The following is a 52,725-nucleotide window of genomic DNA, read 5'->3' as shown; positions in this document are numbered from 1 at the left end:
TGGCCAGAGTCTTGGGTCTCATGAATGAACCCTAGTCTATGCTTCAGCCCACCTTTAACCAAGACAGGAAAAGCTTGATGCATGAATGGGAAATCCTGTCTGGTGTTTCCTTCAGAGGGAAGAATATGGGGGCCTTTCTCTAGAATTGGTAGACGATATCTATATAGGACTGATTTGGGCTCAGGGAAAGAAGATGGCCTGGAGTTCCCCCAACCCTGTCATAGGGGGACACTGCCACGTTATCCATATATTCCTAGCTCTTAAATTCAATATCTGGAGTTTTATTTTTCCACGTGCTAGTATCGCACTTTTAAGTTATCTCCTTATTAAACACTAATGTCCCACTTTGGACATTGTTTCCTAGCAATCCTAGCCCAAAGCTACAAAAGGAATTCCAGGTTTCTGACAAGCTTTTGAATGCTCCACACATAATCTCAATAAATATCCCAATGACTGGGGACCAGTAGACTACCAAAACTTGACTAGTGAAAACTTTGTTGAGACTGGGTAGAGACTTGGCCATTAAAGAGATTTACATTTGAAAAGGGCACACAGATTCTGAAAGGGGAGGAGGGGGTATCTTCACAAAGAGAATAGAACTTCTTTTAATTTATAATTTGCCCATTTAATTTGTATTTGCCCAGTGGTATAGGTCCAGTGGCTGAATCAGTGATCTAGCAGTCTGCCAAATCCCTTTAGCAAGCTATACATAAACATGAAACAGTCAACTATATTTAAATCAACTTTCTGTACCAAAAGGAAAGTCCTTTAGGAATGCTACTGTATTTAGGAATGAAGCTTTTTTGTACGCACACCCACGATTGCCTAAGCGCCCACTTTATTTATTTATTTATTTATTTATTTATTTATTTATTTATTTATTTATTTATTTATTTATAACTATATCTTTATTGATTTCAGAGAGAAGAAAGGCGAGGGAGAGAGAGAGAGAAACATCAATGATGAGAGAGTCATTGATCAGCTGCCTCCTGCACGCCCCCGACTGGGGATCAAGCCCACAACCCGGGCATGTGCCCTGACCGGGAATCGAACCCCGATCGCCTGGATCCTAGGTCGACGCTCAACCGCTGAGCCACACCCGGCTGACTGGGCCTCAGCACCCATTTTAAAGAGTTGCGCCATTTACATTCTTACCAGTATTTCGTGTTGACCTTTTCCTTTCCACCTGTTAACTTAAGGTGATAGTGATGTGTCCCCCTTGATAAATTCAAGTTAACTCTTAAAAACAAACAAATAAATAAACAAGATATTGAATTCAGTATGGAAGATGCCCTATCCAGGCTAGTAACAAATGAAATGCACATACACTCCAATAGATAGAAGAAATGGATGGTGGAAAGATAGGGATAATTTCGGAGGTATGTCCAGGTAGCTCTTATACCCTGTCTTGCAGCATTACTGCCATATGCAATAGTTTTGATTTGATGTAAACCCATATTTCTAAGTTCTTTCTCTAGCAATAAATATTGATGAGAGGTTATTTATGCAACCTTGTGGAACTCACCAAAAGGAAAAAAAATTACTGACTTAAAATGTGGAAACAAAATGTGTTTTGTTCTTTAACTAACTGTTAAATAAGCGAATTTTGTTTCTTTCACATAACAACTTTAATGGAATATCAATGATAACTTTGGAAAACAATTACTTTCAACCACAAAAGAACATTATTTGAAATCTCTTTCATGTAACACATAGTAACATTTGCAAAGATTGTCCTTGAACAACTTTCTTGTCTAATAAAAAACCAGAACGTCAAGAAGGCCTTCTTTTTTTAATAAATGTTCTATTATAGGATGGTTTTTCTTTTGGATTTTTTGAATGTCCCTATGCAGTCCCATCCTGTAATGCTGATTGCATCGAGGACATGCTTGGCTCTTCGTACAATAGACTAAGTTTGATTCCTGGTTTCTGTCTTGCTGATGCAAACTACATTACAGATAGATGTATTATTTAGCTACAGATGAACTATAACTTGTGAGGACAGTTATTACATGGACTATTGCATAGAGCATAGGTTGGGTAGATTCTTAGGGGAACCCATGCCAGGGCCTCAAAGTGGTAGTTTTGTATCTCTTTGAATAGCCCTGTAGCTGTACCAATAGGTTCTCTCAGGAAGGGAGGTGTTAGGGAAGAGAGAAATTGATTTACTGAGCCTTAAATGTGCCAGATACCCTGCTAGGACTGAATACGGGTTTTCATCTTTTCCTCCATTTTATGTCCAATTGACTCGTCTTCTTCCTTCAGATCTCATCTCAAGTATTACCTCTTAAGTGGAGCTTTCTCAAACTTGACCAAATCTCCCTATTATAATCTCAGAGCACCAGGAACCTCCCTTCATAACATTGATCATAGTTGCAATTTGACATTTATTTGTGTGATTATTTCTGCCAACGTCTCTCCCCCCAACTAGCTTGTAGATTCATGAAGGCAGTGCTCTTGATTGGTTTTGCTCATCACTGTGTCTGAAGTTCCTACCACGTACTTATACACATCAGATGTTTAATAAATATTTATTGAACAAATGCACAGTTAAGAATTGAGTTTATAGTCAGACAGGCCTAAATTTGAGTCATGATGTAGTAGGCTTTGTGACCCCAGAGAAAATCAGGTCTTAAACCCCGGAACCTGTAAATGTTACCTAATGTGGAAAGGGGTCTTTGCAGATGTAATTAAGGTCCTGAGAGGATGAGATTGTCCTAGATCATACAAGTGATCATTAAATGAAACCACAAGTGTCCTTATGAGAGTCAGAGAGAGAATTGACACAAACAGAAAAGGGAAAGGCAGTGTGACAATTTGGAGTGTTGCAAAGTGCTGTGGCCACAAGCCATGGGATGCCAGCAGCCTCCAGCAGCTGGAAGAGGCAAGGAAAGGATTGTCCCTACGAACCTCCAGAAAGAGTGTGGTCCTGATGACAACCTGATTTGGCACAAGAAACTGAATTAAAACTTCTGGTCTCCAGAACTGTGAGAGAATAAATTTCTATTGTTTTACACTACTAAATTTGTGGTAATTTGTTACAGCAGCCCTGGGAAATGCATACATCTGACTTTACAAATTATTAAATAGGCTGTATGATCTTGGGCAAGTTATTTAATTTTCTGGGATCTGTATCATCTCTAAAGTAGGGACAACTGCATGAGCCCTTTTGGGGTTATTGTTAGGATTAAATGTAGTAATATGTGTAAATACTAATTGAAAAGAATAATTGTTATAGTTTTTGTTAAACATTTAACAAAAGTTATCTACTTTAATTCTCATAGCTCTATGATGTTGAGTGTCCTATCTCCCCATTTTATAGGTCAGGAAAAAGGCATAGCGAAGTTAAATAATTTGCCCAAAGTACATGGTCAAAATAAAAAATAATATGAAAATAATACTTTTGAAATATTTTCAGATGTGTTTTTTTATATTCTGTATATCTTATTGCCCTGGGACACCCCGTCCATTGATATAATGGTTTCAGTGTTTCAGGGGGAAGAATAGATATGAATTAGAACAAAGAAGTGACTGTCAAATGGGAATTCTGAGTCTCTAGCACAGGGATTAATCTTGAAAGCCAGTCTTTGTAAAATGAAACAGGGTTTTTAATTTTCTTGCAACATGCATTAGCTTATTAAGAAACAGAAGTGGTGGGTATGAAGTCTCCCATGACTGAAAGAACACAAAAGATATGAAAAAGGCCTTGCCTAAGGGAACAAAAAGAAGGAAGCTGGTTACTTCTGACCCAGAGGATTATGGGAAAGGAGGGAGAGATGAGAGTAGTGGAGGGGAGTAGTCAGAATCTAGTTAACCTGACTTTCTATTCCAACCCCTGCCACATTGTTGCTGTTTATCCAGGTCTAACTTTTAGAATATCTACCTCTCTCTGTTGTGAGGAATAAAGTTTGGTGGAGTATTAATGGCTTTTCATTGCACTTGGGATAAACTCCTAATTCCTTACCATGGCCTAGAAGACCGTCTATGATTTGGCTCATATAGAGAGTTTTGTATAAAATAAACTCAACCATAGTAGCTTAGCCAAATAGGGGCCTCCCCGCCCCCCCCCCCCCCCCCCCCCCATTAGCCCAGAAGCAGGCTATCCAGGATCGGTACCAGTACTTGAAGAAGTCCTAAAATACTCAGGCTCCATCTTGCACTCTATTCTGCCATCCATATGTGTGGCTTTTGTCTTTATGGCTCCTTCTCTAGGAATTGTGATCTCATTTCAAGCAGGAATAAAGGAGGGAGGGGAAATGGCAAAAGGTTAATAGTTCCCACCAAATGAGCCAGTCTCTTTTCACCAGGAAAATAATAGCCTTCCTAGAGACCCACACAGTAGGCTTCAACTTTTCTCAGGATGGCCAAGAGGGGTCATATGGCCCCTGCAGCTGCAGGGGGCACAGGGAGATACATTTTTAACTGGACGCGTTTCTACATAGGACATAAAAGAATGGGTAAGTGGGTACTGGGAAGCTGTGAGTTGTGTCTGCCATGCTTCATTGCAGATCATGATTCCCCAGCTTTCTACTATGCTTTAGCACCCTGATCTTTCCATTCCTTGATTATGGCCAAGCTCTTTCCTACCTCACTTTCCTACCTCAGAAATTTTGCACTTACATTCCTCTCTGCCTGGAATGCTTTTTCCCCAGCTTTTCCAGTGGCTGGCAGCTTCATGTCCTTAGGTAGGGCTTAAATGTGACCTCAGAAAAGCCTTCTCTGACACTCCTCCCCTATGATCCAAAGTAGTCACTCTTGCTTCAGTTACTCTTTTCCACAGAAAGTTGTCTGTTTCCTTCATAGCACTTCTAATCTGCAATTACTAGTATACTTATAGTTGATGTCTGTCCCTCCCCTAGAAAGTAAGCTTCATGAGAGCAGGACCTTGTCCATCTTGCTCACAACTGTATTCCTGGAACCTAGGGCAGTGCTTGGTAAATAGTAAGTAACCAGTAAATATTTGTTGTATATTAAAATACATGGAGCCTGGCCGGGCGTGGCTCAGCGGTTGAGCATCCACCTAGGATCCAGGCAATCAGGATTCGATTCCCGGTCAGGGCACATGCCCGGGTTGCGGGCTGCAGCCGATCAATGGCTCTCTCATCACTGATGTTTCTATCTCCCTCTCCTTTCCTCTCTCTGAAATCAATAAAGATATATATAAAAAAAAAAACCATGGAAAAAGGAGGAAACAGTTGTAATTCTTACTTTTATTTTTAGCATACCTATCAATTCCAGTTATCACATATACTGCTTTTCTATTTAAAAATATTTCTTAGCATCTTTTGCTTGTCTCATCATTATAAGATGCCCTTAAAAGTTGGGATGTGGTTTCTAAAAAAACAAAACAAAACAAACACCCCTCAATCTCTCATGCCACCATTTAATTTGGGATGTGAGTAAATGGACAGTCATATAAATCAGTAAGCCCGGCTGGACGTGGCTCAGAGGTTGAGCATTGACCTAGGATCCAGGAGATCGAAGTTTGATTCCCGGTCAGGGCACATGCCCAGGTTGTGGGGGCGTGCAGGAGGCTGCCAATCAATGATGCCCCTCTCATTGATATTTCAACTCCCTCCCTCCCTCTCCCTTCCTCTCTTGGAAATCAATGAAGATCTATTTAAAAAAAAAGTAAATATCTGAGGTGGCATTTCAGTTCTGCCCAAGAGTGGACTGCAGCACATAGTCACTAGGTAAATTCTAGCAGACCTGGGAATACAGTCCTTGAGGGGAGGAATCTGGGAGATCCTGCTGTGTGAGCCAATAGTGGTGCAGTCCCAGTGCCATGGAGCTGGTTTTGTTTGCATAGTTGTGTAAGACCTAAGTCCATTCCAACCTCTCTGAAGGAATGTAGTTAGAAGACCAGGGCTCAAAGTTCCCATGAGAGCTCCTTTCTTTTTCCCATTCTTTGATTAGAGGTTTTGTGACTCACTGCCTTATTTCTCTCCTCCCTAGTGACTAACTTGCCAACAGACTTTAAAATGAGCTGAACCTTTTATCTAGTTTTTAAAAAATATGTTTTTATTGATTTTAGAGAGAGGGATGGGGAGGGAGGGACAACCCCTAGTCAATATGACTGGGAATTGAACCAGAGACCTTTTGGTGCATGGGATGACACTCAACCAACTGAACCACACTGGCCAGGGTGAAATGGGCTGAACCTTTTAAACAGAAACTACCTAATACTTTTCCATTTTAAGCAGAGGTTGGTCTGTTGACAACATTGAGAGCAAAATCTATCTGACCAGAGGAAGCCAAATCTAGGCATTTTTTAAAAAGTGTATTTTAATAATAATACTTCACTACCAAAAGAACTGTCAAAGATAAAGCTGTATGCTAGGTAAAGCTATAAAACACATTTTATTCAGTAATACTACTGCATGAACTGAATTTGACTTCCCTGAAACGGAAGGCTGCAGACATTTTAAAGGGTGGAGTGTGCTAAGGAAAAGGCATTGAGGGGTCCTGAGGAGTGTTAAGGGGGTGAGTGGATGATCTATGTGACAAAGCCATCTGGGTTCTTTAGTGGGCACTTACTGAAGGAGAAATAAATTTCTATCTTTACGGCAGGAGGCAGTGATGCAAATTGAAGAAAGGCCCTTATCCTTCCACAGGGACTGGGAGTTGCTAGCACAGTGATGTCCCCCAGAAGGCCTGCATTTCAAAGAAAGGGGCTCTCAGGTCTTTGAGGAAACAGTTCTGGGTGGTATATTTACATTATAAAGGGCAGATAAAGGATTTATAAAGTACAAACTTTCTAAAGAAAGGGGTTTTGGGTTGTCTGCAAATCACCAGGTTTTGCCTGGAATAAGCAATAAATTCTCCTGGAAGGCATTCTAAGTGGGGTGGGGGAGGTGGGGCCGCTGGGATCCTCCTAGGGACGACCCTTAAGTTGCTGCTAGAAGCCATAGGACAGTTTGGTGAAGTCTCTTCGCGCAGTGGTTTGGATGGAGTCGTTATATGAGAAGAGTTTTGCAGCCTTCAGTATTATATTCCTTAAAGTATGATTAATCTGGCTTTTAAAATAGTGATAGCTGCGCTGCTGGCAAGGCCCAGGGGTTGAACATCGACCTATGATCCCGATCACGGTTGATTCCGGGTCAGGGCTCGTGCTGGGGTTGAGGGCTCCATCACCAGCAGGGGGCGTGCAGGAGGCAGCTTATCCACTACTCCCTCATCACTGATGTTGCTCTCTCCCCTTTCCTCTCTGAAATCAATAAAAATACATTAAAAAAAAGTAAAATAGCGTAAGTTTCATAGTATCTGCGTCTATAACACACCACCGTAACATCACATTATGTACTTAAAAGTTACATATTTGCGACATTAATAAGTATAAAAGATAAAATCCTGGCTACGAGTTGTTTTTCCAAATTCCCGTTTGGCGGTTTGTCTAATTCTGTTTAAAGGGGATTAAAAAAATTAATTTTAGTGAGTGGGAAGGGGGGAAGGGGAGAGGGGGGGAAAGGGCGAGGGGGAGAGGGGAGGAAGAGAGAATGACTGGGGGAAGGGGGGAGAGAGGGAGAATCCACCCGTTGCCTCCGGTACACGCCCTGACCCGGATCGAACCCGAAATCTAGGTTTGTGCCCGGATGAAACCCGCGGCCTTCTGGTGCACGGGCGGGCAGGCCGCTCGGACCGAGCCACAGCGGCCTGGGCGGAGTGTCTAATCTTTGCGGAGAGTCCCTCCTGGGCGGGGCCCCTTCACTCCTCCAGGCAGAGTGCGTTTCACAGCTGCTTTACTCCTCCACGGACCCGTCGGGACCGTCCCGGCAAAGCGCGGGGAAACGCAGCGGCTGCCGCGAACAGCTTGGTAAAGGAGAGAAAAGCCTCAGCTCCGCCGGTTGCGTCTCTTGCCTACCTCCTTTTCCTGTAACCACTTGGATATGACTAGGACGCGCGTGACTCAGTACATCAGCTGTTTGTAACCCTTCCTGCCGAAAAAACTAGAACTCCTCTTAAACCCCTTCCTTTCTTCCTCCTTTCGCTCTCGCCACTCACCCCTCCGCGCCCCGAGAGCGCCTGCGCAGGCTGCGCGGTCGCAGAAGGCGCGCGGCGAAGCCCCTACGGTCTTCGCTTTGCGGCGCGGCCGTAAAGCGCTGTTGCGCACCGGAGGCGTCACGAGTTCGGCCGCGGGGGCTGGGAGCTTCCGCGCCCCTGGGGGCTCAGGCCGCCTTAGTCGCACTGGGGGAAGTGCTGGGCTGTTATTTTGGAAGGGCTCCCGGTCTCTCTGTTATGAGATTAGACCTAGCGACTCCCCCTCGGGAACGGGAGGGCGGCCGGGTCCTAGTGCCCGCTAGATCCCGGGGCCCGGGGCTGTGGGCGGAGGCAGCGGCCCTAGCTAAGCGCGACCTCGCCGCCTGAAGCCTCCGCGGGGCGCCGATGGCCGGACGCATCCTGGGGAAGACTTTAGCCACGGTGTCCCTCTCTGTGGCCTTTGCCTCTGTGGCTGTCAAGTCCTTGGGCTTCTGCAGCGTCCCCGAGTGCAGGTATTTCCCGTGCCCCGGCTGGCCCCTCCCTCGTCTTTAGGTCGCAGGTGGGAACCAGCTGCCGGTCCGGCGGATTCTATAGGCGTTGCTTGCTGCTTGGATTTTTATAGCCATCTATATCTATATCTATCTATAGTGTTTCTATTGTGTTCTCTATAGATATATTGATAGATAGAGATATATGTGCTTTCAAAAAGGCTCAGAATGTTTTTATCTGCCTTTTGAAAAAAACTCCTGCCAACCTTCATAAATCACCAACGTTGTCCCCAGAGAGTTTAAATGGAGCTTGTTTGGGTATGGTGGTGTTCGTGCCGTTTTCTTCTGGTTAATTCTTAAAACCTTAAAATTAACACATGCACATAGTTTAAAGGTGTGGACAGTACAGGGGGTGTAAAATAAAAATGTAAGTTGTCATTCTTCCTCTGAACCTCAGTGTAGATAAAATTTATTGTCTTCCTCTTTTTCTTGATTTGTCAGCTCTGGATAAATTTAGGGATTTATTGTGCCTCACACTGCCTCCTTTTATTTTCCTCTTTTCAGGTTTTTATTCTTTGAGTCCATTGTTCAGGAAACACATGGCGGCTACTAAATTACTCATGCAAATTTAAGACCTGTGCGTTCTGTCAGTCGTCTCCTTACATGGAATTGTAAATTTTCACAAGAACCTGTTCCTTCTCTAATTGCTCTCTTTAATGGAAGCCTTTTTCTTATTTTATGGACACAGAAAGTTTTGCATCTATAAAAATGATAATTAGAATAAAAATTACCTTCTATTTCCTGAGTTATCTGTCTCTTTTGGGTAAGTGTTTCTGTAAATTTTGGGTGGTTCTTCCTGTTTTTTCTCAAACATCTGTTGGACACCAGCTATCCATTTATATTTTGATTCATGTAGGTAATAATTGTTTTCTCTAAATGGGAGGACTGATTGACTATTGGCACCATGTACCAGGGTGCCTAGACTGGAAGGTTTCAGTGGAGCGTGTGTGAGCAGGTGGACAGGCTGGGAACCTACCCTTACCCCTTTTCCTTAGGCTTTACACTAGAGGAGCAACTTCTTTGTTGAGCATAGCTGCCTTAACTACTTCCTCGGTGTGAATTGTAGAGATATTAAGCCTATGTTTCTATTGTGTTCTCTAACACCGAGATTCACAATAAGAGACCTAGTTCTTCGTTTTCTTGAACTTTTGGCTCTATCCTGAGGGCAAAAGAAACTGTTGCTGACTTTTTGTTTGAAGGGTGGGGAGGGAGGAGGGCAGATTTGCATGGTTACTGTCCCACTGTCCACTTAGGACATTTGGATCCACTTATGTCAATCTTGAAACCTCTCAGGGTCCTCTTGTAGGAGTGGCATCTCTTCCTCACCCACCCTTTTGTGAATATTCTCAAATACGGTTTGCTCTACTTTGGTTTGTAGGTCAACATGATTCCACCTATTCAAAATTTTGCTGAAATTGGTTTAAATCTCTCATTCACTGGTAGTGGTCTATTCTCCCTCTTGCTCTGGATGTTGTTGCACTTATACCTATCTATCTCTTCAGTGGGATTGGGGAGGGAAGGAATAAACGTCTATGCTGTCTGGAAGTCACTAATGCTGTTTTGATAGATGCCACTAGAACAATGTAAAATTGTTTGGCAGTTATTCTTCATTTTTATTTTTATTTTTTAAAAATATATCTTTATTGATCTCAGAGAGAGGAAAGGAGAAGGGAGAGAGAGAGAAACATCAATGATGAGAGAGTCATTGGTCGAGCCCGCAACCCGGGCATGTGCCCTGACCGGGAATCGAACCCTGATCGCCTGGATCCTAGGTCGATGCTCAATCACTGAGCCATGCCTGGCTGGGCAATTCTTCATTTTTATAATGCTGGGAACCCTAGGTGAAGCAAGGGTATATTTAAAACCAATGACTTCTTACTGGCTTGGAAGAAAAAGCTGAAAGTTAAGCCAACAAGTATGTGTTGAATATCTGGTATCTTATATTGCAAGGCATCCTGGAAGAGACAAAAGAAATTTAGCACCTAGAATTTTACTACCCTTTAATAATTTGGATAAATCCAGAAAGTCATAGTCTTGCAATTGGTGTTTGTGATTTGACTAGAAAGTTGCAAATGCCTATTTTCTAGGAAGCCAAATATGATAGTATATAAAGATGTGAGTGCTTCCAAATTTTCCATCAGGATTTATCTACCATGTGTGGAGATTGGTATATATTTTATTTTCGTGAACACAAATAAGTATCTGTGTGAGCTAAAAATGGAGATAGTATAGCGTAATCTTAAGAGACTGCAATTTGGACCCAGCTTGCCTGGGATTGTTCCTGATTCTGCTTTCAGTTTTGTGACCTTGGTAAACTTAATTAGCCTCTCAGGGCCTTAGTGGTCTTACTTCTGAAATAAGGATAATATTACCTAATCTTAGACTTTTGAGGATCAAATGAGTTAATATATTATAGCATAAGAAAAATGTCTTGCACGTAACATGTACTATGCACATTTAATTATTAGTATTGCAAAGTTGCTTTATCTCAAAGCACCACATCAGTACTGCATTTCTTCAAGTGTGACTGTTCTAGGAACTGTTTTTTGCTTTGTAAAATGAACTTTATCAGCTACTTAATTCCCATTTGCTTGGTCAAATATAATTTTTGTACCTATTCAGTAATCCAGTAAAAAGATCTGTGCTGTATATATGTATATTATATATATTCTTGTTCTGGTCCCTTTCAGTGAATTACATTAGCAGATAAAAACAGCAGCTATAAGTACTTCTTAATGTGGTAAGATACATAGTTTTTAAATTTTTGCTGTTTTTATTGCAAAATTAAATTTCTTTTGAAAAGTAAACAATCAGGTGTGTAAGTTTATCTTGTCAGAGTGGGTAGCAGATTTGTGGAATTGCACATGCTTAATGCTAAACCAGGGAACAAAGAGCCTCATACTTAGAAAACATTTTTGATACTTAGTTGGGATAGAGTGGAACAAGATCAGTGTTTCCTGTTGGGCATCTCATTAACACCCTTGACTTTTTTCTTACCCTACTCCTAAACCATGAAAAATAACTCTAATTTTATAATAGAATTGAGTTAGAGACTAGGGCTCCATATGTAAAATTTTGCTTTTCTGAACCTTTGTATCTGAAATCTATTTGCATACACATATTGCATATATGTTCATTTTTACTGAGTATGGGTTTAGGTTGTGTGGTGATCTTATTTTGAGTGCTCATTATTTGGATTTCCAAAGCTACAGCAACTTAGGCAAGCAGAAATCATCATAACATGAAAATAATGAATCTACCACTTTTAATAAAATTAGTCACATGTCCAATACCATTCTCCCACCTTACACTTTGAAGAGCGCCTCCAGGATTGTTAACTTTTTTATGGGTCAGGCTTTCCCTGATTATTGGGTGTTTGATAGGACTTTACAGATGCTAACTCAGTGCAAAATGAAATAGCAGTTGTTTCAGTCTTCAAATAGGATGAGGGGAACAGCTTGAATTGCATATAAAGGTACAGACAAACAAGAATAGGAAATAATTAAACCAGTTAAGAATTAAAGAAGAAAAGACAGTTTCTCATAAAACTTATATGATCCAGCAATCACCTTCTTTGGTATTTACCCAAATGAATTGAAAATGTAATGTTCACACAAAAACTTGAACACTGATGTTTATAGCTGCTTTATTCAAAATTGCTGGAACTTGGAAGCAACCAAGATGCCCTTCAGTAGGTGTATGGATAAATAAACTGGTACACCTGGACAATGGAATATTGTTCAACTCTTAAAAAAAAAAAAGCTGTTAAGCCATGAAAAGACAAGGAGGAAGCTTAGGTGCATATTACTAAATGAAATTAACCAAGGCTACATACTTATGATTTCAACCACATGACATTCTGGAAAAGGCAAAATGAAGACAGTATAAATATTCATGACTGCTGGGGGTTGGGGTGGGGGGCAGGTAGGAATGAACTGGTAGAGCTCAGAGGATTTTTTAGGGCAATAAAACTACTCTATATGATACTATAATGGCTGATACATATTATACATTTGTCCAAACCAATAGAATATATGACACTAAGAGTAAATCCTAATGTAAACTATGGAATTTGGGTGATAATAATGTGAATGTAGGTGCATCTATTGAAACAAATTTATCCCTCCATGGGGCATGTTGATAGTGGGGGAGGGTCTGTGTGTGTTGGGGGTGGGTGATGGGGCTATTTAGGAGCTCTGTGCTTTCCACCCAGTTTTGCTCTGAACTTACATCTGCTCTAAATAAAATTTTACACTTCCTCTAAGAAATAGTCTATTAAAAAAAAAAGGCAGGTAGAAACCTTGGCTATGTTCTTCAGTTCACAGAAACAGGTACATGGAAAATAAAATACTATTGCTCGTGTTAAAAAAAAGTTGACAAGGCCCAGCCGGTGTGGCTCGGTGGTTGAGTGTCGATCCATGCACCAAGAAGTCACCTGTTTGGTTCCTGGTCAGGGCACATGCCAAGGTGGTGGGCCCGATCCCTGGCAGGGTGGCATGCTGGTGGTAGTCGATAGATGTTGACATTTCTCTCATCGATGTTTCTATATCCCCCTCTCCTTCCTCTCTCTCTCTAAAAATCGATAAAAACATATTAAAAAAAAAAGTTGAAAGGCCCAGAAAGGATAGTTTCAAGAAAGAATGATTTGAATATCAAAGGATTAAGGGAGGTCTTGGGAAAGTTTTGATGAAGGCTTCTAATATTTTGGCCAAAATTATCCCCTATGATTTGTGAAGGTAAAAAGAAAAGTGAAGGTTGCTCTATTATGAAGTTATACGAGTTTGTTGAAAACAAAATATTTGATTAATTCTTTGTTCTAAGACTTAGTATATAGATTTGGTTATAACCTAGGTTACTTAATATAAAATTTATTTTCATAATTTTAAAATTTATTTTTAAAGATGAAGCCCCAATCAAACTCCTTTTCACCAATTAAAATGAAATTTTGGTCTTTACTTACTTGGGCTTTTCCTGTTACTTTCAGGGAAGGACTTGTATGTATGAGTAGCCAGGCATTATGCCAGACACAGCATATAATGTTGAGCTATAATAGACATGCTCCCTATTCTCCATTTGCATAAATCAGGTGGTACCCTAAAGTAAAATCCCAATTGTGGTAATTCCATGAAAAGTATAATGGAGCTCTGATAGCACATAGCAGGGGGAGCTTATTTCTCCTAGGGAGTTAGGGAGGAAGACCACCCTGAGGAAGTGAACTTTGGCTTAATGTGAGGGATGGATACAAGTTAGCTGGGTGGAGGAGGAAGTATAGCTGTTCCCCAGAAAGCACAGCATGTAGCTTCCCGTGTTGGCAGGGAACCGGGGGAGTTTTTATGTACTGATAGGTCAGCATGCAGAATTACAGAGGAGTGAGGAGTGTGGTAGGGAGTCCTTGTGGGCTGGATGGATTAAGAACTGTAATATTTTTAATCCTCACCCGAGGATACGTTTTTACTGCTTTTAGATGATGAGAGAGAAACATCCATCAGTTGCTTGTATGCACCCTGACCAAGGATCGGACGTAACCTGGGTATGTGCCCTGACTGGGAATTGAACCCCTGACGTTTCGCTGTAAGGGAAGACGCTCCAACCAACTGAGCCACACTGGCCAGAGCAAGAATTTTGATATTTTTTAAAGGAAGTTTCTTTTTTTAAAAAATTTTAATTAATTTATTTTTTATGATCCAGGAATGTCTTTATTGAATTTATTGGGGTGACATTGGTTTACAAAACGATACAGGTTTCAAGTGTACAACTCAACAAATTATAATTTGCACACTGCATCGTGTGCTATCGCCCCAAACAAAGTCTCTTTTCATCCCCATTTTTCCCCCTTTTGCCCACCTCCACCTACCCCCTACCATCCTTTCCCTCTGGCTTTCTCCACACTGTTGTTTGGGTCTATGTGATATATATATACACACCACACACATATATATACATATATATATATCACACACACACATATATATACGTTCTTTTGCTTACTCCTTTCACCTTTTTTCATCCTGCATCCCCAACCCGTCTCCCAGCAGATGAACAGCTGTCAGTCTCTTCCATTTATCCATGACTGTTTTTCTATTTTGTTCATCAGTATATTTTGTTCATTATATTCCACATATAAGTGAGATCATATGGTATTTGTTTTTCTCTGACTAGCTTATTTCACTTAGCATAATAATCTCCAGGTCCATTCATTCTATTGCAAAGGGTAAGAGATTCTTCTGTTTTACAGCTGCATGGTATTCAGTGGTGTAAATGTACCACAGCTTTTCTATCAGCTCATAGACTGATGGACACCTGGGCTGTTTGAGATCTTACCTATTGTAAATAATGCTGCTATGAACACAGGGGTGCATAATTTCTTTCGAATTAGTGTTTTGGGTTTCTTTTAATATATTCCCAGAAGTGGGATCACTGGGTCAAACAACATTTCCATATTTAATTTTTTGAAGAAACTCCATACTGTTTTCCCACCATGGCTGCACTAAAGGAAGTTTCTTTATGCAAATACAATTACATAAATTGACCAAATACATAAGCATTATCATTCATTCCTCCCATTCCTCCTTTTCTTTGATGTGTTTGAATAGGCGCTCTCTCTTTTTTTTGCCTGCTTCCCATTCTCTTATCTCCTGTTTCATTTCTTACCCCTTTTCCCTCCTCCCCTTTTCTGCCGCCCACTGCTTCCCTCTCACCTGTTGCTCCCCTTCCTTTTTTCATTTCCCTCGACTCCCCTTTTCCATCTCCCTCCCTTTCTCCTCTCCCTTCCTTCTTCCTTCCTTTTCTCCGTTTCCTTCTCCCTCTTCTTTTCCTCACCTCTTTCCGTTTCCTTCTTCCCATATCTACGCTATATTCTCTAATCCATGTTTAGAACCTGATGATATCCTTCTACATTTTTCTCATATTCATATAATAAATAGTATAGACATTTGTAGTAGGCAGAATAATGGCTCCCAAAGATGTCCACATTTTAATTCCTGAAACCTGTTGATATGTTGCCTTACATGGCAAGAGAGACTTTATAGATGTGATTAGGGTTAAGGACTTTGAGAAGGGGAGAGTACCCTGGATTATTTAGTTGGGCCCGATTTAATCATGAGTCTTTAAAATTGGAGAAATGTTTCCAGCTGTGGTCAGACAGGACTGTAACTGCTGAAAAGTAATCAGAGAAAGATTCTGTTGTTGCAGGCTTTGAGAATGAAGAAAGGGGAACAAGAGCCACAGAATGGGGGTGGCCTCTAGAAGCTGGGAAAGGCACAGCAATGAATTCTTCTCGAAAATCTCTGGAAAAGAATGCAGCCCTGTCAATATGACATGTTCATTTTAATCCAGTGAGACTCGTGTCTGATTTCTAACCTACAGACTGTAAGATAATAAATTTGTATTTTTATCAAGGTATAATCGACAGACATTATATCACTAGGTGTACAACATGATTCCATATTTGTATATATTGCAAAATGATCACCACAATAAGTCTAGTTAACATCTGTCACTATACATAGTTACAGAATTTTTTCTTGTGATAGGAATTTTAAGATATATTCTCTTAGCACCTTTCAAATATGCAATACAGTATTGTTTACTATAGTTGCCAAGCAGTACATTACATCCCCATGAATTATTTATTTTATAGCAGAAAGTTTGTACCTATGACTCCTTTCACTCACTTTGCCCCCTGTTCCCCAACCCTTCCTCTGGCAACCATCGGTCTGTTCTCTGTGTGAGTTTTTTTTTTAGATTCCACATATAAGTGAGATCATATGGTGTGTGTCTGTCTCTATCTGACTTATTTTACTTAGCGTAATGCCCTCAAGGCCCATCCATATTGTCGCAAATGGCAAGATTTCATTTTTGATGGCTGAAGAATATTTCATTGTGTGTGGAATATTTTCTTTATCCATTTATCCATTGATGGACAGACACTTAGGTTGTTTCCATATCTTGGCTATTATAAATAATGCAGTAATGCTACAGTGAACATGGGGTTGCATATATCTTTTCAAATTAGTTTAAATACCTAGAAGTGGAATTGCTGAGTCATATGGTAGTTCTATTTTTAATTTTGGGGGGATCCTCCATACTGTTTTCTGTCATGGCTACATCAGTTTACGTTCCCACTAATAATGCACAAGGGTTCTCTTTTTTCAACATATTTGCCAATACACTTGTTATTTCTTGTGTTTTTGATAATAGCCATTCTGACAGGTGTGATGTGGTATCTCATTGTGATTTTGATTTGTGTTTCCCTGATTAGTGATGTTGAGTACCTTTCATGTATTTTGTCCATCTGTTTGTCTTCTTTGGAAAAATGTCATGAAATTTTCCTGACGTGTTTTCTTCTAAGAGTTATATTTTCAGGTCTTATATTTGGGTCTTTGATCCATTTTGAGTTAATGTTTGTATATGCTCTCAAGTAAAGGTCCATCTTTAACCATTTGCATGTGGATATCTAATTTTCTCAGCACCACTTGTTGAAAAGTCTTTCCCTATTGTATGATCTTGGCATCCTTGTAGAAAAATCATGTAACGGCTTATTTCTGGGCTTTCTATTCTATCCCATTGGCCTATATGTCTGTCTTTCTGCCAGTGCTACACTGTTATGATTACTGTAGCTTTGTAGTAAGTTTTATATCAAGAAGTGTGAGACCTCCATCTTTGTTTTTCTTTTTCAAGATTGTTTTGGCTATTTGGGGTCTCTTATTCCTGATCTTAGAGGAAAAGCTTTCAGTCTTTCATCATCAAACCTAAAAGCTGTGGACTTTTCATATATGACCTTTATTACATTGAGATAATTTCCTTTTATTCCTAGTTTGTTGAATGTGTTTATTATCAAAGGATGTTGAATTTTGACAAAGACTTTTTCTGCATCAATTGAGATGATTGTGCATTGTTTTTTTCTTCGTTCTGTTTAAGTGGTGTATTACATTGATTGATTTTTGTATGTTAAACCATTCTTGCATTCCAGGAATAAATCCCATTTGTTTATTGTGTGTAATACTTTTAATGTACTCTTGAATTCTGTTTGTTACTATTTTGTTGAGAATTTTTGCACTGATATTCATCAGGGATATTGTTCTCTAGTTTTCTGGTAGTGTCTTTGTCTAGTTTTGATATCAAGGTAATAATGTTGGCCACATAGAATTTGGAAGTATTTCCTCTTCTTCAATATTTAGAAGAGCTTGAGGAGCATTGATGTTAATTCTTCTTTAAATGTTCAATAGAATTCACCAGTGAAACTATGTGGTCCTAAGCTTTTCTTTGTTGGATGAAAAAAAATAAGGTTTTTATATCACCTTTTAAATTTATTCATACAACCCCATTCAAATTTTACTACTTGTCCTGCAATTTTATTTTCCTGTATGGTTTAGGAACCAATCCAAAATCATTGATTAGTTTTCATTTTCATGTCTCTGTAGTCTCCATGTATCTCTAAGAGTTCCTCTGACTTTATCTTTCATGGCCATACCAATTTAAAGAGTAAAGATTTTTATTCTGTAAGATGTCCTTTAACCTGGGTATGTTCTATAGTTCCTCATGTCTAGACTCTGGTCAAATATTCTTGTAAGGAATACTTAAGAAATGCATGATTATCAGGAGGCACATGATGTTGACTTATTTCACTACCCGTCAAGTTGGTGTTTGTCGCATAGACTATTTGTCTCTAGAAGGGCAAATTGGTCATGAAGCTGTCATCAGTTTACCACGTTCTCAGAATTTTGTACTTTAGATGTCCTACTTTAGGGTCATTAGGAATTTTAATCTTTATTTTAAAAATAATGAGGAGACATGAAAAATTTTTGTATATGCTGTGAGATAAAGATTAAGGTTGTTTGTGGTATCTAATTCAGATTTAATGCCTCTTAATTTTACTTTAAGTTTTACTCTGAAGTTTATAGTTTGTGTATTTATCACAGTCCGACTTTTGGTAGTGTTATATTCATGCACAATGTAAGAACCTTTTAACAGTATATTTCTATTTTCCAGTTATACTTCATTTGTGTTATTTTTGCCATACATTTTACACATGTATATTAGACTGTAGACTGTTCTTTAAAAAAATGTATTCCTTCATGTATTCTTAAACAGTTTTCTTCTACATATGTTTTTATGGTTGAATTTTCATAACAGACTTCTCTTTCCCAATTTTTGTGCTCGTAAAAGTAAACTTCTGTCCTTTTTTTTGCAACTAAAATAAATTTAGGTGTAGGTTCCAATTAGTAAAGTTTAGCAATATTTTCCAAATTTTCATATTTGAAAATAATTTTTCACAGATGTTGGACCTTTATACAAATATGCATCAAATTTGAATTTTCTGAATTTTAAGTCTTTGAAATTGAAAAGTATGTTTTTGGGTCTTTCAATTAGGTTATTTATTTATTTATTAAATTTTTTAAATTTATCTTTATTGTTGAAAGTATTACAGGTGTCCCATTTTCCCCCCTATTGACCCATTCCACCATGCTCCCACCCCCTCCTCAGGCCTTCACCCCATTATTGTCTGTGTCCATGGGTTATACATATATCCATATAACTTCTCTGGTTAATCTCTCCTCCCTTCCCTCTTCCCTCTGAGATATGACTGTCTGTTGCATGCTTCAGTGTCTCTGGGTCTATTTTGTCAGATTATTTTGTTCTTTAGCTTCTTCTTAAAGAAGACCCTTCAACATTTCATGTAATACTGGTTTGGTGGTGATGAAACTCCTTTAGCTTTTACTTATCTGTGAAGTTCCTTATCCAACCTTCAGTTCTAAATGATAGCTTTGCTGGGTTGATTAATCTTGGATGTAGGTTCTTGATTTTCATCACTTTGAATATTTCTTGCGCCTTCCGTCCTGCAAGGTTTCTGTTGAGAAATCAGCTGACAGTCGAATGGGTGCTCCCTTGTAGGTAACTAACTAATTGCTTTTCTCTTACTGCTTTTAGAATTCTCTCTTTGTCTTTAACCTTTGGCATTTTAATTATGATGTGTCTTGCTGTGGCCTCTTTGGGTTCCTCTTGTTTGGGACTGTCTGTCGTTCCTGGACTTGTAAGTCTATTTCTGTACCCAGATAGGGGAAATTTCCTGTCATTATTTTTTCAGATAGGTTTTCTTGCTCTCTTTCTTCTCCTTCTGGCACCCCAATAATATGAATGTTGGGCCCCTTGAAGTTGTCCCAGAGACTCTGTACACTATCTTCATATTTCAGAATTCTTTATTCTTTTTGCTCTTCTGGTAGGGTGTTGTTTCCTCATGTTCCAAGTTGCTGATTTGATTCTCAGCGTCCTCTACTCTACTGCTGATTCCCTGTAAATTATTCTTCATTTCAGTTCGTGTATCCTTCATTTCTGATTAGTACTTTATTATGTCATCGATGGTCTCACTTGTTTTCATAATAGTCTTACTAATATACTTGAGCATCCTTATAACCATAATTCTGAACTCTGTATCTAGTAGCTTTCTTGGTTCTATTTCATTTAGTTCTTTTTCTGGAGTTTTCTTCTGTTCTTTCCTTTGTGACATGTTTCTTTGCCCCCATATTTTGGCTGCTTCCAGGTGTTTGTTTCTATGTATTAGGTAGAGCTGCTATATCTCCTGGAATTTGTAGAGTGGCTTTGTGTAGTAGGTGTCCTGTAGGGTCCAGTGGCTCAGCCTCCCATTCACCTGAGCTGGGCCTTCTAGGTGCTGCTCTGCGTGGGCTGTGTGCACTGTTTGGTTGTAGTTGAGCCTTGGTTGCTGTTGGCATCCCTGGGAGGAATTGACCCCCAGGCCCATCGGCTGTGAGGACCAGCTGCAACTACAGCCAAAGAGCTGCTGTGCTGGAGACACCCCTATGGAGCAGGATTTACTTCAGTGGAGCTTGGCGTTCGCCAAGTGCACCCCTTGAGTATGTCACTTGTGGATGTGGTAGGGTTGTAATGCAAAGTGGTCAAGTCTGACCACCAGGTGCACTGCCTCTGGGGCCTCCCGGGAGGTGCAAAGTCAGCCTCTGTCAGTGCCTTGCCCGGGGACACCCAACATGAGCTACACAGCAAACCGTTGTTGGCTGCTACTTGTGCCGGGCTTGGAGGAGCCCAGGAGAGTCCAAGCTATGAACCAATGCAGGCTGCCACTAGTGCCAGGCCTGGGGCCGCTTATCAAGCTGGATGGGGCAGGCTGCTGCTTGTTTGAGAGATTTTAGGAAAGGCCTAAGCATGAGGCTAGAGAGACCACTTGCATAGAAAAGCCACTGGAAGTGGCTTGGACGAGCTTGCAGGTGGGGAGGGGCGGGGCCTCCGGGAATCACCGGGGTGGGGCCAAAGATGTGAGTCCGGTGCTGGCGATTCAAATATGGCACTGGCCTGCTGGCTTGGGGGGGGGGGCTTGCCAAAGGAGCAATGGCCTCTGCCAGCTCTTCTGTCTGGGAGCAAGCTGCCCCTCTAGCTCTTTCCCTGATTCCAGGCAAGTTTGTTCCTCCCCGAATGTCCCAGGGTCATTTCAAGCTGCTGCCTGGCGATGGGGCTCAGAGGGAGCGCGTCTGAGTAAGTCCGTATGTTGGCCCTTTAAGTGGAGAGTATGGTACTCCCGCAGCCTCCTTGTCCCTCTGTCACAATCCCTGCTGGTTTTCACAGTCGGAAGTTATGGGGACTTCTCTTCCTGGTATTGGAACCCTGGGCTGGGGGCCTGCTGTGGGGCTAGGACCCCTCGCTCCTCTGGGAATCCTCCACCACTGATATATCCCTCCAGGTAAACCGTGGGACTGGGGCCATGCCGCAGTTCAGCCTGGATTCCGCCCTGTGTCTCTGTCCTTCCCACCCGTCTGGGTGCTTCTTCAGTTCCCTAGTTGTGGGCTTCTGTTCAGCCAAATTCAGGAGGCTTGAGTGATGGTTGTTCTTTATTTTAGTTGTAATTTTGATGTGGTTGTGGGAGGCGGCGGGTACCGCTGTTACCTATGCCGCCATCTTGTTCCTACCTAGGTTCTTTATTTTTACTTTTTTGGGTATTTATTTAAAATATTTTTCTTGCCCGGCCGGGCTTGGCTCAGAGGTTGAACATCGACCTAGGATCCAGGTGATCGGGGTTCGATTCCCAGTCAGGGCACATGCCCGGGTTGTGGGCTCAATCCCCAGTCAGGGGTGTGCAGGAGGCAGCCAATCAATGACTCTCTCATCATTGATGTTTCTCTCTCTCTTTCTCCCTCTTCTTTTCTCTCTCTGAAACCAATAAAGATATATTTAAAAATATATATATATTTTTTTCTTTTTTTTCCTCCCAGAAACTCATTTTCATCCTGTGGATTTCATCTTAACTCCAACGTGATGTCTGGTTCTAATGGTGTCAAAGGGAATTCCCACAACAAGGCTCGGACATCTCCTTACCCAGGTTCAAAAGTTCAGCGCAGCCAGGTTCCTAATGAGAAAGTAGGCTGGCTTGTTGAGTGGCAAGACTATAATCCTGTGGAATACACTGCAGTTTCTGTCTTGGCTGGACCTAGGTGGGCAGATCCTCAGATCAGGTGAGCAAATTAGCTGGGTGTAAGGTTTTTAGAGAAAATAATGGTTGCATTTGTAAATAATTATTTTGATAGCTGAACTATTTTTATTTAGTGCTTGATTTTGTTATAACTTGTTTTCCACATTGCTTGAATTCTTGCCAAAACTAGATAGTCTATGTTCATTTATTTTTGGGGAGATTTTACGATGATCATTCTAAATGTGTATATCTATTTTGCTACAGAGTATTTTGTTGTATGAAATGACAAGTATCTATTTTCATTTTTTCTGTCTGGGTTATCAATAGAACATCTTTTGTGGTTGTTTTCCAACAGAGCTAGACTTGTATTTGAAGTAATGAAAATGTTTTTCAGAAATATTTTCCAAATTATTAAGAAATTATATTCCAAATGATAAAAGTAGAGCAGTGTGAAGAAAAGAAAAGGAATCAATAAAGGAGAGACAGAAAGAGGAAAACAAAAAAATCAAGCAAAAAATGCTTTGCCTAAAGTCATTAAAGTGCTACATTGACTCATATTTTATATTTATATTCCTTTTAATAAATACAATGTTTTTTTTTAATATACTGCCTATGAGGTAGGCACTGTACTAAATGTTTTATAAACATTATTTTTATTTTATTCTTATAAGTATTCTGGAAGGCAACAGGGTTGTTATTTCTACTTTATAGAAAAACAAACTACTCTGCTAAACTTCCTAGTTTTAGAATCCTTTTATACATTTGATTTAATCGATGAATTTATTGTAAATCATAGTCCTCTGAAGGCATCATTTAGTCAGTTAAGTAAAAATTGCTGGTTGGATAGATCCCGTATTATTTCATTAGGTTGTTAAACTTTACCACTGACTTATTGCTGTCATTTGATTTTGACGCACAGTTTTTTTATTTTATCCAAAGATGTGGTTGTAACTTTGTGATAGTATTTGGATTATGAATTAGTCATGAAGCTCACCTGTGGAGAAATTATTAGCTTTAAATAAGTTCCATTTCCCTGATTTTAGAGGATGAATATATTTACATATGCATTATAAATACCTATTATGCACAATTAAAATTAATGACATTGGCAGGGGTGCTATATAATGTAAATAGAAAAATCAAGTACATTTTCTTATTCTTCAGCCAGTTTTTTAACAGTTGAATATATATCACCATCTAAATCAAGCTTTATTACTAACATTAATGGTTTAATTGTAATTAAGTTTGTGATTTTTAATTTTAATGGTTAATTTCTGGAGACCCAAGAGCATTATAATTCTGGTTTTATAATTTCATAATTTTAACACTTAATTCTTTTTATTTGTGGGTTAGATGGAAGATTAGTTAGAAGTCTTGAGAGAATGTATGTATTATTTAAATTGGAAATTATTCCCAAAACAGAGCACAAATATTTCTGTGCTCACTTACTGGAATTAAAGGAAGGAAAAAGTGAAACTTATGTCAGAATTGTCCAGGAACTATCCAGTGCTATACAACTTTTTATTCACTGACATGCAGTTATGTCAGTGATTTCATAATGGTAAGGAAAGTAGTTTACTTATGTTTTTAAAATGTTCTTGTTGAGATCTGACATTAATGCAGTAAAGTGCACACTTCTTAAGCGTGCAGGTGAAGCTCAGTCAAATTTTATGTTTATATAGTTCTGTAACTAATACCCAAATTAAGATCTAGAACATTTTCAGCATATCTATTTTAATTTACATTATGTTTATTATGAAGCTTGTGGGATGAATTCACTGTTTTGTAGGTTTACTTTGATAAAAATTATAGTCTGTACATTTGAAAAAATTAAAATTACTTTGAGACAATAGAGATATCAGAAGGAATCTTACTTTTGGAACTGCGTAGGAACCAATAATTGCCATAATTTGCACACAGACAATTCCTTCTTGCTAACAGTAATGTAGACTTTTTGTAGCATGTGGGAGGAAGTCCATTTCTTCTGCCATTAGTCCTTCCCAGAGGGATTATGATACATATCCTTGTATTATAACGTGTTTTGGTTAACAGATTTTTTTTCTCAGAAACTGATTTGAAGGAGTAAGATGGATTTGTAAGTGAAAAATAAGCCTTAAAATTTTAGTTTCAGGGATACTACTTATTGTAAATAACAGGTTGACTGGCATTATTAAGTTGTTGGTAGTATTGGACCATTATTTCTTATTTTGCATTGGTATTCTCATTACAGTGAAAGTAACTTTTCTCCCAAGTTTAATGAAAAAGACGGGCATGTTGAGAGAAAGAGCCAGAATGGCCGGTATGAGATTGAAAACGGAAGACCTAGGTAGGTGCTGGGAGTGGAACATTTTACAGTAGTGAATCTTCAAAACGTAGAAAGTATAATTAACGTTTATCAAGTGCTTGTGTGTGCCAGACATTGTACAAAATAATTTACATATGTGATCTAATTAAATCGTCACAATAACTCTGTAGGTGGATATTTCTAGTTCCATTTACAGATAAAGAGAGAGAATGTAAGCAATTTGCATATCTATAGTTCATAAGCAGCAGAGGCAGGATTTGAATGCGTCCTTTTGTAACTCAACCTTGAAGTTACAAATAATTAATTGAATAAATTAACAGAGAAAGGATTAAAAATTGTATATTAAGTAGTTATTTATTAAATGTGATAATGCCTTAAAGTAAGAATTATCCAAACATAAGAGTAAAAGTAAAAATAACCAAATAATGTAATACCAAGAATATTTGTATACTTTTAAAATTGATTTTTCTACACAACTCCAAAATTTTCCATTATAAAAGTTTAGAAGAAATGTAGAAATTAGCATGTCCCGAATAAAACAGGAAGGCTCACAGATTTGTAATCATGGCTCTTCTTGTAAAGCGTTGCAGTTTGTGTTCTTTGTTCCTCATGACAAGGAAATTGATAAGAGCTCCTTTTGCTGCAATCTGGCCCTTCAGTTTTGCTAAATTCTTTCTTTAGTCGTAACTTACCTTTCTGTGTTATTGGATCTTTTTAAGTCAAACTGTCCTTGTATTTGACATTCCTTAGGTTCTTTTCTTGGTAAAATATATTAAAAGATAAGTACACATACAAAAGGCTAAGCAGCAAAGGCAAGATCGCATGTTCCCTTAGTCTAGACTCTTGGACAAATAGAAGCCGGCTCCAGCTTGCCTAGAGCAACAGTGAGATTTATCTTTACTGTAGGGCTATAGGATCATCTCAAGCAGAAATTCAGCTAACTTTAGGAAAGGGTGAAATTGGAAATCCATCAGGACTGCCTCTCTGCCTCATCTCTGCTTTTCTTTATATGTTGCCTTCATTTCTCCTCTGCAAACAACTTTCTCTGCTTCTCAGGCTATACAGTAGCCTGTATGTCTTTCCCAAAACTTCTAATTTACAAGTTACATGCATAGTCATCTCTAAAACTAACATTCTCAAGAAATAATGTTAAATAGGTTAAGATTGCAGATTGGGGCATTTCATTGATACATAATGGTGAAAATTGAACACTTAAGGAATATTGATTGGAAGAAAAACGCTCCTGCATGAGTCTTGTTATGTTTATTTGACAGACTTTGTGATATTGGGTTGGCATTAGGTTAAATGGTAAATTGGCATTTTTACAAAATTTTCTTCTTTAAAATTGTTTTCTTTAAAAATTGAATACTTGAAACACTTGAAATCTTGAAATGTTAAGTAATATTACTACCTTATATGCTAAAAAATATATATTACTGATAATAAAAATTCAGAACCCACTAAGGAAAAGTGGACTTCAATATGTAACAAAAAAAATTTTTTTAATAGAAAGGGTTGTAGGAGAGTAGAGTAGAGAGAGGCTGATGAGAGAGTGCAGAGGAGGGGAGTGCCCTGAATAAAGTGTCACTGTTTCAGAGAGAGATGAGTAGGTGCAGAGCCTTTCATCCTACAAGATTTAAGAGTCCAGCAAGGTTTCACTTTGAACTTAGGAGCACAGGTGAAAACAAACAAATTCTTATATTGTAGAGCAGCTTTGGAAATGATCCTGCTCCTGGATCAAGCCCCGATCTGAAGACATGCACAAAAGAAAAGTTAAATAAAAACATAAGGCAGTGTGTGCTTTCAGTGCTAGCTATGATAGTGCTACTGGACTTGGGTGGGTGGAGATACTGTATTCTTCTTATTGCTCTTACTACCCTTTATTGGGCCATATCAAGTTAGGTTAAAAAAGATGAACCCATTCAGTTGATTTTGTTTTTCCCCCCAGAAATCCTGCGGGACGGACAGGTTTGGTTGGCAGAGGGCTTTTGGGGCGATGGGGCCCAAATCATGCCGCAGATCCCATCATAACCAGGTAAGAGCTAAAAAAAATTTCAGTGGCAGGGAGCTCAGTGATTGGAAAAATACAGACTATAATAACTGTAACCACGTGTTTACATATACTTATATAGATATGCACGTATGTATATACAGGATATCCCCAAAAAAGGTATACACACTATGTCCTTAGGTTCTATTGCATTTTGAAAATGAAGTGTATTTTAATAAACACTGCCTATATAATTATTCAAAGTGTGTATACATTTTTGGGGGATACCCTGTATTATGTGTTTGTATATATACAAATGTTTATATACATGTATTTATATAGACACATACAAACATGTATATATACATAAGTACACATACAAAATCTATCTATTAAAAAGGACTATGTAAAATTATAGTGATGTGATCTTAGTGTGAAGCTATAGTTCTTTATTGTATAAGCAGGTTAGGCATTATCTAACCAAAGTTAATTCACCAGATACTTATTGAGCATCTATATGTTCTCAGAATTGATTAGGAGCTTTGGAGGATATAAACAAGTATAACAGTTCTAAGTTTTAGCCCTGTCATTGAAGAACTATGGCTTCATTTGCAAGATGGAACATAAGAAATAAGACATGTCAACGTAACGTGGGTGATGCAGGGTGCTTTAGAGAATGAGAAGATTGGATGTGGGTATGATGATGGTAAACTGGCACACCCAAGAAAGGTGTCGTGAAGGAGGTGGATTGGAGCTGAACTTGAGGTGTGGGTGGGGGACAGGAGGAAGCCTAAGAAAAAAAGCCTCGTAGTAACACATTCCTGTTTGATTATTGAGGGATGATGAACAGGTCAGCGTGGTTACACCCTTGTAGGAGACTAGTGGGTGGTAAATGAGCTTTAAGTTAATTTTTATACAATTCTGTTGTGGAGAATATTAAATGCCAAAGTGAAGAAGTGTGAACTGGAGACACTGAAGGTTTCAGAACAGGGAAAAGGCACACTTTCTGAGCAGATCCACCTGGTAGGCCAAAATCATATTCTGAAGGTCCCCTGGTAAGCGAAAATCAGAATAAAAAAGATGGGTGAATCTCAAGTTTAGATTGACTTAGCGTAAATCTCCATAGAAACCATGTTTCTAACACATCTGAAAATTTCTGTCATTTCTGTCATACTTTCAATTATTTTTAGGATTTTTTCACTGACCAACTCCCTTTATCACATGTAATTGTTATTTTTCTTCTTTAGATAATGCATATGACCTAAATATCCTTACTTTTTTAGTTTTGATATTTTAAGAGCCTTTCTTTCTTCCCGGAGACTTTGTTTTTCTCTGATCTAAGTTATAATAATGATTTCATATTGTAACTCTAGGAAAGCAGCCTATTTTTCTTATTTCCATGTTACTGGAAGAGGTACCAATACTCACCCCATCTGATTCTTTTACTTGCTCTTTCAGTTCCTCTTTCAAAAGGGATCTTTACTCTTAACCCTTTACATCCCACCTCAGTTTTATCTTCCATCTATCCATTTATCTATCTTCTATTCACCCATTTATTCATCCATCCATCCACTTACCCACCCACTCATCTATCTACCTAACCTATCTACGATCAACATACCTATCTATCCACCTAAATTCCTTTAGAAACTTTATGGGTTAAATGAGATGGGAAGAGTTAATATATTCTTATTAATGAATATAAGTAAAATAATGTAAGTAAATACTAATGGCAGTATCAGTTTCTTTCTAATTTTGGTGAGGCTTGCTAAAAGCAGGAAGGTGTGAAGCATTTAAAGGAGGAATGCTAGTAAGGGGACACGAAGCAGCAAGGGAAGTCAGAGACTTGAAAGATAGTCTCTAATTAGCTTATCTTTATCTGTGGTAAACCAAATAATGGCTCTAATTAAACATGGTGATTGTATGTCATGTTTTTGAAATGCAGACTTTTGAGCATAACTCTGTCATTATACAGGTAAGAGAACTGAAGCCTTAGATCGTCCAGGCTACAAAAGAGCTCACAAGTGGTGGAGCCTAGCTTTCAGCCGTACTCCTAGGTTGATGTTCTTTGCTGTGTCAGTAATGCGTATGTTAAATGATGAATTCCTCTAAATAGAGGAGTGATTGTGGCAAAGGAAGGAAACAAAGAATGAAAGATGTTGAAGAATCAACAAGACTAAACAAATGATTAAAAAATATAGCTCTGCTCCAGGCATTTTGCTAGGTGCTCTTATTAGTTTTTACATTTTTTTCCTCACAAAACTCCTCAAAGTAGGTATTGACATATCTGTTTTGTAGACCTGAATGGAGACTCACTGAGGTTAAGTGACTTGCCTAAATCTTGTAGATCTGAAATTTGAATCAGAGGTATTTGGCTGTAAATATTGTGCTTTCTCTCTTTTTTTTTAATCCTCACCTGAGGGTATGTTTTTTTAAATTGATTTTTTTAGAGAGGGGAAGGGGGGGCAGAGAGAGAGAAAGAAAGAGAGAAACATGAATTGCCTCCCATAAGGGCCCCTACCAGGGATTGAACCTGCAACCTAGGTTTGCGCCTTGACCAGAAATCGAACCCACAGCCTTTTGGTATACAGGACAATGTTCCAACTAACTGAGCCACCCAGCCAGGGCTACATTCAGTTTCTTAAACACATTTTTTTCCAGTGAAAGATATTGTAAACAATTTTCTCAAAAAGCAAGACTAGGAACTCTGTTCCTTTAACACATCACTTTATTTTACAACTTTGTTTCTTGCTTCTGATTTTTCTGTCTGGCATCCTTAAAAACAGATATTGTCTTCTTGTACCAATTTTTCTTTCATTTCTAGTTATTGTCCTTATCAAACTGTGACTGTGGCTTATAATCTGTTCACTTACATCCCTAGCTCCATTGCCAGACTATCAGCTCTTCCATGGGAGGAATTATGGGTTAGATATGGTAGTCAGCCACTATATAAAGAAATTTGGAAACTCATATCTAAACTAGTTTATTTCATTGAATCTCCTGCAGAACAATAATTAGACCATAGGCTTTCTTTTTTAGTTTAATATTAGAAGTTAAAAATCTTTATCTTTGCCTAAGAGAGTTATTAGAACAATTCTTGAAATTGGGTGGAGGGAGTTAAATGTGGTGGGGGTAGGGGAGGGGAAGGGGAGATTTATCAACATCTCTGGGAAAGAGGCTGTAGTTAGAAAAAGTGCATTCTGAAGTTAACATAGCTTTGATACTTTTTTAAAAACATGCAATTCAATTCAAATTTAAATTTAAACTAAGGGTAGAGTGAGATTTTTTTTTAATTAAAAAGAGGTATAAAGATTGAGAAGTTGCCTAGCCAGCGAGGCTCAGTGCTTGAGCGAAGACCTATGATCCGGGAGATGGAGGTTCAATTCCCAGTCAGGGCACAGTTAGGGTTTCCGGCTTGATCCCCAGTAGTGGGTGTGCAGCAGGCAGCCAATCAATGACTCTCTCATCATTGATGTTTTTTTCTCTCTCCCTCTCCTTTCCTCTCTCGGAAATCAATAAAAATATATTTAAAAAGATTAAGAAGCACTACTTTTGAGAACAGCTGAACCTGTGTCATATGCTCTGCTTTTCTGAACTATGAAAAGCAAATATCACCAGATCTTTTACACTACCTGTAATTCTTGAAAAGGATCTATGGACTTAAAAAACAAAGCTTTTATGACCCTCTCTTTAAATTCTGTTGTGCTTTTAAAGTTCTTTTTTTTGGTTGTATTTTAAAACTGTAAAAACTTTATATTCTGAATTTTTATTATGGAGAATACAATATCTTTTATGGAAAGTAGACATATTTCTAATACAAAATACTTTTTGGTAAAGGAAGCTGAAATAGGTAAATTTATGTGTACTCTGTTATAAAGAGAAATACATCTTTATAACTTTGACTCAAGCTTAGATAGAACCTTGGTCTTTGTTCTAAATTGGTTATGATCTTACATTACTATTTACAGATGGAAAAGGGATAGAAGTGGAAATAAAATCACCCACCCCGTTTCTGGGAAAAACATCTTACAGTTTGTTGCAATCAAAAGGAAAGACTGCGGAGAATGGGCAATCCCAGGGGTGAGCATTAAAATTAAATCAAATTAATGTTTTAAGTTCTTTTTAGTTTTAGTTGCTTTATTTACCAAAAGATTATTGTGTGTGGATCTTTTCTACTCCATCTACCCTCCATTCCTCACCACTTCAATAAGTAATTATTTTGTCATTCATCACTGAAATGAAGTGTCATTGTCAATAACAACTGTAGGATAATACAACAAGGTTGTTAGAATCTGAGTCTGAATCTGAAACCCTTGGGAAAGAACATGGACTTTGGAGTTAGACAGAGGCGCATGTCCTGGCCTTTCCACTTTGAGCTGAGTGATTCAGAGTTCTGACCCTCATCTTTACAATAAAGATGATCATATCTACTTCATAGGATTACTAGAGATAGCATGCAAGCATTGGTGTAAAGTAGGTATTCATTAATGTTGGGTCCCAGCTCAGAAATCAGCCCCTACTCCAAGCCCAAGGTAAGATTTTTAGCATTTTTGTTGTTGAATTCTGATAACTTTAGACATAATAAAAAAGATAACTTACTATTTCTTGTAGTTTTAAAAATTTCCATAATATCAGGAAGAGTGTACTTTTGGTGACTTGATGTCACTGGTATATTTTAAATGGCTTTTAAAAAACATGTATGTGTGTGGCAGAGGGTTTTATATTTAATGCCATAATGTGAAATGGAGATAGTCTGACAAGAGGTTGACTTTTTATACACATACCACTATCTGCAAGAATGGTTTTTTCTTTATAAGATAAAAATGGAATGGAAATGAATATCTCAGCTGACTGTGATAAAAGCTTAGGCTACTTATTACAAGCCAAGTAGTCAAACTTCACTCAATGCTGAGTGCAAAACGCAATAGTGATTTTATCATAGGAGTTTATATTTTTATTGTCATTTGAAATTCTGATCAGTCAGGGAACTGTTATCACTGATATCATTTTGAGAGTCATTCATCAGTATATTTTGTCAGCCACTAATTTAGACGTTGAGGATCCAACAGAGCAACATGAACCAACATCCCTGTCCTCTTGGTGCTCACACTTCATGGGGGGAGAGAGATAATATAAGATAAATAATTGTATGCTAGAAGGTTATATGTATTAAGGAAGGGGACCAGGAAGTGTTGGGGAGTTTGCCACTTTAGACAGGGTGGTTAGAGAAGGCCTCCCTGAGAAGGTAACATTTGAGTAAAGATCTGAAGGTGGTAAATGAGTGAGTTATGTGGATGTCTGGAGAAAAAGCATCTTGAACAGAAGTAATAGAGCAGGTGCAAAGGCCCTAAAGTGGGAGTATGTCTGGCACATCTTAGGAACATTGAGGTCAGTGTGGGTGTACTTGAATGAGCAATGGGGAAAGTATCAACTTTCTCTTTTCACTCTTGCCTCCAGGCCTTCCTTCCTTAGCTGGAAAGGAGTCTCATTGGCTCAGTTTACCATAGGCTATCCTTGGACCAATTACTATGGTCAAATATATATGAGGTACCCTGATTGGCTGCTTCTACTAGGCACAAATGGTTTAGGAAAGAGTATATGACAGAAGAATAGGGTTCCTGATTATGGGCAGATAAAAGATAAATGTCCACTGCGTCACTCAGTAAATATTTGTTGAATGAATTAAAGCTTATTTCTTTTTTTGTAAACAAAAATGTGCCTCTCAGGGGATGGTGGATCCAGGAGAGAAGATTAGTGCTACACTGAAAAGAGAATTTGGTGAGGAAGCTCTCAACTCCTTACAGAAATCCAGTGCTGAAAAAAGAAAATTAGAGGAACAGTTACATAAACTCTTCAGCCAGGAACATCTAGTGGTAAGAAATGGTGGTTCCTAGGAAAGATTTGGTCCTGTGCATTAGTGAGAATTACTTATAGTTCACCTGGAAATCTGGTAGATCATTCTCTATTTTCTGAATAAAGTGAACTACTTGTATATTTGTAATGCGTATTCATAAAAACAACTTAAATTGCAGTAGATCTTCACCGTAAATAGGTTTCTACTTAGTTTTATAGCCCAACTTTACTTCATTTGCATCATTTATTATAATACATTTTTTTCTCTTAGGCTTTCTTTAGACTGGGTGTGAGCTAATGTAACACCGAGCTCACCCATCCAATAGAAAACATTAAAAATTTTTTCTGCATGAATTCAGCTCTTTTGAAAGGACATTTACATTTGAAATTATGTTATTCAGAGTTTCTCTGGTTTATAACCATTTAAGTCCCATTTTTGTTTTGTCTACATAGCCTTTGTAAAGATTTTAAAAATCACCTTGAAAAGCATATGCACACTAATAATAAGGAAAAGGACCTATTTCCTAATCTTTTTTAGTTGGCTTTTGTTTGGATTGCTTTGTTTTCTTTCTAGAATTGTGATTTCTTAATTATCTGTATTGTCCAGTTTTTTTGTTCACATTTTGTTAAATAGCTGGATCCAATCTTTTCATGTATTAATAGCTTAAATATTAGTCTTTACTAATATTTAACTTTGTAGATCTCGTTTAACTAGAAGAATCTGTCTTTGTATGTCTGAAATGATAATCACAGAAATTATTAAAGCAGAAGAATACTTAAATTATAAAGACTTTAAAGAAACCATATGGCTCAAATATTATTGTTACTAAATTCTGGAATTAGAATCTGAGGTATTGAGGGTTTTGTGAATTTTAAAGCTCCCTCAAAGGTTTTTGAGAATATTGTTCCCTGTGAAATTTAAAATAAGCATAAGGAATGCTATGTTAAAGGTTTTATGGTATTTATATTTCTCTTTTTATTGTGGTAAAAAACACTTAACATATAATTTATCATCTTAACTGTTTTAAGTGAACAGTTAAGTTAATTATATGCACACTTCTTTGGAGCAGAGTATTTACATTGCTGATTTTATGAAGGTAACATGCTTTTGCTCTACCCATTCCTGTTTCACCCTTCACTGATTTTTTTGTCTGCCTCCTTTTAAAAATAGATATATAAAGGATATGTTGACGATCCTCGAAACACTGATAATGCATGGATGGAGACAGAAGCTGTGAACTATCATGATGAAACAGGTAATTTTACTTATGTTTTTTAAACTGACTGGGTTAGAGGATCAGTTTAAGTTTAGCAGTCTGCTAGGGCATAATTAAGTCTGGACTATTTTAGCATCTTAAGCCAGTTAAATACTGATTATAGGATTATATTTATATGAACCAAAATTAAAAGAATACATAGAAGAAAGCCTTAAAAGTGTTACAGTATCTAATTTTCTTTAATCCATTGGTAGTATATAAAATTAAGATTGAATTTATGGACTAAAATTATGTGCCTTAAAATTGTCAAATTGTATAAGTCCATATGTATAAAATAAAAACAAAAGCAACTGGAGATTTGGGTAGGAAGTGTGGCTAGAATGAAAAAAAAGGATTTATATCTGTCTTACTGTTTGAAATAATTTTATAACATGCATGTGTCAACGTAATAAACATTCAAACCTATAGAGAATTTTTGTAAGTTCATTTGAGCCAAACTGATGACAATTTCCGGGAAGCAAAACCTCAATGAATGGAGGAAATGCTCCAGAAAAATGTCAGTTTTGGACCTTGTTTTATACATTACTGTCAAAAGAGGAGGCTTCAGGGGTTACATGAAATCTGTTGGTGACAGATTAGGGAGGCAGGGAAAAGCAAAGTGAGGGGAGGGGGGAAACTTCTGGGATTGGATAAAAAGTAAAGTGATAGACACATACTTCTTTTACATAGGTGGGTACAGGATAGCTAACAGCCAACAATTACCACGATAACAATAACAGTGAGGGGATGTGTGGTCTCTGCTCTGTGGTTGCCTATGCTTTGAGGGGTCCAGGAAAAGGAATTTACTGTGACATTCCAAAGGTATATTACTGTAGATGCAAAAAAGACAGTAGACAGGCTCAATTGAGGTGAAGATTGACTTTTGTCAGGGAAGATTTTAGCCTAGGACATGACTACCCACCATAAACTGCTTTTAGTTAAAAAGTTTTAATTTCAGACCATCCTGTGTGGTTACTTTTGGCCTCTGAGTTTGTAAGGCTGCCACCCAGGCCTAGGCCTCCTTTGGGCTTGTCAGGTTTAGTGTGTGACCCCTTTTTGTCCGCACATGCATTATTAAAACAAAACAATACCAAAAAACACTCCAGATATTAAAAAAATTTAAAGTGAATGCTTTTTCTGGTCTATGGGTTTAAAAATTTGCAGGGATTGGGGAAATAAAATCTGTTATAAAAAGAGAGGGGACATCTATCTTAAAAAATTATTATTGCCTGGCTGGGCATGGCTCAGTGGTTGAGCATTAACCTAGGATCCAGGAGACCGTGGTTCGATTCCCGGTCAGGGCACATGGGTTGCGGGCTCCATCCCCAGTTGGGGGCGTGCAGGAGGCAGCTGATCAGTGACGCCTCTCTCATCATTGGTGTTTCAGCTCTCTCCTTCTCTCTTTCTCTCTCTGAAGTCAATGGGGATGTATTGGGGGAAAAAATTATGATCTTTATATATTGAATGGCCTTTTTTTTTTTTTTTTTTTATCTTTATTGATCTCAGAGAGGAAAGGGGAGGGAGGGAGAGAGAGAGAAACATCAATGATGAGAGAGTTACTGATCGAGCCCGCAACCCAGGCATGTGCCCTGACCGGGAATCGAACCCCGATCGCCTGGATCCTAGGTCAATGCTCAACCACTGAGCCATGCCCAGCCAGGCGGCCCTTTTTTTAAAGAATGTGTTTTTATTGATTTTAGAGAGGAGGGGAGAGGGAGAGAGAGAGAAATATCAATGAGAGAGAAACATTGATCAGCTGCCTCCTGCACGACCCCTACCTGGGACTGAGCCACAACCCGGGCATGTGCCCTGACTGGGAATTGAATGGGCAACCTCTTGGTGCCTGGGATGACGCTTAATGAGCCAAGCCGCATTGGCCAGGGCGAATGGCCTCTTTTGAAACATTTTATTACTAAATTGGATGACATTTTAAATATATTGTTATCCTCTGTAGCATAATGAAATGAGGGTAACATATCAAAGAACTGAATGTTCTACTCATTGAATCTTTTCTGAGCTGTGTAACTTTGTGCAAATCACTTGTTCTCTTGGACACACTTTTTTTTACTTATAAAATTGGCTGGGGCTAGAAGATCTGTCACTTTCACATTCTATGCTTTTGCTTGTTGAACTTGGGGAAACTCCTAGCACCATTTCCATGAATGCTATGCAATTACCCTAACCAAAGTATTAGAAGAGTTCACCCTGGTATTAAGAACTTAGAAATATTTCAGAGGGAGAAGCATGCAAGTGTCACTTAGAAGCAGGTCTGTACGACTTACGTACTGATAAATTTAATTAAAAGCAGTGACTAAGGGTGCTCTAGAGGTTGACTCACTCAAATCACGGTTTTCACCCTCCTATTCTCTGCTTACACTTAAAGTAGTTCTGGCCTGGTAACTCCCAGATCTCTGCTCCATCTGAGCCTGATTCTGACACTTGCTTTGTCTCTTCAGACCGTGCTTTTTGCCTTCTAGTATGCCTTTGTAGTGTTTTTTGAAAGCTAGACAAGATATATTCAGGAAAAGGGTTAGGAGCTGAAGCAAAAAGGCCTTCGGTGTGAGGTGTTTTTTATGTTTGAGTCAGGCTGTGCTTGTATTTGCTGTAGTTGTGTCAGAAACTAAAATTTTCTACGGTGTTCTTGTTTTCGTCTCCCCTGTAGTGTTTGGGTTTCCCTAGAGGCTTGTTAAGTAAGTTCTGAGCCATGCATTTCTTTCCGATGTATTCCCCTGTTACTACACAGGAGTGCTGTTGGTGTGGTGTAAGGTGTGGGGAGGAGAATCACAGGAGAAATCAGCCTTTTAGTGAGCCTGGGCTCCTGGGCTGTGATCTTCACAACTGCTTCTCATCTTTCTGTGCCAAGATATACAGATTTGCTTCATTTTTAATGATTGTGTGGAAGTCCATTGTGTCACTGTCCCATCATTTGTTTCATCTGTGACCTGTAGATGGAAAGTTTGGTTATGTCCACTTTTTCCTTTTGGGTTATAAATAATGCTGCTTGAATACTTGAATAGGCTTGTATTTTTATTTCCTTAGGATAAATTCTTTGAAGTGGAATTGCTGGATTGTTCGTTGTATCCTCAGTGTCTAGTACAGAATCTGGTGCGTAAGAGGCACTCTGATCCTTATTGGATGAACGCTCATCAGAGAGCATTTGCATTTTAAAAGCATTTGATAAACATTGCCAAATTATGCAGTGGAGGTATGCCATTTACATTCCCAGGAGTGACTGAGAGCTCTTATTTTTAATTAATATAATTATATTTTCTTTTATGTTTTCTGATTTGGTGTCATACTTGGAAATGTTCACTTACCCTAAGACTATACAACAAGTCACCAATAATTGTTTTTTTGTTTTTGGGTTTTTTTACATTTAAATCTTGAATTCCTCTGGAATTTATTTTCATGCTTATTTAATATGAAAAAATTTTAGGGTAATATTCTTACTTTCTAAAAAGAAAAGCTTTCTTACTGGTGCCTCTACTTAAAATTTAGAAACTTGGTTAAAATTTGGGCATTTGGAAAATTTGGAATATCCTAGTTTTTAATTCACTTGGCCACCTAAGACAGTGATTTACTTATTTTTAGTAAGAATACTTGAAGATACAGAGTTATGCTTAAAAAGAAATGAATAAATGAATTATTTTTTCTTGATGATGTTTTTTCTTTGGTAACCAGGTGAGATAATGGATAACCTCACCCTCGAAGCTGGAGATGATGCTGGAAAAGTGAAGTGGGTGGACATCAGTGATAAACTCAAGCTTTATGCTAGTCACTCTCAGTTCATCAAACTTGTGGCAGAGAAACGAGACGCACACTGGAGTGAGGACTCTGAAACTGACTGCCGTGGGTTATAGCTCACAACCTCATCTAAGCCAGAAGCCAACAAAGGAACATGTACTGCAAAGAAGACAACATCATAGAACTCATATGAGCAAGTGGGCAGGGGTGGTGACTTGGAAATTATTTTATTCACTTTAAAAACTATTTTCGTTTAGAAAGTTTTACATCAGAACAAGATTAGTAAATATGGTGAAATGCAACATGGTATTTTCTGCTTTCCAGTCAGAAATATTAACAATCATATTTTATATGTATTCAACTTAAGCATGCCTTTAACCAGATTTAAACAGCTTGGATGCTCTGAAGAATCGTAATATGAATTAAGATCAATTTCTGATGCGCCATAACTTCCGCCTGGTTCTTGTTTGTCGGTTCTGTTGTTTTGTTCCCCACTCTTTGGTGGTCTGAAGGATATGCCTGCCACACCCAGCTCCTTTCCGGGCACCACCATCCTGTAATCTGAGTTACCTTTTAATTAGTTGCTTCTCAGTTTGCTTCATATGATCTTGTTGAAACCAATTTCAAAAATGGAAACTATGTATTCTTGTCTTTAGAGTCTTCAGTTTTAGGAGAAAATTTCAGCCCTCTTTTAGTCAATAAAGATGAATGAATCCTATGTTCTCCTTTTCAAAAATTCTGAAGTAAAAACATGTCTAGGAAATTAGTAATGTAAATTAATATATTTATTTTACTCTGTTGTAACTGTGTATGTTATAAATGAATTCAAATAGATGTTCAAAAAGGAATTGAAGTCAGACAGACAGAGGGGGAGGTCGTTGGGGTCAGTGCTTTTGTTAGGTAGGCCATATTAGGGATTGAAATAGGCTTTTGAGGGGCTCACTTAACATAATTCCCAGAGAAAAGGAAAAGAGTTGGTGTTCTGGGTGTTCTTGGGGGTGGGGGGAGAAAGGAAAATAACACTGCCTTGTCCCATGATATCAAGTCTTGCCAGCCTGAAGCAGGGTCTGTCTTAATTCCATCTTCATTCAGTTGGACCACAGATGGACATTTGAAGAAAAGAAGATTTAGGGGATAGAGACATGGTTGTCTTTTCTTTAAACACTTGAAAATGGTATTAGGATTACTCTGTAGCTAGAGGACAGAACTAGGGCTAAGGTAAATCACAAGATTTTGGGTTTCTTTTTTTTTTCTGATTTAGTGTTAAAATTCCTTTGGTGGTAAAACTGAACTGACAGGAAGCTTTTTTCCCAGAGTGTGACTCAATTTTGCCGAGAAAAATTAGAATGTTTGGTTTCTGGATGTTTGCCTTGAACCCCTCTGGAAGAGTTTTAAGGTTCATGTACAGTATTAATTTCCTAAAATCCTTAGAATCCTGGTCCCTGGGTATGTAAAAAGGGACTTGTGCCTGAAAAGGATGACATGCTCATCAGATGAGGGGTAGGACTACCTCCCAGCATGAAAGAGTGATTCTACTTCTACTGTTTGGCAGGAAGGAATTGCTTCTTTCTGGCACTGCAGAGAATTCTGTAAAATTGAAATGGCTTACAAAAGCTCCTGAGAAAGTTAGAGCAATTTCTTCAAGAATGACATACTTATGTTTAATAGTTGTTTTAAAAAAGATTTTTTATTGATTTTTTAGAGAGAGAGGAAGGGAGAGGGAGAGAGAGAAACATCGATGTGAGAGTGGAACATCCATGGGCTGCCTGCAGCACATCCCCCACCGGGCATCCATCCCCCAGCCCGGGCATGTACCCTGACTGGGAATCGAACTGGCAACCTTTTGAGCCCAACCAACTGAGCCATACCTGCTAGGACTGTTTAACAGTTTTGATACATTTAAACTGACATTAGTAAAGATACTAGGTTATATTAAAACTTTATTTAAAGAAGAACAGAAGCACATGGTCTATAGATAATAAATTCTTTGTGGCACTTGGGAGTTTTCACTGGAACATTTATAAAGTTTGCAAAATGATAAAACTGCTACTATAAATTATAGATAGAAGTAGATATCTTCTGATAACTGTTAGTAGCCAGTACCATCTATAATAGAGAAAAACCGGATTAAAATTTTAGCTTAAAACATTTCTGGAGTAGTATCTGTTCCTATATTACTAGGCAATATTGCTTATGTATTTGCTTTTTTTATATTTGAGATATAAAGAATATTTTTGTTTTTTAGAGACATTTAGTAAAATAGTAATAATAGATACCATTTGTCAGATCTATATTATATCACTTAATCTTCACAACAGTCCTGTGAAGTTAGGCAGTATTCCCATTTCACAGATGAAAGTGGTATTTAGAAGGGGTGCCCCAAGGTTTACTCAGTAAGGGACAGAACTAGGATTTGAATCCTGGTTCCAAAACTTACTGTCTACTGTATTTCTCGCTAAGGTTATGAAGCTTGTATGATGTTACTTTAGGTGTGTGGTTTGGAAGATTATATATTACTTAATAGTAATATTACCCATATGTAATACAGTTATGGTTTGTGACTTGAAATTAAAGGCCACGTCTGATTTGGCTAGCATTGTTGAAATGGGTTGCATAATTTGTCCCAAAGACAATTTATTTGATAATATCTTAACCTAAGGATAAGTAGTGTTTGTCTTGCCAGCAGGTATTCTTGAGATGTGAAAGCTTTCTAAACTCAAATAGAAGCATATGCTAAACTTACATAAGATCACAACTATCTAAAAATCGAAATATTTGGTAGCTAAAGGGGGCACTTGAAACTCTAACCACTTTCAGGGGCTAAATGCTACTCTGTCTTACAGTATAAGGACTTAAAGTGATTGGTATATTCTAAAATATTTGTGAAGTTTTAATAAACTGATTTTAAAATACATCCTTTGAAGAATGCATTTGTATTAATTTGGTCTTGTTTACACCTACTTCCATATTAATTTACCAATATGTATACAATCTGAAGCTATTAAACTCTTAAGATAAAAATATTTAAAATGTATAATAGTGCTTGAAAGGAGTTTTCACTAACCTTATATAACTTCTGACATAGTAGTGAGAAAATTATTTCTGTCGAAATAAATGATACAGATTATAGTTATTATATGAAGGTATTTTTGCCATAATTTTTCCTTTGCCTCCTCCCTTATCTCCCACATTAGGGTTATTTTCCTGCTGATGGATTAGTATTGGTATGATCCTATATATTGGGAGGTAGAGAATAATGTGGCTCTCTTCTACCTAAATGTTCATAAATTGAATCCTCAACTATCTTTTCTGCAATATAGACATAATTCTTCCTACTTGGAACTTGAGGACCTGATAAGAACATTTAATTGGTAGGAAACACTAAATAAGCACTAGAGGGCAGTGAAACTTGTTAGAAGGCAAACAGGTGAAATCCAGTTCCTTTCTCAATATTGGAATTGTATTTTGATTCATCAGCTTCTCTCTAGGTAGATTAAATACATACTGTACATAATTTTGATTGACATTAATTCAGATATTTAAAAAATACCTGATCTCTTTTCCGTATATATTTTATTTTAAGTATATGTTTATTGATTTCAGAGAGAGGAAGGGAGAGGGAAAGAGAAACGTCAATGATGAGAGAGTCATTGATCGGCCGCCTCCTGCATGCCCCCAACTGGGCATCAAGCCCGCAACCCGGGCATGTGCCCTGACTGGGCATCGAACCTCGATCTCCTGGATCCTAGGTCCATGCTCAACTGCTGAGCCACCCTGGCTGGGCTTGTATATGTTTTAATGAAAGCAAACTTGGGTGAGACTCAAAGTGGAAGCCTCAAGGTTCGTATCGTAGCCTTTTCATCCAGCGAGCCAATGCTTGTGTGTTAAGGAGACGGGCTGCCCTGCCTTGAGAGCAGACATTTCTAGATTTGCTAGTTTCACAACAGGCTTTCCTCACTGCTGACTATGAATTGTCCATAAGAAAACAATAAGCTTGAGGTAAAATTTACTGTTTGAAACTTTTTAACCTAAGATTGCATATGTTTCTGTAAACAGAAATGTCTAATACCATGGGCATTATGAAAAAAATACCTTTTAGACCTGCAGAAATTCTAATCTAAAGATCTTGGAGGAAACTGAGTTTATAATTCATGAGCTCTAATTTGGTTAGATCAGTTGGGTTTGATTTTGCCATATGTTTTTATGGTTCCCAAGAATTATTCTTACCTTTTCTGAGATTAAATGTCACTTACTTTTATACTTTTATCAACATAACCATAGAAATGAAGTCTTACCCCAAGGAGGCCCTAAAAATAAAAAAGTAAAGATATTATCTTAATTTCATTAAATAGATTTATAGTTTATAATAGCTTAGACATTAATATGGACTTACCAGGAGTTGGTTCAAAATAGAAGTGATTAACTGTGAAAGAAGAAAAATCAATGATCAGTGCTGTCAGTGGGTTTATTTTTTGAACTTATTTTTAACTTAGAACATAGATAAGTTAAAATATTTTCTATATGAAAATCTTTGTTTTTAGTGAAAAATTAATTCCGTTTTACTACTTAGTTTTTTATTTGTATGATGTAAGAGTTTAAAATGAATACACAGTATCTAAATTTAAATTCTCTTAATTCTGTCAACTATAATTAAAAAATGGAGAAATTGGTAAAAAAGTCACCTGTAACACCAGAGACAATTTAACACCTTGGCTATTTAGTGACTTGCTTGTTTAACTTAATACTGTTGGTGTTAATAAATGCTAATAAACAGAAAAAACAAACAAAAATAAATTCCCTTAATTTGCAGAACTATTTTCCTGTAATCGCCTTGTAACTATTCACTATACCTGAAGAGAGAGAATTGAAATGAATGGTTAAGAAACTCACTGTGTACGCATCCATACAAGTGCTTTCGTAAGCTATACAAGTTCCCCATGTGAGTGATGTTTGAACCGACATTTTAGGACAACTATGAATGCTTTGCTCCAAGGGTTTCCTTACACAACCAGTTTCACTGGAAAAGTATTGCTTCGTAGCTTCCACATGAGGTCTTTCTCTTTTAAGAGACTGGCTGTTTGCTCAAAGGATTGATCTTTCAACCAAGGCAAATCTCTATTTGTAGAAAACTGTCCCCACTGGTTCTTGACCTGACCTGAGGTAATGTTTGTTCTCTGAGGGTGCCTTTTCCTGCTCCCTGACTTAACTAGGATCACTGGGAGAGAAAAAAAGCTTATGGCCATGAAGATATAGCAGTTTCTATAAATTATTCTATCAGGATTTCTTCCAGGATGGGTTGTGGCCAATGGCGCTTTTTAAAAGTTCAGAAGAATAAAATATAAATAGGCATTAAATGTTCAGATCTAGGTAATCTGAATGAGTCGTGTTTGAGGAGTCAATATTTTCACTGGAAAGGACCTTGGAGTCAGATACATACATTTATTTACCCATGGTCACATAGATAATTTAATTTTAACAATGAGATTAGAATTTAGGATTTTTAACCACACCAGTACTTGTTTAACCATGTTTTGATGTAAAGATGAATTTGCTAATTTTGTAATTACCAATAATTAATCATTGAAAGTAGTTTCCTAAAACATTTTTAGTTAGAAATACCCTAGAATTTTTGATTTTCCTTTTGGAGTTGGACTGTAATGCTGCTTAAACAGAAGGGATTGTGGGAAGAGCACTTAGCTATTTGAACTCAAAAGACTTGGCTTCTTAGGCTCAGAAGCTACCTGTTTGTCCTAAAAGTTTCTGGGACACTTTAGTATTCTTTAAGATGGTAGACTTTAAACAGTCTGTATAGACGAATCTTGAAAATTTTAACTCGGGCGCACAGATGATTTAGGCCTGACTGTCTGACATTTTTACAAAATACTATATGTCCCTGATTCTAAGATACCACAATTGTAAAACGTACCATTTAGTTAATGATAGACTTTTAAAGAAAAAGAAGATTCTAGATGAAAATGTACATATCTGCTGAGATGTGTCTTGATTTCAGAAAATGTTTAAGTGTGAAAAGTATTTTTTAGACCGGCAAATAGAATTTTAAAATATCTTTTGTAACTTCACCCGAGTATTTCTCCTGTGTTTTTGTAAACTAAGATTCTGAATAACATATTGTAGCAATAAAAGTCCTCCTTAAAAAGTTGAATGAGGTGCAATTCAGTAAGAAATTATCTGTTGGGATTTAGATTTGATAATCTTTGTCAAAGATTAGGATAAGATTAATTTTTATCTTTGATTATAGGTTGATGCTAATGCTTTGCTAGTGAAGAAATAATCAAGTCTATTTCATCTCCTACAGCAGTTCATTTTATAACTTAAGTCTTTTGACTTCACTTTCACCCTTGTCAATGGTAGAAGAGGTAGTTTTGCTGATGTATAGTTTGGATGAATTGAATTAATGAACATAGAACTGTTCGCAGGCACTGATATTGTTTTTCATTTTTGAATTTAACAGACATGCTTTATTTTGTTTCCAAATGAATTTGAATAATAAAGACAGTAATTTTCATGATGAACTGGCTCATCTTATGTAGGGTGTTGAATGTAATATTTTTATAAACTTTATAGGTTAACAGACTAGAATATATTTACCGATATAAGATCATTAGGTGTCAGGATCTAAAATAAAAGAAAGAATCAAGTAATCAAGGCAGTGTAATTCAGCATTTTATCTATCTTTTCTATGTTATACATTTTATATTAACTTGATTAATGAAAACATGCTTTTTAGAATTCTTAGCATTTCTAAAATTGTGTCCTTGAAATTCATATTCACTAATATTTTAAGTAAATCCCCGTAGCCTACTCCCCATTTTTTTTGTTGTTGGCTCCAGATGTAATGCTCTTTTTGAAAAGAGTATTAAACTTATGCTTACTGGGTTGGAAAAAGGCTATATTTTGGGATCACTTCTTTATGAAAGAAAAGTTTAATGTCATTTCCTACAATTTTAGGAAAAATTGCCATCATATACACAACTTGTTTTTTTGGTTTGTGAAATGAGTCAGTCTTGTCATATGTAATTATTCTTGATTCAATAAAATTCGGTCAAAAGTAAAATTTCAACAATCCTTTTATACCATGACCATCTTAAATCTAGTTCAAAGGCTTTTAGAACAGATTCCATTTTTACAAGAATTCATTTTCCTCATGTTAATGACAAATGTAAGCATAAAATTAAAGAGGTAAAATGGACTTTGTAAGTAAATAATTTTAACTATTTCTTCTAGAACAAAGTAAGTTTCAAAGGAGTTTGAGATTACTTCAAAGTACTAAATTGCAGAGCTTGCACCCCCAGGTTATCTGACTTCAAATGCTTTTTCTACTGGCGTCTTAGGTTCCCTCTACATAATTAAGAAAACTTGAGGTCTTAGGTAGTTTTCAAGGGTATGTGAGATTTATATGTTAAAAGACTCAAATCAGGCAAAATATCAATTACTAATGATCCCCCAGAAAGAATGACAACCATTAATTCTTGGTATCAAATTCCTCTCTGATTAAAGAATTTTCAAGTTTTGTATTCATTTAAATACTTTTAAAAAGGGAACTTTAAGTATAATTACCTGATTTGGATTAAATGGAAAAGGAAAAGGAAGAGGAATTGGAAACTACAAAAAAGAAAAGAAGTGAACTGTGAATAAAATAAAATGTGAACATTTTTTTTCTTCTCATTTATGCATCCATTTACCCATCCATCCATCCATCCATCCATCCATCCATCATCCATCCATCCATCCATCCATCCATCCATCCATCCATCCATCCATCCATCATCCATCTATCCATCCATCATCCATCCATCCATCCATCCATCCATCCATCCATCCATCCATCCATCATCCATCCATCATCCATCCATCCATCATCCACCCATCCATCATCCACCCATCCATCCATCCATCCACCCACCCACCCACCCACCCATCCAGTATTTGTTGAACAATTATGTGCTCTCAGGGAGCCCATCTTCTAATTGGTGGATGTTAGATTCTAGTGGATTTTAAATCTTCATAATTTTTTTCTTTCAGGAGGTATGCTTATTTTGCTTAATTAGTCAAGCCTAAGGCCCAGGAATCTGTTGTATGTGTTGATAATTCTTGCAAATCTATCAGTTTCTCTGAAGTTCACTCTTTCCCTGATTTTTCCTGTTCAGCCATTTCACAAAGGAGGAGGCACAATAGATTCTCCTCTTCAGGTCACAGCAACTTCAATCTCCCCCGTTAGAGGAAACTGTAATCAAACGGGAAACTGCCTGATATTGAACACTATTCTGCCACCTGGTGGAAGGAAGAGTTTCCATTTCAAATACTGGTGATTTAAAAAAAAATTTTTTTTTTGCCACATAGATTTACATAATTTTATAAATAAGATGTTAACAGGGATTCCTATATTCTAATCATAAACCAAGACTTTAAGATTTTGCATTAATTTAAAACAAATTTTACTGAACGTGAGTCCAAAAGAGGGAAACAATGCACCTAGATTTGACTAGAACCAAAATAATTAGCAATTAATTAAAATGAAAGTACTTAGAAATTTAGTGACTAAGATTCAGTTTGGATATGTGAAAATATTAAGAAAGAATGTTCCATTGAGGACTGTAAGTTCAGTTACAAAAACCTACTTAAAGTTGAGAAACTGAGATTAAATACAAGCAAAGGGAAGGTGTTCGTTACATTTAGATATAAAAACAAAATTATGCAAAATTGTGTTTATATTTTAAAAATATTTAGGTGATTAAGCAAGAAGTTAAGCAAGATGCTATTTTAAAATGTGTGTGAACTTTCCAAAACATGATTGCTTAAATACTGTCCAAATTTAACGTTTCCAACCTGTGTTGCGGCCTCATTGTACTGGTCATTCTCCACCCAAATTGCCATGTTGTTCTTAGGTCTGTCCCAAGCATTTGGGGTTCCCTCTGCCCCCCCACTTCTCATGCTTCGTGACCTGGCTCAGATACCACCTTCTCTGTGAGTCAGTCTGATCCACAGCCTAAGTCAGCTTTGTGTTCGCATCTAAAAGCACTCAGCAAATCACAGTTTTTTTCATTTATGAATCTCTCTTCCTCATGCAACTGTGAACTTAAACCTTTCGTATTTCCAGCCCTCACTATAGACCCTATTATATAGCAGAGACTCAGTAAATATTAACGATGAATACTATCTGTACCAACAAAAGTATTACATACAGAATAAAGGCAACTCTATTATGTATTTAGCATTGATCTGGCCTTTATTAAAAAGTGTTATAAGAATCCAGATATTAGAAAGATGGGAGAGGGTCCCGTAAGAAGAGCAAACTAATTATATTGTGTAACCTGTGAGAACAGCTTACAGAGAGCTGGAAAAAACTTTGTATAGAAAAGGAAGCAGCAAGGTGATTTAGAAAAAGGGAAAGAATGAGGTTTATAGAAAGAGATTTGTACTCTCTTCTTGGAGAGTCACTAGCCTCATCATAGTTAAAGTAATTCAGTATAAACACCTTTTTGATGGCAAGTGGGGGAGACATTGGAAGAAGTGGCTGAAGATTTGGGGGAAGTTTGCCAGCCCCTTGTCACACTCCTCCGCAAGCTGTGTGGGGAAGGGAGTGCAACCTCATAAGGCTTCATACTTCTGTATTAAAATTTGGAAATTTTCATAATCATCATCCTACTAATAAATACTTTTCACAAGTTGAGGTTTTTCAGACCCATACTTACCGGGGGCAGTTGTGGAGGTGGGAAAAAAGGGACCTGAGGGAAAAATGGTAGTCCTTGTGGTGGGTAAAAGACAAATCTCTGTAAGACGAAACACAATGTCAGTGATTGCAGACAATTGCAAACTTTTAAAATGATGAACATGCCGTTTGAAAATACAGCTAGAAGTTTACCTGACCACTGGAACTGCCTCCGGATTGTTCGAACTTGTAAAACAATAACAGCAATAAGGTGAAGCAGCATCATGCAATACATTACTCATTGCAAAGAGATTTTATTCTAAATGAGACAGTAAGTAACAAGCCTCTCCTGAGCATTATACCCATCACCTCAGATAAAACACAGCTGAGTATCTACGAAGGAAAAATTGAATTCATTTTGCCCAGTGATCAGAACGTGTGCTTTTTGCCTTTAAACTTATTTCCAAAGAATGTTTTTGTTCATATTTCTTCAGATTGACTGCATACTGCATGCCTCTTTATCTTTGAAGCAAGGATGTTCTCAATTTAGCTCTAAGCACTTGGAAGTTCAAAGGGAGTATAGAAGTGTAAATTTAAGTTTGTTATCCCCAAACACAAATTTTGAAAGCTCCCTCACTTCTTTGAAAGCTCCTTTGTTACAAAAAAAAAAAAAAATGTGCAGGGAAGAGGGTTCCTTGCCTACTTGGTGTCCTATGGATTCAGACTATAATTAAACACAGATTAGACTCATGGATCTCATTTGTATAGATGTAGAAAACATTGCTACAGTCAGCATGAGGGTGTTGGATATGGAAATGAAACCCAATTCAACTGTGTAATTGAGTCCTAGATCACTGCAGAGTATCTGTTCTCTGTTGCTAAGTTTATTTGAGAGTCTCCTATGCTCCAGTTGGGACTCGTCGGTGCTTTAGATGCACTTTTATCGTTTGTGCAAGGTTGTCAGGCGGTTCTTATAACTCATTTTACAGACAGGGAGTCCAGGGTTAGTTCCTTGCTCAAGGTCGCACACTTAGCAAATGGCACGTGCAGCTGGGATTTTATTTGGGAAGACCTTTGGGGTGAGGGGAAAAATGGGACATTCTTGGGTCTACAACTTTCCTGGATTCTACTTTCCTCTTTTGTGAAATGAAAACATAGAGGAAATGCTTTCTAGCCCAGAAATACTGTCCCCAGAATGGAAATGAAGTGGCCAACTGAAGGGGGTACTCACAGGGATGGGCAGAGCAGCGGCAATGCTCAAAAGGCCAGCCAGGAGGAGAAGTTTCATTCTGAAGGACGAGTCTGGAATGGAAGGCTTAGGAGATCATTTTCAGTTTTTCTGCCTAAGTCCTATTCTGTTTAGTTAGAGGTGCTGAAATTGTGGTCAGGCTAAATTCTGCCTCTTGATTCAGGTATTGTAAACCTAGACAGCACTTTAAACACTTTGAATGCCTTTAGACAAGACATAGTTCTCTAGCTCATAACATTGCACACACTTGCTACCCTTCCTCATAATCTCACAGTTCAGCCTATACCTGTTTGGTCCCTGAAGTAATTTGAATTTGTTATTTCTACACACAAATCTCCAAACACCAGTGTCATATCATGCTTAGTATTAGGGATGTAGCACTACTGGCTAAAATGAGATTTCTTATATAATATACAAATAAATCCACCTTGAGCTTCTACGAACCCCGTGAGACTCACCAGGCCTTGACATGGTCTGGATGCTGTTACTGACAATTTTAATCTCTCAAGAAGGAAATGATGTTGGAAAAATCTTGTTGGGAAACCTTTTTATGATCTTTAATCACATTTAATCCAAATTAACTTACCTTGTGAGGTTCCAGCCAGATCAGTGAACTCTAGGATTGAATTTTGGAAGAAAAATCAACTTCATCATGTTCTTATTAAGACTTGTCCCCAGCATCTGAAGCAAGTTATACCTCTTTATATATGTCACTCTTCAACTATTTCATGTGTATTTGAAACTGAAATCTGATTTACCTTTGTGCTATTTTATTTTGCCTGAATTTAGGCAACTTATCCCCCTTTCTCTCCTTTTTTGCACCTCTCCTTTGTATCTTTCTTCCTCAGGTTCAAATCCTTGAATTTCTTTTTTCCTTTGTTAACCGGAACTATTAGAAATCATTAAATTATCCAACACAAGAATATCTTACATTCTTTTACCTAGTGAAACAGAATCAGTCCAAATGATACTGTATGTCTTTTTTTAAAATTACCTTTTGCTTCAAATGGCCCTCGGAGCAAGAATTCAAGGAGCAGTGTGATCTTCTAGAATCTCTATGCTCATCTAGTATTTAAGCTGTATTACTAATGCCTTTATGGTTATGGGCAATATGAGTCACAAAATTCAAAGCTAAACTGAATAATTGTTTCCAGACTAGAAACTCCAACTTATAGAGTATCTCAATTACACAGAGATAGGATTAAATACTGATTACTGAGAAAATAACTTCATCCCCTTGGTTGGGATTAGAGTAACGTCTTTATCACAACCCACAATTAAAAACTGTGACCACCAACAATATTAAAGGCCTTCTACAATATATCATTTAGGGCAGGGATACACATGGGAGCTGTAACAGATAGAAAAAGTTAAGCTTCTAAAATTTTCTATTTTTAAATAATACTTTTCAAAATAAAAATTATTACCAAATAAGACATTTTTAGTAAATATTTAGGTAGTGTATTTAGCATTAAAATTACCTTTCATTTTTCTAAAACATGCAAAACATTTAAAACAGTAATTTAGGTCTAATTAATACCTCCAAATACAATTTCACTGTTCTCAGCAAATTCACAAATAGAAACTTGATTTGTAATCAGTTAAGACCTCTCGTGACATTTCTTTGGAGCTACACATAAAATCATTCTAAATTTTGAAATAATTCCTAAAATTATTTCCATAGTTGGAAAAAATTATAATAATTAGATTTTGATTAGTCAAATTGAACTTAATTATTTAGACATGACATGGTGTGATGTGGTCTGGTTAAGAACAAGTGACTCATTGAGCTAAGAAAAAAGTTAATCAGAGAAGATTATTCTGATAAAAAACAAACTCTGGCAAAGGTATCCTTCTGATAAAATTTTTAGGGGCACATTCTCCCAGTGACTATCACAGATAAGGCTCTTACCAACTACACATTTCTGATTATTTAAAGAAATAATCAAAGGTAATTGCATTGATGTTTTTTATTTCATGTATGAAAAAATATAAAAAACCTTTTATTTTCTTTCAAATAATTTAAGTAGAATAAAGTGGGTGACAGGGTCTTTCAGATTTTAGAAAACTCTATTGTGGTGTCTTTTATTTTTAATAGTTATCAAAGAAGAGCTTAAATGAGAACACATTTTCTCTCTCTTTTTTTTTACTTTTAAAATTTATCTTTATTGTTGAGAGTATTACAGGTATCCCATTCCCCCCCCCAATTGACCCCCTCCACTTCCCTCCCACCCCCTTCCCAGGCCTTCACCCCATTATTAACTGTGTTCATGGGTTATGCATATAACTTCTTTGGTTAATCTCTTCCCCCCTTCCCCCCCCCCTCTCTTTCCTCTGAAATATGATCGTCTGTTGCATGTGTCAATGTCTCTTGATTTATTTAGTTCATCAGATTCTTTTGTTCATTAGCTTCTTCTTAAAGAAGACCCTTCTACTTTTCCTGTAGTGCTGGTCCGTTGGTGATGAACTCCTTTAGCTTTTCCTTGTCTGAGAAGCTCTTTATCTGACCTTCAATTCTAAATGACAGCTTTGCTGGGTAGAGCAATCTTGGTTGTAGTTCCATGTTTTTCATTACTTTGAATATTTCTTGCCACTCCCTTCTGGCCTGCAAGGTTTCTGTTGAGAAATCAGCTGACAGTGGTATGGGTGCCCCCTTGTAGGTAACTGACTGCTTTTCTCTTGCTGCTTTTAAGATTCTCTCTTTGTCTTTAACCTCTGGCATTTTATTTATGATGTGTCTTGCTGTGGGCCTCTTTGGGTTCCTCTTGTTTGGGACCCTCTGTGCTTCCTGGACTTGTAAGTCTATTTCTTTCCCCAGGTGGGGGAAGTTTTCTGTAATTATTTTTTCAAATAGGTTTTCAATTCCTTGGTCTCTTTCTTGCCCTTCTGGCACCCCAATAATAGGAATGTTGGGCCTCTTGAAGTTGTCCCAGAGGCTCCTTACATTATCTTCATATTTCTGGATTCTTTATTCTTTTTGCTTTTCTGGTTGGGTTTTTTTTTGCTTCCTCATGTTCCACATTGCTGATTTGATTCTCAGTGTCCTCTACTCTACTGTTGATTCCATGTAAATTATTCTTCATTTCAGTTCCTGTAGCCTTCATTTCAAATTGGTATTTTATTATGTTATCGATTTTCTCAGTTATTTCCCTAACAGTCTGCTTAAACATCCTTATAACCATAATCCTGAACTCTGTATCTGTTAGCTTGCTTGGATCTATTTCATTTAGTTCCCCTTCTAGAGATTTCTTCTGTTCTTTCCTTTGTGACATGTTTCTTTGCCTCCACATTTTGGCTGCTTCCAGGTATTTGTTTCTATGTATTAGGTAGAGCTGCTATGTCTCCTGGAATTTGTAGAGTGGCTTTGTGTAGTAGGTGTCTTGTAGGGTCCAGTGGCTCAGCCTCCCCAGTCCCCTGAGCTGGGCCTTCTAGGTGCTCCCCTGTGTGGGCTGTGTGCACTGTCCTGTTGTAGTTGAGCCTTGGTTGCTGTTGGCGTCCCTGGGAGGAATTGATCCCCTGTCCAATCGGCTGTGAGGACCAGCTGCAACTACAGCCAGAGAGCTGCTGTGCTGGAGACACCCCTGTGGAGCAGGATTTACTTCAGTGGAGCTTTGGTGTTCACCAAGTGCGCCCCTTGAGTGTCACTCTTGGATGTGGTAGGGTTGTAATCCAGGGTGGAAGAGTCTGAGCACCAGGTGCACTGTCTCTGGGGCCTCCAAGGAGGTGCAAAGTCAGCCTGTGCCAGTGTCTTGCCCAGGGACACCCAACATGAGCTACACAGCAAACCATAGTTGGCTGCTACTTGTGCTGGGCTTGGAGGAGCCCAGGAGAGGCCAAGCGATGAGCCAATGCAGCTGCCGCTAGTGCCAGGCCTGGGCCACTTATCAAGCTGTATGGGGCCCCTGTTGCTTATTTGAGAGATTTTAGGAAAGTTCTAAGCATGGGGCTCGAGAGGCCACTTGCACAGCAAAGCCCCTGGAAATGGCCTGGATGAGCTGCAGGTGGGGAGGGGCGGGGCCTCCGGGAATCACGGGGCGGGGCCAAAGGTGGGAGTCAGGTGCTGGGATTCAAACATGGCGCCTGCCCGCCGGCTGTGCGGGGCGGACTCGCCACAGGGGCCATGGCCTCCGCCAGCCCTTCTGCCTGGGAGGAAGCCGCCCTCCACCTCTCGCCCGGATCTCAGGCAGGTTAGTTCTCCCCGAGTGTCCCGGGTCCTTTCAGGCTGCTCCCGGCGCTGGGCTCAGAGGGAGCGTCCGAGTGAGTCCGTGCCGGGCCCTTTAGAGGAGCAGCTGGGGCTCCCTCAGCCTCCGCGACCCTCAGGGACAGTCCCCGCTGGTTTCACAGCCCGGAGTTGTGGGGATGTCTTTCCCCGGCCCTGGAGCCCTGGGCTGAGGGCCTGCTGTGGGGCTGGGGGCCTGGTGTGGGCCTGGGACCCCTCCCTCCTCCGGGAAACCTCCGCTGCCGAGATTCCCTCCTGGGTTTAAACTGTGGCACCGGGTGTGGGCCCGTGGCCGGGTCTCTGTGATTCAGCCCCGATCCACCCGCGTCTCCGCCCCTTCTCCCGGTCTCGGTGCTGCTTCAGCTCCCTGGTTGTGGGGCTTCTGTTCAGCCGGATCTCAGGAGGCTCTGAGTGATGGTGGTTCTGTATTTTAGTTGTATTTTGATGTGGTTGCGGGAGGCGCCGGGTGCAGCTGTCAC

General features: G+C 38.2%; 1 protein-coding gene, 1 long non-coding RNA gene and 1 other non-coding gene across 3 annotated transcripts; 1 reads left to right on the top strand and 2 right to left on the bottom strand.

Annotated features, from left to right (window-relative positions):
- Positions 1 to 6,336: 6,336 nt before the first annotated feature.
- Positions 6,337 to 7,948, bottom strand: LOC148094450 (uncharacterized). The gene is made up of 2 exons (XR_015714385.1): positions 7,862 to 7,948; positions 6,337 to 7,207 (listed from the first exon to the last, which is right to left on the bottom strand). It is a non-coding gene; the product is annotated as an uncharacterized LOC148094450 (long non-coding RNA).
- A 175-nt stretch (positions 7,949 to 8,123) lies between these two features.
- On the top strand, positions 8,124 to 40,022 carry NUDT9 (nudix hydrolase 9). Its single transcript, XM_016213098.2, has 8 exons — positions 8,124 to 8,489; positions 21,764 to 22,003; positions 24,191 to 24,286; positions 26,214 to 26,300; positions 30,224 to 30,335; positions 31,982 to 32,128; positions 33,280 to 33,364; positions 37,046 to 40,022. The coding sequence occupies exons 1-8, from the start codon at positions 8,383 to 8,385 to the stop codon at positions 37,222 to 37,224; spliced, it is 1,053 nt and encodes a 350-aa protein (XP_016068584.2). The 5' UTR covers positions 8,124 to 8,382; the 3' UTR covers positions 37,225 to 40,022.
- A 5,240-nt stretch (positions 40,023 to 45,262) lies between these two features.
- On the bottom strand, positions 45,263 to 45,371 carry LOC148094449 (small nucleolar RNA SNORA29). The gene has a single exon (XR_015716513.1). It is a non-coding gene; the product is annotated as a small nucleolar RNA SNORA29 (small nucleolar RNA).
- Between the last annotated feature and the right edge of the window lie 7,354 nt (positions 45,372 to 52,725).

This window comes from Miniopterus natalensis, chromosome 1 (genome assembly GCF_054644295.1).
Source record: "Miniopterus natalensis isolate mMinNat1 chromosome 1, mMinNat1.hap1, whole genome shotgun sequence".
Classification (NCBI taxonomy): domain Eukaryota; kingdom Metazoa; phylum Chordata; class Mammalia; order Chiroptera; family Miniopteridae; genus Miniopterus; species Miniopterus natalensis.
The sequence above is the reverse complement of the archived record's forward strand: the minus strand, read 5'-3'. Positions and strand labels throughout refer to the sequence as shown.

What these genes read in the sequence shown, in the direction of transcription:
- NUDT9 (XM_016213098.2), top strand. Translation starts at nt 8,383, where the DNA reads ATGGCCGGACGCATCCTGGGGAAGACTTTAGCCACGGTGTCCCTCTCT. An exon ending in GCAGATCCCATCATAACCAG is followed by an intron (nt 26,301 to 30,223) that starts GTAAGAGCTAAA and finishes TACTATTTACAG; the next exon opens with ATGGAAAAGGGATAGAAGTG. An exon ending in GAGAATGGGCAATCCCAGGG is followed by an intron (nt 30,336 to 31,981) that starts GTGAGCATTAAA and finishes TGTGCCTCTCAG; the next exon opens with GGGATGGTGGATCCAGGAGA.